Source organism: Cibotium barometz, chromosome 39 (assembly GCF_041138505.1).
Source record: "Cibotium barometz isolate CiBa-2024 chromosome 39, ASM4113850v1, whole genome shotgun sequence".
Taxonomy (NCBI): Eukaryota; Viridiplantae; Streptophyta; class Polypodiopsida; order Cyatheales; family Cibotiaceae; genus Cibotium; species Cibotium barometz.
The window spans coordinates 45,131,118-45,203,206 of NC_141084.1; the positions used below are offsets into that span (position 1 = coordinate 45,131,118).

General features: G+C 37.9%; 2 protein-coding genes across 2 annotated transcripts; one reads left to right on the plus strand and one right to left on the minus strand.

Annotated features, from left to right (window-relative positions):
* The first annotated feature begins 9,532 nt into the window (after nt 1-9,532).
* LOC147616148 (uncharacterized) lies at nt 9,533-12,453 on the plus strand. The gene is made up of 3 exons (XM_086777939.1): nt 9,533-10,164; nt 10,250-10,521; nt 12,440-12,453. The coding sequence occupies exons 1-3, from the start codon at nt 9,533-9,535 to the stop codon at nt 12,451-12,453; spliced, it is 918 nt and encodes a 305-aa protein (XP_086634065.1).
* Nucleotides 12,454-14,367: 1,914 nt separating this feature from the next.
* Nucleotides 14,368-17,849, minus strand: LOC147616149 (uncharacterized). Its single transcript, XM_086777940.1, has 3 exons — nt 17,506-17,849; nt 16,723-17,405; nt 14,368-14,391 (listed from the first exon to the last, which is right to left on the minus strand). The coding sequence occupies exons 1-3, from the start codon at nt 17,819-17,821 to the stop codon at nt 14,368-14,370; spliced, it is 1,023 nt and encodes a 340-aa protein (XP_086634066.1). The 5' UTR covers nt 17,822-17,849.
* Between the last annotated feature and the right edge of the window lie 54,240 nt (nt 17,850-72,089).

The window sequence follows — 72,089 nt, forward strand, 5'->3', positions numbered from 1 at the left end:
GGCAGAAATTGGGAAGAGTTCAAGCTTGCTTTAAAGGATGAATATTTTATGGAGAATTCTGAGCGAGTGACCAAACGAACTTTCTTGGAATGGGTCACAAAATCTAAAATGGGAATTTCTGCCACAGAATTGCTAAGAGAGTTTGAGAAGCGTTATGCCCAGTTGTCAAGGATAGAGCGTGCAACTTTGGACAGAGAAAAAACAGAGCTCTTCTTACAAGCAGCTGGGAAAGATCTCCAGGAGAAATTGGAAATCCTCCTTGAGGATAAGGATACAGAGCAGGGATTAAAGAGTGATTGGAATGATGTTGAGGATGCAGTTACTATGTTAGCAAAGCGGCAGCGGAGGAGGGATAAAATGGTGATGGGCTCTGCAACCCCCATAACTGCTGTCACCCCTGAGAATCTATCCAAACCAGCTGCTAGATAGATGGGCTGATGGATGAGCTTATCAAGGGTATGCGTGAATTAAAATTGAAGATGTCCAGGATTGAAGAAAAAGGTCTACCATTGGGGCAGGCATCTATGCAAAGGCCTCAAAGCAAAGAAGGGTATATATATAGATGCATATGGTGTGATGACCCAGAGCATGCAAAGAAAGATTGTGCTAGCTATAAAGAAGCTCTTAAAAATCAACTTGTGTTTTTCAAAGATGGGAAAATCCATCTTACAGAGACTGGTCTTCCATTGAGTACAAACTTTGGGAAAGGAGGGATGAAAAAGCTGGTAGAGGATATGGCTGCTAGTCATGCCATTTCTATGGTTGAGGCAGCAACCTATGGATTAAAGGTTGGTCAACTAAAGCAGGGATTTGAGAATGATGAGGATTATGAGAGTGAGGATTTTTGGCCATCAACAATGGAATTAATTGCGTCAAAGAAAGTGTCAAAGCAAGCTTTGCATGAGGCAGGTGATTGTATACGTCTTGAGACTGGCTGGGAGGAGCCTGTGGATTCTTTATCTATTCATGCCTATATTGCCAAATGCCAAAATAATGAGGCACAGGTAGAGGAGAAGCGTAAAAGGGAAAATGAGGAAGGAGGGCCATCAAAAAGAGTTACACGTGGAAGTGAAAAGAAGGATCCTGGGCCATCACATATGCCTCCACAGCATAGCAGACCTCCACAGGATGTTTCAATGGAAGAAGTGCCAGCAAAAATGAAGGAGAACGGTAAAGGGAAAAGTCCACTCTACAAGCTTCAATCTGATATTGAAGCTGCAACAGATCTCAAAAAGGTGCTTGAAGAGAGGATTCTAAACAGCAGGGTGGAATTCACACTAGGAGAAGTCTTGGGGATTGCAAAGAAAGAATTTCATGATGAGATAATTGATATTATACGAAGGAAAAGACAGTCCATAATTGAATCTATTCCATCACAAGGGGAGGCAAGCACTTCCAAGACTCATGGAGTACAGGTACAGAAAAAGGAAGAGAGAGAAAGTGTGGTGGAATGTAATCACTCTGCTGATGGGGTACGACAAGTGCGCTTTGTGGAAGAGGATGATGAAAAAGAAGTTCTTACAAAGAGTCATTACTCCAGGAGCCATTGGGCAAGAGCAACCACTGAAACCCTTGTCAAGATAGGTGATTTGGAAGAGCCATATGTCGCTCTAATTGATCATGGGTCTGAAATAAATCTTATGGCTAAAAATCTCTACAACAAATGTAAGTGGCCAATGGATGTGGATCATGGGTGGATGATTAAAGCAGCTAATAACTCATCTGGAGAGCTTTATGCAGCATGTCCAAATGTAAGGGTAACTATAGGGGATGTGAAGGATGATCAGAATTTCTTTGTTCAGGAGATGTCATCGTATCCCCTCATTCTTGGGCAACCCTACATTACAGCTGTAAGGATGGAAACAAAGGTTTTGGATGATGGTTCAGCATATGCAAGAATAAGGAGTAAAGATGGCAAAAAAGCTGTTCAGTTTTTGACAGTTTGTATTAACCATGAAAGGAATCGTGAGTCTCTTCGAGCACAGTCACTTCCAAAGATAAATAGAGAATTCATGAATTACAGGGAGATGAGGGATTTTGGCCAGGTGCCATTGTAAGGCGGGACCAATGGTACAAGGAAAAATGAGTTCTCGCAGGACTCAATCAATGTAAATAGTTTTCCAGCAAATTTAGGATTTGAAGCGTGGCATGCGAAAAATGAACAAAAAAGTTTTGAGCAGTGTGGTCTTTTGGGGAAGAATGAGTTTATTTCAGGGGTGCTTGATGAGGTGTCATGTGTAGATACTATGGATGTGCTTTTTGATATGGGAAGAGCATGCTTACAGGGTGGAAATGAAATGATAAAGGTGTCATCTGTGGAGTTGTATGATATAATCCAGGAATTTGAGGGGGTGGAATGTAAAAACATGAATTGTGAGATGGATGCTCATGTTGATACAAAGTACAAAACGGTTGCAAAGAAGGTGAAACCAGTTGCCTTGCCCTTGCCACCAGGAAGCAAGGAGAAGATAGATGAAGCTTCTATGCAGCCAAATCTTAGAGATCCGAAGAAAATTGGGCATAAATTTACTCAAGAAACTCTAAAAGAGCTGAAGATTGGTGAGAAGGATTTTCTGTTGCCAGTTGAAAGGGAATGCTTTGAGGAGATGCTTGTAAAACATGGGAAAGCCTTTGCTTTTCAGCCGCATGAGATAGGCTGTGTTGATCCAAGTGTAACTACACCAATGGTGATCTTTATTGTTCCACATGTACCCTGGAACCTGCGGCCAATTCCAGTACCAAAGGCTCTCTTGCCAAAGTTGATGGAATTACTAAAGAAAAAGATCAGGATGGGAATCTTGGAGCCTTCATGTGCCCCATATTCCAACAGATGGTTTACTGTACCAAAGAAAAATGGGACATTGCGCTTTATTCAAGACATGCAACCTGTAAACAAAGTCACAATCAGGAATGTGGGAGCAGGCCCAATTGTGGATGAGTTTGCAGAAGCATTTGCAGGGAAAGCTATATACTCTATGGGTGATCTGTATTCGGGATATGATCAGTTCCAGCTGGATATACAAAGCAGGGACTTGACCACAATGAGAACTCCTTTGGGATTAGTAAGGATGTGTACCTTACCACAGGGAGCCACTAACTCAGTGGCACATATGATGAATGGAATGAATAAAGTCTTACGAGACTTCATACCACAAAAAACTATGCCATTTTTGGATGATGTGCCAATAAAGGGCTGTGATGAGAAAGACAAAGATGGGGATTTGGATTCAAAAGGGTGCCGCAAGTTTGTGGCAAATCATATAAAGGATTGTGACATGATTCTATCCAGGCTTGAAGAAGTGAATCTTACTTTATCTGGGCTGAAATCAGTGTTTGGAGTTGGTGAAGTGCTAATAGTGGGACATCTTTGTAGTACTAGTGGACGCCGTCCTTGTCCAGCCAAGATAGATGCAATACAAAGAATGAAGGAAACATGCATTAATGTTACAGAGCTGAGGAGATTTCTTGGAGCATGTGTCTTTTATGTTATTTGGATCCCACATTATGCACATGTAGCAGATCCTCTTTATCAACTTTTGAGGAAAAATCAAAAATCAAAAATTTTTGAGGAAAAATCAAAAATTTCTGTGGAGTGCAGTACATATTAAAGCTATGCGGAAGCTGAAATATTTGCTCCAATCATCACCCACTTTGAGAAAGGCAGATTATGAGTGTGGCAGGCCTGTGATTGTTAGAGTTGATACTAGTCCTACTGGGATAGGATGGGCAGTAGGGCAAGATGATGAGGATGATCATAGGTATGTAATTAGATTTGGAGCAAAGGTGTTAAGCTTTCGGCAACGAAAGTATCCACAGATCAAGAGAGAGTTATGGGGGATAGTCACTCCTCTAAAATGTGAAAAAGAATATCTTATTGGGGCATCTGTACTTGTGGAAACTGATTGCTTGCCACTTCTTGGGATGATAGCAAGTTGTACCACTCCAGATATTGCTATGCTTAGGTGGATTGCTTATATCAAGTCACTAAATCCTAAGTTTGAGCATATTGCGGGAAAAGATAATCCAGTTTGCAGATATGCTATCAAGGGCCAGGTATGAAGATGCGAAAGAGATGATTAGTGACATTGATGATGTGAGTACAAAGTTCTATACTACAGCATATGCAAAAGGGGATCATATTTGCCTATCAAATGCACTTGAGTCTTTTATTGAGGAAATATATGAAGGAGATTGGTTGCTTATTGGTCAATATTTGAGTACTCTGACAAGGCAAGAAAATTGGTCTGACTCAGAATTTAAGAGAATCCGCAGAAAAGCATATGGTTATTTCCTAAAGGATGGGTATCTCTGGAAGCATCCTAAGCAGAGGAATGCTATGCCACAGAGAGTCATATGTGATAAAGAGACTCAAGGAAAGATTGTGAAAGAATTCCATGAGAGTCTCTGGGCTGGACATAGAAGTGTGTGGGCCACCTTTACCAAAATAAAGGAAAAATATTGGTGGAAAGGAATGTACAAGGATATTTCCCAATATGTGGAAACATGCATGGTATGCCAAATGTACTCAAATGTGCGGCATCGTGATGGCTTGCAACCAACCTACCCACCTGCCATGCACTACAAATGGGTAGTGGATCTAGTTACAATGCCTTTGGGAATTTGGCAGATGCGGTACATTGTACTTGCAAGAGAAGATTTGACAAATCAGGTAGAAGGGCGTGCTCTTAAAACAAAGAGTATGAAAACAGTATGCAAATTTCTCTTGGAAGATGTGATCTGCCGGTATGGTTGTGTTGGGAAGATAACAGCTGATAGGGGTGAGCTAGATGTTGAAGAAGCAAGGGAATTCTTCTCTAGAATTGGTATCAAACTGTCCCTAACATGTGCTTACAATCGTGAGGGCAATGGGAAAAGTGAGCGAGGACATCCTCCAATCATTAAAGCTTTGGCTAAGGCATGCAGAGAAAGAATGCGAGAGTGGCCAAAGCTGCTACCATATGCCTTGTGGGCTGACCGTACAACTCATAGCTCAGTGACAGGATACATGCCTGCAGAATTGATGTATGGTCAGAAGCCAGTGATGCCAGTTGAAGAAGTAATTCTAACTTGGAATGTATTGCCCTGGGTGGAAGGATTGAGCAGAGATGACCTCCTTGCATTGCGAATAAGACAGTTGGAGAGGAGGCCTGAAGATGTAGAGCTTGCTAAAGCTCGCTTGAAAGATGCAAGGCTGAAAAATAAAGAAAGATTTGATAGTAGACACAGACTCCGGCCAAAACCTATTGAAGAAGGTGATTGGGTTCTAATGTATGATAGTAGCCTTGACAACCAATTCACTGTTCAAAGAAAATTTGCAAAAAGATGGTTTGGCCCTTACATTGTCAAGCATGTGCATGGAAATGCCACGTATACTTTGTGTGAGCTTGATGGAACAGAAATAAAGAATCTTGTTGGCAGGCAAAAGAATCAAGATATTTAAAAGAAGGTATGATAGTGATCCTTTTGATTCACAAGAGACTCAGGATGAGAGGCTTGACAGTAGTAGTATGGATATGATTGAAGAGGAAGAGAATGATCTTCCTGGAAGTGCAGAAGATGAAGACAACATCCAGTTATATGTGGACCTTGATGATGATTTGGCACATACCAGAGGATGTGCAGGTTTAGAGGGGGTGGGTGTCGTGCCATGGCACGTCTATGGTGTGAAACTGTGCATGTGAGGACATCAAATACACATCCAGATGCATGGGTTAAGTGCCGTGACGAGTCATTATATGATGCCATGTACATATGTTCATATTGTATATGAGGTTCAATAAGACAAGCTGAGGCTGAGCCAGATCTAGGAGTTTTTGTATATGAGTGTGGAGGGTGATAGTTCTGCTAAATGGTATCGATTGGGTCAAATCAGTGAACCTTATGGAATGCAAACATGAGGGCATGCCAATGCACAAAGGAATGTATTTATGAAGACATGGGAAAATACTTGAATGAACAATTGGGGATTCTATAAATCACATGGCCGATATGATGATTTATAAATTACGAAGGCATCAAGAGTAATGGAGATTCAATGGACATTGCAGTGTCGAGGAATTTATTGAATGCCGGGGAATAAAATTAGATGAACTACCTTGCATTGATCACCTTACCTTAATGCTAAGGTTAGGAGTATTACACTAAGGGGCAGATTGCGTGGCATTAAAAAGGAAAACAATGGGAAGCATTAGAGTGTAGGTGGCAGCATACGTGGAGTAAAAAAAAAGAAATGTATTTCTTTTTATTAGAATTTGCTAGATAATGGGCAAAGAAGATTCGAGCGCAGCTTTTTAAATGGGGAATTTCCGGATTATAAGCTGAGAAAAGGTGATGCAACGCCGCATCTCTTGCGGGAAAAAGAGAGAAAAACCAGAGGTAGGGCGCGGCGAAGATGAGTGAGAAAAACATTCTGCAGAAAAGGAGAACCAGTGCCCATTCGACCAGTTCTTTTTATTTCAAGAATACAAATACTGTTTGTGCCTTGTAGGTGTTAGAATTAAAGGGTAAATTGAGTACAGCTACATGATGATATACTTTTTGGAAAAACCACTTTCAAAATCGGCGCTGAAGCGATGCTGCTCCCCGCGTTTCTCCTTCGCATAATCAGCATTGAAGCGACTTTTGAGACAAGCAAAAATAAAAAACAAAGTGTAAATCCACTCATGCATTCAGATAAGTTTTTTTTTCTACTACTTTATTGGATTTAGGGGAAAGGGTAAGACCCATAAATCCTTAAAAGATTTGGAAATGAGAAAAGCTTGGTGAACAAGCTAATGGTTTTTTTTTAGAACTTGATGTTTTGTGGAAAAAGGTATCCTCTTAGCACATTTAAATCACGGGAAATTGGTCTTGCTTCTGCTTGATTGAATTCTGGAAGTCATGAGCATGTTATGCCATCTTTTGCTTGTGAGATGTTAGAATATTAAGGCAGGTTTTCAGGTGACTAAGAGCTTCTTGAAATGATGGTTTTGATGGCACTGGATGTAAAGAATGTAACTGGTCACATGTATATTGGAAAAATTTGAAGGTTTTGTTATGCTTACATGTGAATGGTTCAAAGGATTTGGAGAAAGGAGTCAGAGAGAAAAGGAACAAACACTTGGTATGCAATTTTGTGCAATCATCAGAATGAATTCAAGGATGTATTGAGGTGATTCGACACATGTATATGTCATTGAAAATGGTCATATTCAATACTCCTTGGGAAATTTTGTGTGTGAGTTTCCTTGTTAGATTTGGTACCCACTCTCACAGCTAGAAGTCTCGTACTTTCCTGGTTGTACCGCACACGTCACGACAGCGTGTATTGAACGCGTGTATGGCAGCAGTGTCTTGTAGTGCATGTTTTCAGAGTGACCACCAGCCTAGTCTCGTGCCCGGACATTCGTGGGCGAGGCCCCGAGTGAGAAACCCTGCCTCGCGCATGATGGGGCTGCTTCCGTTGTCAGCTACTATCGGGAGTCCGGTGGTGCGCGGAGGGGGCAGAGGGATCTCACATTGCACGGCGGTCGCAAGAGGCATGGACATACTGCCCTGCAAACCACTTATGCTATTGTCTCTCCGCTCGGTTAGGAAAATATAAATCCTCGAAATGGCATGCGAGTCTTGCTCGGCATGTTCGAGTTAAAGCGGAAGAAATGAGATGCACTCATATCTTGAGATTGGGTGAGGTCGGGAATACTAGATAAATAGGAAACTTCCATCAATAAAAACAATTTCTTTGATTAAAAATTCTTCATTAAAGAAGCTTACGGAATGAAAATACATTATGAAAAATGTTTTTTCTGAGTTTTTATTATCAATTTTTGATAAGAATTTGTTTATCCTTATAAGTTTTTAACAAAGCTCTGATACCCAACTATGAGATCCCTCTGCCCCCTCCGCACAGTGGACTCCCAGTTAGCTGACAGCGGAAGTAGCCCCCTCATGCGCGGGGCAGGGTTTCTTACTCAGGGCCTCGCCCACGAATGTCCGGGGACGAGACTAGGCTGGTGGTCACTCCGAAAACCGAAATCGGGAAAATTTCCCATGCTCGGAAAGCGGGGACGATTCCACCTTTTAGAATTTTCCTAACGAATTTTTCTAACGAGATCAAAACCTAAACTATCCTTCATCTGAATAAACTAGATAGAAGGAAACTATCACTGATATAATTTGATCATCTGAGCAATTCAACGCTTTTTTCCTAATCAAGATCAGGCACAGCCATTGATCCACTCAATTGAGAAATTTATCAAGGAATTAACTAACTACTCGAATCCTAGCGTAATCCTAAGATTTTTCAGTTTGATTATTAAAACTCCAGTGATTCCAGCCTATCCGGCCCATGGGTTAGCCACCACCCTACCACTGGAATTGGTAGAACCAAACAAGTACTCACCCACCCATAATTGAATGCATTTCTTAACTTTAGCTTTAGAAAACAGGTACGCACACACTCCTCTTTAAAACTTTAATATAAAAATAATCCATTGACAAAACAGATATGGTCATAGATTTCATAACTCAAAATTTCCATTCAATCCCTTGTTTCACAAAAAGAGTACCACTCTGGACTCTTCGTTTTGGGACTAGCTGGTTAGCAACAACGAGATCCAGTAACAGATTACAATAATCATTTCGTCAACATTCATATATATCTTCCATGACATATGCATAGATGTCCTAAGCACCGCGAGCCCGTGCATTAGGGGAAGGTTGAGGTCTATGGGGGCCCTTTAAGCTGCCATATTATGTTTTTAAGTACTTTTGCTTAAGGACTCTAAGCATACTTTGACTAGGCCTGACAAGGGGATCTTTATGCAATCATTATTTGAATTTCTATTTTTTCAAATATATATTTGCTTGAGCTAAAATGGGGGTAACTTTTTGGTTTCCCCAAATTCAAAATGGCTGGAAAGCCTTCCCTCCTCTCTTCCCTCCACGTTTAGGTCCCCCCCCACTTTCTCTCTCTACATTCTCTCTCTAAGATGCCCTAGTTTCTCTACCACTCTCTCTCTTCCCCTTTCTCACATTTGGGTGTGCCATGGCTCTGCATCTCTGATTAGTAAGCTTCCATAACCTCTGAACTTCCAAATGCAGATATCTCACACTCTCTCATCCTCCATGCCTCATCTTTTTATCATTTTCTGCTCTCTCTCTCTCTCTCTCTCTCTCTCTCTCTCTCTCTCTCTCTCTCTCTCATGTCTTTCCCCCATTGAAGTGTAGAAAATCCCTCTGTCAACCTCCATAGCTTCAAAGCTTACCATTTTCCATTCTTGCATTCTTTACCATACATATCCCCTACTTCTGTCTGCAATCTACATCTCTCTCTCTCTCTCTACTGCATTATGCTGCAAAACCTCAATCTACCATTTTCTATGCCTCTTGCCATCTTCCTTGTCCTTTCTCCTATTACCTAATCAGAAGATCTATGACCTTCTAATATTTTTTACAGCAAAACTTCATTGCACTCTCCTCAGAATACCCTATCCTCACTCTTGCATTGTGTTCTATAAGAAGCTCTTTTCAGCATTGCCTAACCCTAAAGAAAATGCCACTTGAAGATATATCTAACACAGCACCAAAGTGCAGGTTACATGTAGATTTGGCTGCTAAGTATGCTACAATCCGCAGCACAAAATCAAGTGGTGTGACCGATGTGCCATTGGGTACTCTTCGATCACAAGGGCGAAAATGTATTGACCTCTGGACGAATGGATTCATATACCCTATTGACCCGCTCACCAATGCTCCACCTCATTTTGTTAATATCACTACATTTCTTAGTTATGTAGGTGATGGAGCTAATGGTCTATTTGGCTATTGTAGGAGGCTTTCTTTTGTTGCAGCTCAGGAATCGCATTCAAGACTGCATTTCCGAGGCTTATGGCTTGAGTTGCAGAAGCAACACAAGAAGGACATTGATAGGCTTGAAGAAGTGGTGAACAACTTGAAAACTCAGAATCAGGAGCTCCAGCAGAACAACTTTTTGCTTAAGCAGGCCTTTGATACTGAACGGGACAAGGTGAATGCAGCCAAACAGGATGCACGAAACAAGCAACGACATCTTGCAAGCCTGAAGAAGCTTCCAGTAGGCTTTCGACAACGGAAAAGAAAGCGTCAGTCCCTAGAAACCTTGGCAATCCTAAGTGGAGCAAGAAAACGTCGTGTACGAGCAACAAGGTAACTTCTATTCTTGCCATTGTTTTGCAGGCCTTTCTGTTTTGTGAAACATATTGATGTTATTTTGTATTTATGTTCCATGTAGAGATATTGCTGGGGATATGATGGGATATGAAGGTGGTGCTGAGGAATGTAGAGCAGGCATATTGAAACATGTTGTTAAGTTATCAGACATATATAAGCTGCTAGAAGATCCCACATGCAAAATATCTAAGCAAATCCGAAACAGAATTTCTGGAGAGCTGCAAAATATGGTAAGCCCCATACAGATTATGGATGCATGTGATAGTGCTGGTGTCAGTAGGAAGGGATATGAAGCCATCTACAGGGTGTTTACACTAGGTCATCGTGCTAAAGGTTTTCTTCGACCCATGCTACCAACTCCATACAGTGTAACCATGGCAAGAAAAAGTGCAAACTCAGAAATTGCGACCATGTTAGGTGGCTACCGTCATGTGGAGGATGCTCTGCCTGTATGTACTACAAAGGTATTTGAATACAACAAGTACAACAATGTCTTTATTGATTTAAGGACCCTTCAAAGAGCTATGATTTCTTATTATGGTCTAAGCATTGAGGAGTGCCAAGGTCAGGCTGTGTTTGTGTTAAAGCTTGATGAGTGTCAAATTGTAAAAGGACGAAAATTAGAAAGAGTCAGCCTAACACTTATGAACAGGGCTATCAAAGGAAATATGGAACAGGATGATAATCTTCTTGACTGTAGTGCACAAGCCTCAAATTCCAACAAGGGAAGTCAATCTCAGGGAAAAGATTACTATGGAGTGTAATCAGAAAAGAATATATGGTGGTTGGCAGCATTTGAGCTTCCACAGGAGACGAATGATACATTGCGATGGTACCTTACCCGAACAGGCATCCCAAATGTCATATCATTGCAATCAAAAGGAGAAACTTTGCATGTGGAAGATGTAGGAACATTTACAGTTGAGTGGCACATGGCAGGTGATTTAAAGACATTGAAGTGTATGCTGGGATGCAAGCTAGGAGCAAATACTTTTTTTCCATGTATTTATTTCTGCCATTCAAAATCAGAGTATATTGATCGCGGCAAAGCTTCAGGCAAGGTTGCAGCCACCAAGACAACCAAATCTCATGCAAAGGGCAAGAAAAATGTACAACCAACTTCAATGAGTGCAACGCAAAACAAAGATCCAAAGAAACCTATGCAGTGGGTTAATGGCATCATGAATTGTAATACCAATTGTCCGCCTAATCGTGATCAAGAAGATATCTCATGGAGACCTATATTAGAGATTCCACTTTCCCGTGTTCATATTTGCACGCTTCATGCTAGGTTACGCATAATGGACAAATTACTGAAGTTACATATCAATTATGCATGGAATATGGAGCCTGAACATCTTCGCAACGAATGCATCAGTAAGCTGGAAGATGTCCTTTCAAGTGTGGGGCTTCATGGTGGTGCTGTAAAGTTGACTAAGGATACTAAAAAGTCAGGACCGGGTCAGGATAATCCAAACAAAATATGCATGGGTGGGTCCAAAGCAAGACACCTTCTCTCAAATTACGAGGGGTACAATAGTCACACAAAATATGAATTATGGAAGGCCATTTGTGAATGCACCACTTATCGTGGGAATAATGCAGAGCTTGGTCTCAAGCGGGCAAGGCTGTGGGAGTCACTTGACAAAATGATTCAATTGCTAGAAAAGGCTCCACTTGTTGCTGAGGAGATTGCAAACTTGAAGACTGCAATACATACATTTACTCAGCAAATGGTTGATGCATGGGGAGAAACACATATCACCCACTATATGGTATTTACCTTTCTATCTATTTACTGATATTAATCGCCAAATAGTAAAATTCTGATATGATCTTTGTTGCAGCACATTATATTTGCCCACGCACAGTTTTTTCTCGACGAATATGGTCCAATGGCAATTTGGAGCACCCAAGGAATGGAGCGCTCTCATTATCAAGCTAAGGCAGCATACTTTAAGAACACGCGACATGGTGGAGGTGGTAAGGAAAAAAGTAATGCCTTGCATGAGATGTTTAATTGGTTTTATCGCAGTTTGGGAGGTCGACGCCGACAGAAACCAAAAGGGCAGGTGTCATTACTACGAAGGGTTGTAAAAAATGTCAATCGAGCAATTGCATGGCGAGCATCAAGTGCCGTGCATGGGATGCGTGAGTGGTTCGCTGCGCGGAGGCGTATGGGTCGAAAATGGGTTCCATATTAGAAAATTGTAACCTTTTTTAAGTTAGAGCTTTTTTTATTAATGTCGAGATTTTTTTTATTAATAAGTTTTTTTTCAAAAACTATATAAACCTGTGAAAGTGAGTTTTAAAATTACATTTTCACGTTCATTCACTCGTGTAAGTCAATGGATGGCTAGAACTAAGCACACTGCACGCAAAACTGAGAACCCAAACGTACCGTCTGGTGCACACAACTTAATACACGCAGTAGCCGCGGCACAGGCATTTCAACAAGTGCAAAAACGTATCAAAAAGAAGCATACAAGCATGGACAGAGAGGTAGAGACCCGACAGGAAGATGTACAGTCGGATGTGTTCTCAGGACTGGACAATATTGAGGATGTCTCCAAGCAGCCTGGAGACACAGGCTCATTTAGAGCCACGCGTACACCATTCCCCCGACCTCTCTCAGAGGCTGAGCAGCAGGAGCGTGTGCTGGAAGAGCAACAACGCAAGATTGATGAGGAGGAGCATAGAAGAAGAGAGCAACAGCAAGCCCTATTCCCTCAGCAGCTACAAGAGGAGCTAAGGGTCGCATTTGAGGAAGACCAGGAAGCACTTCTGTGTATTGAGCAAGAGCAGTTTCAACAGGCTGCTGACTTCTATGAAGCAGAGGAAATAAGCCATCGTGAAGAGCTGGATAGGCTCTTAGCACAAACACTACATGAGGAACTTGAGAGGCGTCAGCCCCCGTCTCCACCTAAAAAACAAAGAATAAAGATTCGTGTCAAGAGAAAGAAGGAACGTGCAAAGAGGCAGCAAGAGGTGGAGATGGAAGAGGAGGATCGACGACAAGTAGAGGAGCAAAGGGAGAGGGAAAGACTGGAGCAGGAGGAGCAAAGGGAGAGGGAAAGACTGGAGCAGGAGGTGCAAAGGGAGAGGGAAAGACGGGAACAAAGAATTCAAGAAGCACGCAGATTAAAACAAGAACAAGAAAAGAAGAAGGCAGAAGCAAGTAAGAGAAGACTAAATCTAGATCCAGCCGAGCAAGAAAGGCGAAAAAAATTTAGAAATGATAGACAGCCATGGGAAGAGAGGTCGCATCCACCACCACCCCCTGTAGCCAACAAGAAGAGAAGATGGAAACCAGGGACCGTGGCTCTGCGAGAAATCAGAAAGTACCAAAAGAGCACAGACCCCATCATGGCGAAGGCCCCCTTTGCAAGAGTTTTAAAAGAAGTCATCGACAAGTACAGTGACAGGGTCACTCGGGTACAGAGTACGGCACTATAGGCCCTCCAAGAGGCGTCAGAAACAATTTTGGTCTCTCTGTTTCAAGATTCGGTGCTGTGCCATGCTCACGCCAAAAGGGTGACCCTAAAGCCTGTTGACATGGCACTTGCACTACGTTTACGTCAGGATAAAGCGCTCCATAAGGAAGGCTTTATAGGATAGGATTAAGCTTTTAGGCGGCGGCCTTTGTGCCTTTTGTAATCTCGACATTGTAATACATTTTTTTGAATCTATAAGATATTGTCAATGACTCGTTAACCAACGTATTCATTTGTTTCAACTGTTATAAAAGCAGACATTTCATTTCTTGTACTGTTGTTTGAATGAGAGAAACTGTTGATCATGTATTAAGAGCCTTAGTTAAACAGGAACAAAATTTATATTACTGATAAGGTGATTGTGAAACATTATCTTGTTATACGTGGCATTGTTGTTGGCATTGAACAGAGGATCCTTACATAGTGCAGAAACAAAATTATATTGAATTTATTTTCGGTCCGAAAAAAAGGCTTAAAGCTCAATAAGGCCTTAGAAAAGCTCAGGGACAAAAAAAAAAGTTATTTGGGGCTCAAAATCACCTGGTGAAGTCTGGCATTAGATAGAACATTTTTTAAAAAAGCAACAGTTTTCTTTTTTTTTATGGTTCTAGGCAGAGTAATCATCAAAATAAAGTGCACACAATGCATTTTTGTGTGAAAAAATGATCAAAAAAAGGGCTGTGCGCTACGGCGCGAATTTAAGCCTAGCCTGCAATTTGAAAGGCTGAAATTCGCGCCATAGCGCACAGCCCCTTTTTTTTTATTTTTTGACTCTATCCAGCATTATGTGCACTTTTTTGATGAAAAATATGCTTACAAATATCAAAAAACATAAAAAATTCTGATTTTTTAAAAATTGTTCAGATTTTGTACTGCCAGATTTCAGCTTGATGTTAAGTGACATTCAAAGAACAAATATTTGATCATTATCAATGAAATTTCCTACACATTCACATGCCTGCCAAAAGTTTAGAGGGCACAGTGCTGACACAACAAATAAACAAGAGAAATGGTTCAGACTTCTTAGAAACATTACAATTAAAAAAGTATACATTTTGTATTGATTTCGTAGAAAGAAAATTACAAGTTCCTGAGAAGATTTCTGAGAGCTTCTTTAGCTTCATCACTCTGTGTGGTTTTCTCACCTAGGCTATTAGCTATAATAATAGGATTGGTTACACCTTTGGAGATTGAAGTGGCACAGTGGCTTAGCACGTGGCCGGTGTAGTTGCCTGCAAATGTGTACATGGCTGCCTCCCTGCTAATAAGTATACATTTGTTTGCATTATTTGCTAGCCCATCTTCGGTGAGAACCCCACTTAGAGCTTTACACTTGATGAGCTCTGCTTGTGCCTCCTCAGAGTACTCTAAATGGATTACTCAAATAAATGATGGAGAGAGGCTAGGAAGGTAATGAATCAGGGAGGTGTCTCGTCCATCGGATTGCACACGAACTCCACCTCCACGTGCAACAAACTTGTCAAAAATATAAGCTTTCTACAAGAGAAAAAAATGAGGTGTTAGTAATAACTCACTTATAAATATGAAGGCACAACTTTGATTTAAACCCACCTCAATGTCATCATCACATTGGCTAATGCGTGGGTTGCATATGTCTATACTGCTTCCACGCTGCTCAACTGATGTATCTACATGCAAGCGCTTATGTGGTTGAAATGCTTCTTGAGGGACACTTTCATACTCTGCTGCTACATTTTCTATCGCAACAAGAGCATTGGAAACAGTTTCCTCAATTGTACATTCTGTATCATAACCTTGGAATGCTAGCGCTTTGGTAAGATCATGGTCATCAAAATCAATCTGTACACCTGCAGTCTGTTGCTCAAGTGTGTCTTCTTTGCAGAAACCAGACCCAATTGCTAATATGCTTAAGGCCTCATCCTCCCTTAACCCCAAGGATTTACAAATGTCATCAAGGAAAAGAAATTCCTTGTTATCCATGATGATGGGATTCAAAGTGGTTACATCCAACTCAGGGATCTCTTCCACAATTTCATCCCCTTCGAGGTCACGATGAGGCTCTTCATCCTCAGTTGACCCTTGTTGGAGAAGCACCAAGGCCATGGACGCTTCAGCTTCTTCTGAGAAAACCTCTTCCACCTCGCCTTTGGATTCCTTCACAAGAGCTACTTCCTTTTTCACTACCTTTCCCTTCTTTTTTTCTGTATCCCTGGCTTCTTGCAGAAACAGTGCTAACGTCATATCCCATGAAAGGAAGGTGGTGCCTACATTACCAACCTGCAATTCATAAACGGTGTCATCATCTGCAACCCTATAATTGCTAGATGTAAGCCCTTTCAAAAATCGGTTGAGCCTGAATCGGAACGACTTGTCACCATGGTACAGATGCCTGATTAAGTCCACTGGAACCCATTTAGTGGTGGATTCAGGCAATTGCACGACATATTATGCCACTACATCATTCATGTACTGGACCTGCTCTTGAAAAGCCTCTGCATGAAGGTCTATAGTTTTTTGCATATCGATCACCCCCTCAAAAATGGCGATGTTCTCACCTGCACCTGTTTTTCTCAAGTTTTGTGCGTAGCGAGTTAGAGCTTGAAGCCATGGCGGGATATTGAAGGGAAATAGAAACTGCAAGATCTTAAGAATGAAATGAGCTTTATAGAGCAAAACCTATTCTTATAAAGCATTCCACTATAAAGTTTAATAAATTTATAGAACATACTTAAAAATTTTAAAATTAACAAAATTAAAATCCAAATTGCAGTGAAATACAGAGGACATTGGGACTATGGTGCAATCAATAATTTTGTATTCAGAAGTACACCGCTACAAATTATCGCCCAAAATCACTCAAAATGTTACCTAAGTCTGCAACTTAACAGTCTTTCAAGCTAAGGACCCTAGGGGGCTCCAATGACACACAGAGTGTATGTTTCTCTGACCTTTGACGCATGGGTCGATTAGAAACAACAAACTTGAATTGGTTCCTTACATTAAAGGACATGACAATACGATCTCTCAACTGAGCAAAATTCCAATCATCATTAACTACCACTGTATGCTCCTCTCCTGGGTGAACTTCAATATGAGGTTCTACCTCCTCCCTAGCATAGAGATCAGAGTCCAAAGCCTCCCATTCACCATGCGAGCATTTCCACCTTCTAATAGGGTACACCATAGTTAGATTTTGCTTGCCTATCTGATACCTGCATCTTACCATTGACATTACCGCTGAGCACTTTATTACATCGCCCTTATGTTCTGCCACCTTGGTGGTCCAATCGCCTTTTAGAAATGTATCTAGAGCTTCAAAGGCCCCATCTTTGCTTATCCACATTGTTGGGGTGCGATGGAACTTGCCTGCTTTGAAAATAGCAATAAACACATGTAAAGGCATGAAAAGAGATACACTTATCCTGTGGGATCCATATGCAGCCTTTAGGCTTGACTGAATGTCATGGAAAATCCTGCGCTGAAAGCTCTCCATTGTAGTGGGGTCTGGAATGGGCCATTCCGGGCTATTTAGTGCAGGAGGAGAAATTGGCTCAAGTGCTCCAAACCTTCCCCTCTGTGGCACAACATATGTTGCAGCAATGAAAAATACTCCTCTATTTGCAAGTTCGGAACTTGTTTCCCCAGCATACATAAGCCTACCTAGATCAACATGACATGCTTCGAAGGTCCCTGTAAAACATTCTAGAGGCTGCCATTCCACACATGTTGAAGGGAAAACATCTGCATACAATAGAATACATTGGAGTTCTTGATATTCACATAGTCTTCATGCAAGCATTTCTCCAAAGCAAAGAAACATTAAACAAGGACTGAAACTTACAGTTAGTTGGGAACCGTGGTGAGTTCTCATCTTCAAGATGTATTTGGCTTGAGGTGTAAACATGTTGCACCTTTGCAAGCCGCTTTCCATCCTTGTTGCAAACTTTGAATTCTAAGATCCTTCCTTTCCAGTGATGGCTTGTGGAAGCCATGTGCCTTCGAGGAACCTTGTGTGCACCCCTCAAACTGGGCTGCATTGTTATCCACATGAACCGCTTAAAAACGGTAGGAATCCAATAACCTTCATCATCCTGTACTGTGGAAATAGCCATGGACTCGATAGTGGATGATGGCCTGCGTACACACTGAAGAGCCATAGATGGCCCAAATGAAAAGAAAGTGAATGTTAAGAATATGGCAAAAAAGCAAATACCTGCTCAGAGACAGAGAGAGAGAGAGAGAGCTAGCTAAAGCTTCAAAGAAGTTTGCTGCAAATCCATACACACACACACACAATACACAGACACACACACACACACATGCACACACACACAGAAAGCTAAACCTTCAAAAGAAAGCAAATGAGAGATTGCATTAGGTGCCTGCATGCAGAGAGAGAGAGAGAGAGAGAGTCTGATAACAGAGCTTCCTCTAGAGAGAGAGAGAAGGGCTGATAACAGAGCTTCCTCTGAGTAGCTGGTAGCAAAGAGCTTTCCTCAAAAGAAAGCTAATGAGAGATTGCATTAGGTGCCTGATTGCACACAGAGAGAGAGAGACCTAGAGATAGAGTCTGATAACAGAGCTTCCTCTAGAGAGAGAAAGAGGCTGATAACAGAGCTTTCTCTGAGTAGGTGGTAGCAAAGAGCTTTCCTCAAGTTGGGGATGAAGATAGGGCTGCAAGTGAGGGTGTAGTGAGTGGTAGATGGGGAAAGTGGGTTAGTCTAAAAGGGAGGAGAGAGAAACACGCCCCTACTTTTGGAGGGAAGAGGGAAGTGAGGGGGGGTAACTTTTTGAAACTTTTCCTTTAAAAAAATATTTTAAAAAAAGATATTGAAGATTTTCTTTGCTGGCAGATCTGAAAAAGGTAAGATTCCACCTTTGACCACAAGATTTAGGGTCTTAATCAACCCAACGTTTTTGTACACATGTATTTTTCCTATTGGCCTTCACACTAATCATCTCCTTAATCTCATGGCAGCTTAAAGGGCCCCCATAGACCTCAACCTTCCCCTAATGCATCACCTAGTCAGAATCCTCCAGGATCCTCCTTAGGTGTCTTGGTACTTCACTCAGGGGACCCCTTCGTCGACCCTCGCCCATCGTACTGGAAGCACACCATTTTTCACCATACCTAGGCTAGTCAAGACACTGGGGAGGTTTTTGTCGCGTGAGCTGTCCCTTGAACACTCCCCGCTAACTAATGCAACCAAACTTCCCTTAGATAAACACATATGCCAAATCCTCCCTCCAGCATTCTAGCGTAAGATAGTCCTTTAAGAAAATAGGGTTTCTATGCAAGTCTTGAGTTTTGATTTTGTTTTTGAATACAATGGTTATATCTTAAATCCGTATCCCAATACTTCCAGATCACAGTTTTGGATTCCCAAGCACAATTCCTCGAATTCTGTAATCTTGATCCTCAGATCAAAATCAAAGGTCTCAACTTAGTTTCAGATTCGGTGGATGATTTGAGTGCATTTTTCCTGAATTGGGCACATCGTCATTGATCGAAACTGACAAAGGAATTAGGTCTTGGTCAATAGTTTGAATCAGAGTTTGGGTTTGGAAAGGTTCTTCCTAAACTATCTTTCTTGAAAGGTAATATTTCAATTTCTCTTTTTCTAAATTTCGCTCATTGAATATTTGCTTACAGATTTCTAAACTAAACATGAATTCCTAGGAGGAATAAAATAATCATTTATCTCGATCTCCGACTTCGATAGTTTATTTGAATTTTCTCATTAATCCCATCTTAGTGAATATGAAACGGTAGAATTTCCTCTCACATACTATCTACTTATTCATTTTTCCATTTTTTTGTGAAAATTAACAAAGGATTAAAGAGAATCCTTATTTAATTATAAAAATTCTATATGCATAAAATCCAATTCTGATGAAAGTCACACTTTTATCATCATAAAAATCATTTTTGATGGAAATCACTCTTTTAACATGAAAGAATTTATTTTATGCATATAAATCATTTATGATAAAAATCACTCTTTTAATATAAAAGAGTTTATTTTATGCATCCATTTATGCATAAAAATCATTTATGATGAAAATCACACTTTTAATATAAAAAACTCTTTTATGCATATATTTATACATACAAATCATTTATGATGAAAATCACACTTTTAATATAAAAGAATTTCTTTTATGCATCCATTTATGCATAAAAATCATTTATGATGAAAATCACACTTTTAATATTTAAAAAAAATCTTTTATGCATATATTTATGCATACAAATCATTTATGATGACAATCATTTATGCATCCATTTATGCATAAAAATCATTTATGATGAAAATCACACTTTTAATAAAAAGAATATCACACCTCTCTCTCTCTCTCTCTCTCTCTCTCTCTCTCTCTCTCTCTCTCTCTCTCTCTCACACACACACACACACACACTCACAAATAACTCTCTCTCTCTCTCTAATTAGTTTAAAATATAATTAGTGTTTAAATTCTAGTTTGTGTATAATTATTATTTGAAATATAATTAGTGTTTCAATCATTTAGTTTAACTTATGCTTAATTGGTTTATTTTGGGGTTATCTAGTTTAAAATTAGTATATGGATACGAATTAATCTTAATTTTATGGACTAGGGCAAAGAGATGGACCCGTACATACATACATAAAAAAACAAACTACAAGGAAGCGCACGTGTGATTATTGTTTCAATAGTGGTTGCAATTGCACGCTCGTCTTTTCACACCCAAAATGATGAAAATATCGGGAGGGAATTGTTTGGGATATAAGATGGGCAATGTTTGAATTTGGGAGGGAAATTTTAAAACTAGGGTTTTGAAATCCAAGGATGAAAATTCCAAAATTCAATGGATAGAAATTGGTTCCATACTCATATAAAAACAAGGAAGGAGAGTAAGGATCAAAAAATGGGGGAGAATGGCAGTGGTGCCATTTTCCCCATGAAGGTGATGGGATGCCTTAATAATGACACCACTACTATTCTTCCTTGAATGTAAAGGAGAACACCAATGGTGCCGTTCTCCCCTTTAAGGTGATGGAAGGCCTTGAGAATGACACCACTGCCATTCTTCAAAGAATGCAAGGGAAAATGGCATTGGTGCCATTCTCCCCTTCAAGGTGATGGGAGGCCCTAAGAATGGTAGTGGTGCCATTCTCCCCTTCAATCAAAATAATGGGATTCCTTCAGAATGGAACCACTGCCATTCTTCCTTGAATGTAAGGGAGAATGGCAATGGTTCCATTCCCCCCTTCAAGGTGATGGGAGGCCTTAAGAATGGCACCACTGCCATTCTTCCTTGAACACAAGGAATAATGGAAACGGTGTCATTTTCCCCTTCAAGGTGATGGGATGGAAGGCCTTGAGAATGGTAGTGGTGCCATTCTCCCCTTTAAGCTGATGGGAGGCCTTGAGAATGGTAGGGGTGCCATTCCCCCTATTAATCAAGATTATGGGATGCCCTGAGAATGGCGCCACTCTCTCTCTCTCTCTCTCTCTCTCTAACACACACACACACACACACACACACTGTTCTCTCCATCTCTCTCTCTCTCTCTCTCTCTCGCTCTCGCTCTCTCTCGCTCTCTCTCTCTCTCTCACACACACACACAAACACACAATATTCTCTCAACACCTCTCTCTCTCTCTCTAAAACACCTACACACATTCCTCTTTCTCACACACACACACATGCACACACAAACAATTCTCTCTCTCTCTCTCTCTCTCTCTCTCTAATTACTTTAATTAGTTTAGAATCCAATTAGTATTTAGATTTTAGTTTGTGTTTAATGAGTATTTACAATCTAATTAGTATTTGATTAGTTTAGTTTAATTTTTACTTAATTAGTTTAGTTTAGAGTTATCTACTTTAATAGTATATGGATACGAATTAATCCTAATTGCTCGTCCAGACCTCGGTCAATCTTGCTACGCGAGACGTCCTCCTCCATTGACTCTCCATTAGCTATTGCAACTTTATCAGATTAGGTCTCCACGACCTTGTTTAGGTCAAAATGTTTCCCTAGCATTCTTGACATAAAACAATCATTTAAAAATAGGTCATGAATACAGTTTCTATAGCAAACTCTCGTCTTTCCACATTGTTCCACATTAGTCCACATTATTTAATTCCACAAGCATTTCATAAGTATTCTTGTTCTTATCTAATCACATCATTTTCGTCTCATCACATCTTTCCTCAATTTATCCCATCAGATCTCATCCACTCACATCTACCCATATTCACATCTCATTCATTTACATCTCATCCATTCAGACCACATCACATTCACTCACATCTCATCCATTCAGACCACATCACATTCACTCACATCTCATCCATTTAGACCACATCACATTCATTCACATCTCATCCATTCAGACCACATCACATTCACTCACATCACATCTCATTCATTTTACCTCACAACTCATTCATTCACATCTATCCCGATTCACATCCCATCACATCACATTCATTCATCACATTCACATTCATTCATCACATTCACATTCACATTCATTCATTCATATTCATCACATTCACATTCATTCATATCCATTACATTCATTCTCATCACCAATTTATCACATCTCTTCTATCCACATCATATCTCATTCATACATATCTCATCTCATTCATCCACATCCATCTAATCATTCACATGCACGACTACTCATATCTATCCATACATTCATATCTACCACTTCACATCCACATATATTCATGTCACATTACATCACATTCTTTCACATACACATCTATTTTCGTTCGTTCACATACATCCACATCCATTCTTTCACATACTCATTCACATCCATTCTTCACATACACGTTCACATCTATTATCATCATATACATTCACTGACATCCCATATCATTAATTTACATTTGGAATCACATGACATCACATCTCATCTATTCATTCATCATCTATCAAACTCACATCTTACCTCATCACATCTATTCACCTCGCATTCTCATCACCTCTATTCACAACATCACATCCATCCATCCATTCTTCTCATCTATCTAATTTCCATCACATCTATTCACATCACATCTATTCACCTCATATTCTCATCACTTCTATTCACATCACATCCATCCATCCATTCACATCTATCTAATTCGCAGCACATCTCATGACATCTATTCACCTCATATTCTCATCACTTCTTTTCACATCACATCCATCCATCCAGTCACCTCTATCTGATTCTCATCACATCTATTCACCTCATATTCTCATCACTTCTATTCACATCACATCCATCCATCCATTCACCTCTATCTGATTCTCATCACATCTATTCACCTCATATTCTCATCACTTCTATTCACATCACATCCATCCATCCATTCATTCCCATCTATGTGATTCACATCACATCTATTCACCTCATATTCTCATCACTTCTATTCACATCACATCCATCCATCCATTCATTCCCATCTATCTTATTCACATCACATCTCATCACATCTATTCACCTCATATTCTCATCACTTGTATTTATATCACATCCATCCATCCATTCACCTCTATCTGATTCTCATCACATCTCATCACATCTATTCACCTCTTATTCTCATCACTTCTATTAACATCACATCCATCCATCCATTCATTCCCATCTATCTGATTCACATCACATCTCATCACATCTATTCACCTCTCATTCTCATCACCTCTATTCACATCACATCCATCCATGCAATCATCATCTATCTTATTCACATCTTATCTCATCACATCTATTCACCTCATATTCTCATCACTTCTATTCACATCACATCTATCCAATTATCTATCTGATTCACATCTTATCTCATCACATCTATTCGCCTCATATTCTCATCACTTCTATTCACAGAATTTAAACATAGAATTTAGGAGGATTCTAATTTTTGATATAAAGATTTTTTATGCATCTATTTATGCATAATTCAAATTTAAGGAAAATAAAACTTTTGAAATGAAAATAAATTCATTTATGCATCTTTCTATGCATAAAATCAACTTTAATGAGAATAACACTTTTGAAATTAAAAAAAATTCCTTTATGCATCTTTCCATGCATAAAATCAAAATTAATGAGAATAACTCTTTCAAAATAAAAAAAATTCCTTTATGCATCCTTCTATGCATAAAATCAAATTTCATGAGACTAAAACTTTAAAAATAAAAATAAATTTCTTTATGCATCCTTCTATGCATGAAATCAAATTTGATGAGAATAACACTTTTGAAATAAAAAAAATTTCTTTATGCATCCTTCTATGCATAAAATCAAATTTGATGAGAATAACACTTTTGAAATAAAAATAAATCTTTTAGAATGCACAAACAGAGGGGATTATTTTTTTAGAATAATCTAATGTTAAACTTTAGTTCTACAAAATTTAAGAAAATTTTGCCATAACCTCCTTTGTATGGGTGACCATTTCTCAATTTTTACATTTAATTTATGACTTGAATTAATCTAATTTGAATTCTAATATCTCTAATCTACTCCATTTTTCATAAATCAAGAAAGTAAACAATGAAAAGAGTTTAATCAATCTTTTAATTAAACTTTCTAGGATTAAGAAGGGCTAAATTGTAAAGAAGAGAAGGGGGTGGCCTTTCAATCAAGGCATAGCATCAGATTTTAATTCAACATGTATAAAGCATAAAACTTAAGATAACCATAGATTTAAAATTCACAATAAGCAAGAATTAAGCTTACATGGAAATTGTAAGCTTTCCTTTGGCTTGAGGGATTAAGTGTTCTACTCTTGTTTGCAACAAGAATGGTCACCAATTTCACTTGAAGAGGATTAGGCCAAAAACAATTGAATTATCTAGAAATTCAATGTTAATTGGCTCAGAACAGGGGTGGAGTAACAGTGCATAAACACCATTAAGATTTTACAAAGGGAGAGGCTTCTATTTATGGGAAAAAGTGAGCCTCTAACCAAGCAAATTGATTTTAGAATTTTCCAGATCAGTTTGGTCACTTTTTGACCATTTTTAGTTCAGTTTAGCTTACTTTTTGGATCTAGTTGAAACGGGAGAGAGGAGATATGAAAATATCTCATTATTTGTGAGTTTAAAAATCATCCACACATGTGAAATAGGTGCCTCCTTCATAAGGGGAATTCCCCACACCGAGGTGTCAAAAATGCATCATTTCCTCTAAATATCTTTTCTTTTTTAACTAATAACCTTGTCCTTAGTCAACTCTTCATCTTATGTGAGTATTAACTCATCTTTGGGGGATTTTTCATTTACTCTTCCATTTATCTCCTCCCTACATTTGGATTAATCTAATTGGTCCATAGGAATCTTAATCCAAAATTTTCAAAAAATCTGGACCCTTAGGCTAAGGTCCTTTTTACCTGATTTCAATTTATTCCAATTGCACATTGGAAAGTTCTTTTTGAATATTTGTTTCAAGGGAAATCATTTTAATAAGAAGGGATATTTTTCTATCGAAAGATATTTAAAAATTAAATTATCTCTCTCTAGAATATTCTCTCTCTAGGCCAAAATAGAGTAAAACTGGATATTTCTTTTATTTTAGAGAGGGGAATAATTATAAGATCAAAAGGGGAGGTTCTTACACTTGCACACCTCAAAAGCCGGAGGGAGGAATCTTACATCCTACCCAAGTTAAAAAATGCGAGATGTCCTCATCTCGCAAAATTAGAGGAAAACTCTTTTCCTTAAGATCCAACTGATTCTGGGGTTCTTTATAGTCTGGTGAACCCAATAGAATCGTGGGATAAATTCCCTTATATAGAACTCATCATCACATAACAATTCACTCAGATCATAACATTCAAATCCTTATCACAATAATGGTCCATTAGACCGAACTTTCTATCTGATTGAACAGTCCTCCATGGGAATTTTTAATTATACAGGTTTTTAATTTAACATCCCTTAACTTGATCCACTGGGTCAAGTGTTAACAGTAGCAATCTGTCAGCACAATCCACTAATCTCATAATGATTTGCTGAAGTCATTAACGTCATTCCAGTTATGAACATCCTCACAGGGACTCATCCCATTCATCCTCATTATGGTTTTGCTCAGCTTATTACATTTCAACCAGAATACAGGAATCATCATTTTTCAATCAGAATCCAAATCAACTCATCAGCTCTCAACTAGATTTTTAAAATCATATCAACCACATTTGAATTCATCATCTAGATAGTATTTATGCTTATAGTTTCAAGTCTTCGATTTACTCGTATATACTGCCAGTAAAGAGCTGTAGTTATAGCCTCCGTATATACGGGTAGTCACGATCCTTGGAACTATAAGGTAAATACCATCATGTCTAAGCCTCAAGCAAGTCAGGGATTCCATGCAATTGTGGTACTTCCATTTGAAGACCCAATTACTAATTTATGAATTTCAGTCTGAATAACAATTTTTATGAATTTTATCACGCAATTACAATCTTTTACTGCTTCTTCATAAATTTTTGACATTTTCGGCTTCTCGGTTGATCCTCATTAGCCAATTTGCTCTGATACCAACTGTAGGATCCCTGTTCCCACCGCGCAATGAATTCAGGGGTGCTAGCAGCAGCGGAAGTAGCACTTCTTGCATGGGGTAGGGTCCCACACTCGGGGCCTTGCCCATGGATATCCGGATAAGAGACTAATCCATCGGTTCTTCCAAAACCAAACCCGGAAAAACTTCCCTTGCCTGGAAAGCACGGGCGATTCCTCTCCAGGAGAAATTTTTCTCTAACATAGTCAAAAGCCTTAACTAACTAAACTGATATGACCAAACCCGTAGTATCAAAGTTAGATCAAGGAAAAGATTGCACTTGGATCATAGAGACCAACGCTTTTTTCCTCATTGAGAGGCACAGCCCTTGATTCTTTTCCATAGAACAATTTTTATCCAGGATTTACTTCATCTATCGTACCATAATAGAATTGAGTCTCATTTTTGGGATCCATCAATCCAGCCTACCCCATCTAGTCCCGTGGGTTAGCCAACCAACCACTGTAGTGATGGGATCCAATGAAGAATTTGATTAGGTTTTGTCCCAGGTACTAGGAAAAAGAGTTCCCAGGCTCCCTAGCCGGATATTCATGCAAACTTAAAACTAGTCACACCACTTACACACCCACCAATATGAAATTGTCTTTTTCATCATAGAATTAGCTATCTTCAAAAATAATCATTCAATGAAACCAGTGTCACTAATCATAATCCTCACAATCTTCGTTGAATCCTTATTCCCAATCATTCCTTCATTGGTGTACCTATGGCATCATTGGCAACCAGAACGCTCACCACCTGGGGCCTTTTCAATAGATCCTAGATCATAGTAATCGGCAATATATTCACATATCAAAAATGGAATTTCCGTTGAAGATCAGCAAGATCAACCAACGGATCCATATAAAAGAGCCATGGACTCATTCGTTGAGGATCAGCAAGGTCATTCAACTAGATCCATGCCCGAATTCAGAAAACAGCTCTTACTCCTTGTTCCAATATCTTCCACGACGCACGTGTGGGTATCGTGGGGCGACCCAGAGCCCGAGCACCATATGGTCATCACCCTCTAGGATCCTTCGCAGGTGACCTAGCGCTTCACTCATAGGCCGCTTCCTTGGTCCCTCATCCACCGTACCGGAAGCTCACCATTTTAATCAAACCGAGGCTGGTCAAGACCTCGGTTGATCTTGCCACGTGAGACGTCCTCTATTGACTCTCCGTCATCTGTTGCAACTTTATCAGATTAGGTCTCCACGACCTCATCACAAGACAAAGACAGTCAAAATGCTTCCCCAGCATTCATGACATAAAATAGGTCATGAATACAGTCTCTATAGCAAACTCTCGTATTTTCACATTGTTCCACATTATTTAATTCCACAACCATTTCATAAGTATTCTTATTCTCATCCAATCACATCATTTTCATCTCATCACATCTTTCCTCAATTTATCCTCATCAGATCTCATCCACTCACATTCATCTAGTGTAAGATTCCTCCCCCAACCCCCTTTTTGATGTCTAGTATCTTCCCCTGTAATCAACCCTCTTGAGAAATATAAAGACCTTGTTTCTATCTGTTTTAGCCTAGAGAGAGAAAAATATTCTAGAGAGAGAATATTCAGATTTTGAATATTTTTGGATAGAAAAATATCTCTTATAATTCAGATGAGTTCCCCTGAAATAGAAATTCAAAAAGAATTTTCCAATGTGCAATTGGAATTAATTGGAAATAGATATAAAGAATCTTAGTCTAAGGGTCTAGATTTTAAAAAATCTTTAGACTATGGTCCAATTAAGGTTCCTATGAGCCAATAGCATCAATCCATGTGTAGGGAAGAGATAAATCCAAATTTGTAAAAAAGAAGATACCCAAAAATGAGTAAATGCTCACATAAGGTGAAGAGTTGAAAATGTACAAGGTTTATTAGTAAAAAACTATGAGCAATATTAAAAATATGAGATATTTTGGGTATCCAAAAATGAGTAAATGCTCACATAAGATGAAGAGTTGAAAATGTACAAGGTTTATTAGTAAAAAACTATGAGCAATATTAAAATGATGCCATTATGACACATATGTAAGGAAGGGGAATTCTTTAAAGGAGGTGCATATTTCACATAAGATGAAGAGTTGAAAATGTACAAGGTTTATTAGTAAAAAAAAACTATGAGCAATATTAAAATGATTCCATTATGACACATATGTAAGGAAGGGGAGTTCTTTAAAGGAGGTGCATATTTCACATGCTTGAATGAGTTTTAAACTCATAAAAATTGAGATATTTCATCTCTCCTCTCTCCTCATTCAAGTCTAGTTCCAAAAAGTTAGCTTAACTGACCTAAAAATGGTCAAATATTGACCAAACTGATTTAGAAAATTCTAGAATCAGTTTGTTTGGTTAGGAGCTCAATTTTTCCTATAAATAGAAGCCTCCCCCTTGTTGAAAAATAGTTAGTGTTTATGCATCGTTACTCTACTCCACCTAAGCCAAGAACTGTGAATTCATTTAATAATTCACTAGTTTTTGGAGCTTCCCTCTTTCTTCAATCCCCATTAGTGGCTCCATCAACATACTTAACCAATTGATTGGTTGGGGGCCTCTACCGTGAACAAAGAATCAAGCAAGTTGTAAGGTAATTAGTGAATATTGATCTTTCTATAATTTCTCAATGTTTCTCTCTTCTCAACCCCTCTCAAGCTTGAGAAGTTTAATTGGTATGGTTTTTTTTAAATGCTATTGAAGTTTGAATAGTAGTGAAGAGTTACATAATTTAATAAATGCTATTGAAGTTAATTTTCATTTATGTTCAAATTCCAATGATTCTTATGTAAATTCTCTCTCTCACTCAAGAAATGGTCATACTCATGACCCATTCTCACTCATACTCATGACCCATTCTCAATCCAAATCAAGCTTTTCATAAAGCTTTTCCTTAACCCAAGATTAAGCTATGCTTGAGGCCAAATTAATGGCTTTTTCTTATGCTTTTAGTTTATGTATATTGATGATTCAATCCATTATGGATTAAGGATCCAATTAGAGAATCATTTTAATTATTTCCTTAATGATAAGCTTTATCCCTTAGAAAAATTGAGATTTATCAGTCATAGCAGCGGAGCTATGGCAAAATTTTTATAAAAATTATGCATAAAAAATTTTCATTCAAAGCATAAAAAGAGGACTTCCTACCATATTCTAGGAATCATCATCCTAGATTAATTGAAAGAATTTCATTATAATCATGGAGAAATTGAATTTTAATATTATGCATAAAGGATAAAATTTTATATCAAAAGTGTTATTTTTACCATTTTTATTTTCATGCATAGAAGTATGCATAATGGATAAATTTTTATATCAAAAGTGTTACTTTTATCATTTTTACTTTCATGCATAGAAGTATGCATAAAGGATAAATTTTTATATCAAAAGTATTATTTTTACCATTTTTATTTTCATGCATAGAAGTATGCATAATGGATAAATTTTTATATCAAAAGTGTTACTTTTATCATTTTTATTTCATACATAAAAGTATGCATAAAAGAAAATTTTTATATCAAAAGTGTTACTTTTATCATTTTTAATTTTCATGCATAGAAGTATGCATAAAGGAAAATTTTTATATCAAAAGTGTTACTTTTATCATTTTTAATTTTCATGCATAGAAGTATGCATAAAGGAAAAATTTTTATATCAAAAGTGTTACTTTTATCATATTGGATTTCATGCATATAGGTATGCATAAAAGATATTCTTTTTATACTAAAAGTATGATTTTCCTCATAAATGGATTTTATGCTTAACTTAGATGCATAAGAGAAATTCTTTTATTCTAAAAGTATAATTCCCTACCAAATTGAAATCATGCATAAGAAGATGCATAAAAGATTGATTTTAATTTTGAAAGTGTTAGTCTCCTTAAATGGAATTTATGTATAAATAAATGTGTAGAGAAATCTTATATCAAATAAAAGAATTCTCTTTTTAAAAAAAAAAGATATGAAATGTGATAAGATGTGATAAGAGGTGTATGAGATGTGATAAGAATTGATAAGATGCGTATGGAAAGTGATAGGATGTGATAAGAGGTGATAAGATGCTTATGAAATAAGTTAGGATGTGATAAGATGAATTAAGATGTGTATGGGGGGATGAGGTAAGAAGTGTATGTGATAGGATAAGATGTATATGGGTTGTGATAGGGCGAGAATGGATGTGATGTAAAAGATTAGATGTGAAGGTATATGGGGTTATATAAATGGAATGTGGATGTGGATGTATGTATGTATGTGGATGTAGATGTGGATGTATAGATGTGAATGGAAATGGGGATGTGGATGTATGTGAATGTGAATGTAGATGTGGATGTATGTGAATGTGAATGTAGATATGAATGTGGAATGTGGATGTATAGATGTGGATGTATGGGAATGTGGATGTGGATGTATGTGAATGTGAATGTAGATGTGGATGTATAGATGTGAATGTGGAATGTGGATGTGGATGTATGTATGTATGTGGATGTAGATGTGGATGTATGGATGTGTATGTATGAATGTGGATATGGGATGTGGATGTATAAATGAGGATGTGAAAATGGAGGTAAGCATGTAGATGTGGATGCATGTATGTGAATGTGAATGTAGATGTGAATGTGGAATGTGGATGTATAGATGTGGATGTATGGGAATGTGGATGTGGATGTATGTGAATGTGAATGTAGATGTGAATGTATAGATGTGAATGTGGAATGTGGATGTGGATGTATGTATGTATGTGGATGTAGATGTGGATGTATGGATGTGTATGTATGAATGTGGATATGGGATGTGGATGTATAAATGAGGATGTGAAAATGGAGGTAAGCATGTAGATGTGGATGCGTGGATGTGAATGTGGATGTGGATGTGGATGTGGATATGGATGTGTATGTATGAATGTGGATATGGGATGTGGATGTATAAATGAGGATGTGAAAATGGAGATAAGCATGTAGATGTGGATGTATGGATGTGAATGTGGATGTGGATGTGGATGTATGGATGTGGATATGGATGTGAATATATGATATGTGATGTGAAGGAATCTGAAGTGAAGAGATGGAAAAGGAGGTGATTGGATGAGTACACATATACATGGAATGTGGAATAAGTAATGTGGATTAATGAGGGATAATGTGGAAAAATGAGAGTTAATATAGAAACTGTATTTGTAAACTGTTTGTAAATGCTGTTTGTAAATGGCTGTTTTATGTCAAGAATGCTGGGGAAGCATTTTGACCGTCTTGTGATTAAGGTCGTGGAGACCTAACTGATAAAGTTGCAACTGCTGACGGAGAGTCAATGGAGGACGTCTCGCGTAGCTAGGTCGACCGAGGTCTTGACCAGCCTCGGTTCGATTAAAATGGTGAGCTTCCGGTACGGTGGATGAGGGACCAAGGAAGCGGCCTATGAGTGAAGCGCTAGGTCACCTGCGAAGGATCCTAGAGGGTGCTGACCATACGGTGCTCGGGCTCTGGGTCGCCTAGGATACCCACGCGTGCGTCGAGGAAGATATTGGAACAAGGAGTAAGAGTTGTTTTCTGGAACCGGGCATGGATCTGGTTGACTGACCTTGCTGGTCCTCAACGGATGAGTCCATGGCTCTTTTATATGGATCTGTTGGTTGATCTTGCTGATCTTCAACGAGAGTCCATCTTGATAAGTGATTATATTGTTGAGTATTATGGGCTAGGAACTATTGAAACGGCCCCTATGTGGACAGGTGGTGAGCGTTCTAGTTGCCAATGATGCCATAGATACTCTGATGAAGGAATGATGGGAAATTATGAATCAACTGGATAATTTGGGAGATTGTGATCAGTGGTACTATGGTTTCATTAAAGGATTGTTTTAAAGTTAGCTGATGCTAAGAAAAAGGCAATTTTCATATTGGGTGTGTAAGTGGTGTGGCTAGTTTTATGTTTGCATGAAATTCCGGCTAGGGGGCCTTGGAACTCTTTTCCTTGGTACCCGGGACAAAACCTAACCAAATTCCAAATTGGATCCCATCACTACAGTGGTTGGGCGGTTGGCTAACCCATGGGATCGGATGGGGTTAGGCTGGACTGATGGATCCGTAAATCGAGACTCAATTTCTGTTATTACGATAGATAAAGTAAATCCCGGATAGTAATTGTTCTATGGATAGGAATCAACGGCTGTGCCTCCTTGGTGGGGAAAAAAGCGTTGATCCCAATGATCCAAGTGCAAGTTTCTTCCTTGATCTGACCAAGTATCTTTATAGATGCAGTCGGATCTGTTTGATCAGTAAGGGTTTTGACTACGTTAGAGTAAAAATTATCCTGGTGGAATCGCCCGTGTTTTTCGGATAAGAGAAGTTTTTCCGGGTCTGGTTTTGGAAAAACCGACGGATTAGTCTTTTGTCCGGATATCCGTGGACGAGGCCCCGAGTGTGGGACCCTGCCTCGCGCAAGAAGTGCTACTTCCGCTGCTAGTACCCTGAATCCGTTGCGCGGTGGGAACAGGGATCTCACAGTTGGTATCAGAGCATTTGGTTAATAAAGATCAACTGAGAAGACAAATATGTCAAAAATTTATCAAGAAACACAAAAAGGTTGTAATTGTGTGATATAAGTCATACAATTTGATATTCAAACTAAAATTCGTAAATTGGTAATTGGGTCTTCAGAGGGAAGTACCGCAATTATATAGAATCCCTGACTTGCTTGAGGCCTAGAGATGATGGTATTTACCTTATAATTCCAAGGGCCGTGACTACCCGTATATACCGAGAGTATACTGCAGCTCTTTACTGACAGTATATACGAGTAAATCTAAGACTTGAAATTATAAGCGTTAATGCTATCCAGATGATGAATTCGAATGTGGTTGATATGATTTTTAATTCTGTTTGGGAACTGATGAAATTGATTTGGATTCTGATTGAAAATGATGATTTCTGAAATTTGGTTGAAATGTAATAAGCTGAACGAAACCACAATGAGGATGAATGGGACGAGTCCCTGTGATGATATTCATAACTGGAATGATGATAGTGATTTCACCAAATCACTATGAGATTAGTGGATTGTGCTGTCAAAGTGCTACTGTTAACACTTGACTCGGTATATCAAGTTAAGGGATGACAAATTGAAAACTTGCTTGACTGAAATTCCCGTGGAGGAACGTTCAGAAAAAGAAAAATTTTCGATCTGATGGACCATTATCGTGTTAAAGATATGAATGATATGATCTGAAATGAATTGTTATTTAATGATGAGTTCTATATAAGGGATATTTATCCCCGTATTCTGTTGGGTTGACCAGAATATAAGGAACCCTAGAATAAATTGGATCTTAAGAAAAAGAGTTGTCCTCTACTTGGCGAGATGAGGACATCTCGCACTTTTTTAAGTGGGGTAGAATGTAAGATTCCTCCCCAGCCTTAGAGGTATACAGGAGTAAGAATCTCCCTTTCTGATCTTATAATTATTCTCTCTTTAAAATAAAAGAAAGATTCTATTTAAAAAAGGAAGAACCTTTTTCCTGAATACTTCTCAAGAGTCCCACCTGTTTTAAGGATTCAGAACAACGAGTTCAGAAGTGAGAATCGATGTTTTGGATATCAAGGTTTTGGTCTCGAGTACGGCCCAAAAGAAGTTCTTTATCTCTTGGGAAGTATAAGAAGTTATCTCCCAGATATTGTGGACCAAAGAAAGTAGGTGATTTAGCTTACGAACTTCTTTTATCTCCTCATCTCAAAGTTCTGAATGCCTTCTATAGAAAAATGTGCCAAACCCAAATCATGGAAAGACGGTAAAACTTCAGTGGCAAGTTACCGTTGGCTTCTAAGTTACGCTAGCTCCTTCCTTTATATAAGTTGTAACTTTTACTTGTCGTTCACAGTAATCTTACTTCCATCAATCTTCTTTCTTTCTTAATCTCCTTCATGGCTTGGCAACAAGAATTAGTTTTATCCATGATGATTTCTCACCTTCAAGACGCAAGGGAGTCTCTGAAGAAAGATTTTATAGAGCAGTATGCGCGCTCACTTTTCCCTCACTTGGGAACTTCTGTAGCGCAGACAAAATGGCGGACCTATCAAGACATAACTAGGGTAACACCCTGGGGTCAGCAGCACTTTCGTAACAATGTCCGCTTGGCCATGGTTATTGAAGCTTTGGGTTTGGGTCCCCGATACTACTGCGTCATGAGATCAAGGCATCCTGGGTTTTCTGAGCGGGTCTTCTTACTGGCGTGTTTTCTTCCTCATGAGAAGATATGCCTTTACCCCGTTTTTGGCTTGCCTCTCAGAGGTCCTTTTGTTAGAACACCTCATACCACTGAGATAGGCGCAGCAATAACCCACAGAATCATTCCCATAGATGAGTTACCTTATACTTGTGCAGCTTGTGAGGACTGCTTTTGTGACCATATGATGGACGGGCTTATGGAAGTGTAAAGAGTTCCTCTATCTTTACTGTATAAGTTCCGAGAACGAATAAAGTTTAAATCTTGTTCGTATTTTGAATCTTGCTCTCTTTAAGACTTATCTTGGTGGTTAATCTTGATTAAAATTTTTCTCTAAGTCTCATATTCGTGAATCTTGCGAAATTATCACAAGTTGCGAGATGAGGACATCTCGCGTTTTTTTAAGTGGGGTAGAATGTAAGATTCCTCCCCCAACCCCCTTTTTGATGTCTAGTATCTTCCCCTGTAATCAACCCTCTTCAGAAATATAAAGACCTTGTTTCTATCTGTTTTAGCCTAGAGAGAGAAAAATATTCTAGAGAGAGAATATTCAGATTTTGAATATTTTTGGATAGAAAAATATCTCTTATAATTCAGATGAGTTCCCCTGAAATAGAAATTCAAAAAGAATTTTCCAATGTGCAATTGGAATTAATTGGAAATAGATATAAAGAACCTTAGTCTAAGGGTCTAGATTTTCAGAAATCTTTAGACTATGGTCCAATTAAGGTTCCTATGAGCCAATAGCATCAATCCATGTGTAGGGAAGAGATAAATCCAAATTTGTAAAAAAGAAGATACCCAAAAATGAGTAAATGCTCACATAAGGTGAAGAGTTGAAAATATACAAGGTTTATTAGTAAAAAACTATGAGCAATATTAAAAATATGAGATATTTTGGGTATCCAAAAATGAGTAAATGCTCACATAAGATGAAGAGTTGAAAATGTACAAGGTTTATTAGTAAAAAACTATGAGCAATATTAAAATGATGCCATTATGACACATATGTAAGGAAGGGGAATTCTTTAAAGGAGGTGCATATTTCACATAAGATGAAGAGTTGAAAATGTACAAGGTTTATTAGTAAAAAAAAACTATGAGCAATATTAAAATGATTCCATTATGACACATATGTAAGGAAGGGGAGTTCTTTAAAGGAGGTGCATATTTCACATGCTTGAATGAGTTTTAAACTCATAAAAATTGAGATATTTCATCTCTCCTCTCTCCTCATTCAAGTCTAGTTCCAAAAAGTTAGCTTAACTGACCTAAAAATGGTCAAATATTGACCAAACTGATTTAGAAAATTCTAGAATCAGTTTGTTTGGTTAGGAGCTCAATTTTTCCTATAAATAGAAGCCTCCCCCTTGTTGAAAAATAGTTAGTGTTTATGCATCGTTACTCTACTCCACCTAAGCCAAGAACTGTGAATTCATTTAATAATTCACTAGTTTTTGGAGCTTCCCTCTTTCTTCAATCCCCATTAGTGGCTCCATCAACATACTTAACCAATTGATTGGTTGGGGGCCTCTACCGTGAACAAAGAATCAAGCAAGTTGTAAGGTAATTAGTGAATATTGATCTTTCTATAATTTCTCAATGTTTCTCTCTTCTCAACCCCTCTCAAGCTTGAGAAGTTTAATTGGTATGGTTTTTTTTAAATGCTATTGAAGTTTGAATAGTAGTGAAGAGTTACATAATTTAATAAATGCTATTGAAGTTAATTTTCATTTATGTTTAAATTCTAATGATTCTTATGTAAATTCTCTCTCTCACTCAAGAAATGGTCATACTCATGACCCATTCTCACTCATACTCATGACCCATTCTCAATCCAAATCAAGCTTTTCATAAAGCTTTTCCTTAACCCAAGATTAAGCTATGCTTGAGGCCAAATTAATGGCTTTTTCTTATGCTTTTAGTTTATGTATATTGATGATTCAATCCATTATGGATTAAGGATCCAATTAGAGAATCATTTTAATTATTTCTTTAATGATAAGCTTTATCCCTTAGAAAAATTGAGATTTATCAGTCATAGCAGCGGAGCTATGGCAAAATTTTTATAAAAATTATGCATAAAAAATTTTCATTCAAAGCATAAAAAGAGGACTTCCTACCATATTCTAGGAATCATCATCCTAGATTAATTGAAAGAATTTCATTATAATCATGGAGAAATTAAATTTTAATATTATGCATAAAGGATAAAATTTTATATCAAAAGTGTTATTTTTACCATTTTTATTTTCATGCATAGAAGTATGCATAATGGATAAATTTTTATATCAAAAGTGTTACTTTTATCATTTTTACTTTCATGCATAGAAGTATGCATAAAGGATAAATTTTTATATCAAAAGTATTATTTTTACCATTTTTATTTTCATGCATAGAAGTATGCATAATGGATAAATTTTTATATCAAAAGTGTTACTTTTATCATTTTTATTTCATACATAAAAGTATGCATAAAAGAAAATTTTTATATCAAAAGTGTTACTTTTATCATTTTTAATTTTCATGCATAGAAGTATGCATAAAGGAAAATTTTTATATCAAAAGTGTTACTTTTATCATTTTTAATTTTCATGCATAGAAGTATGCATAAAGGAAAAATTTTTATATCAAAAGTGTTACTTTTATCATATTGGATTTCATGCATATAGGTATGCATAAAAGATATTATTTTTATACTAAAAGTATGATTTTCCTCATAAATGGATTTTATGCTTAACTTAGATGCATAAGAGAAATTCTTTTATTCTAAAAGTATAATTCCCTACCAAATTGAAATCATGCATAAGAAGATGCATAAAAGATTGATTTTAATTTCAAAAGTGTTAGTCTCCTTAAATGGAATTTATGTATAAATAAATGTGTAGAGAAATCTTATATCAAATAAAAGAATTCTCTTTTTAAAAAAAAAAAGATATGAAATGTGATAAGATGTGATAAGAGGTGTATGAGATGTGATAAGAATTGATAAGATGCGTATGGAAAGTGATAGGATGTGATAAGAGGTGATAAGATGCTTATGAAATAAGTTAGGATGTGATAAGATGAATTAAGATGTGTATGGGGGGATGAGGTAAGAAGTGTATGTGATAGGATAAGATGTATATGGGTTGTGATAGGGCGAGAATGGATGTGATGTAAAAGATTAGATGTGAAGGTATATGGGGTTATATAAATGGAATGTGGATGTGGATGTATGTATGTATGTGGATGTAGATGTGGATGTATAGATGTGAATGGAAATGGGGATGTGGATGTATGTGAATGTGAATGTAGATGTGGATGTATGTGAATGTGAATGTAGATGTGAATGTGGAATGTGGATGTATAGATGTGGATGTATGGGAATGTGGATGTGGATGTATGTGAATGTGAATGTAGATGTGGATGTATAGATGTGAATGTGGAATGTGGATGTGGATGTATGTATGTATGTGGATGTAGATGTGGATGTATGGATGTGTATGTATGAATGTGGATATGGGATGTGGATGTATAAATGAGGATGTGAAAATGGAGGTAAGCATGTAGATGTGGATGCATGTATGTGAATGTGAATGTAGATGTGAATGTGGAATGTGGATGTATAGATGTGGATGTATGGGAATGTGGATGTGGATGTATGTGAATGTGAATGTAGATGTGAATGTATAGATGTGAATGTGGAATGTGGATGTGGATGTATGTATGTATGTGGATATAGATGTGGATGTATGGATGTGTATGTATGAATGTGGATATGGGATGTGGATGTATAAATGAGGATGTGAAAATGGAGGTAAGCATGTAGATGTGGATGCGTGGATGTGAATGTGGATGTGGATGTGGATGTGGATGTGGATATGGATGTGTATGTATGAATGTGGATATGGGATGTGGATGTATAAATGAGGATGTGAAAATGGAGATAAGCATGTAGATGTGGATGTATGGATGTGAATGTGGATGTGGATGTGGATGTATGGATGTGGATATGGATGTGAATATATGATATGTGATGTGAAGGAATCTGAAGTGAAGAGATGGAAAAGGAGGTGATTGGATGAGTACACATATACATGGAATGTGGAATAAGTAATGTGGATTAATGAGGGATAATGTGGAAAAATGAGAGTTAATATAGAAACTGTATTTGTAAACTGTTTGTAAATGCTGTTTGTAAATGGCTGTTTTATGTCAAGAATGCTGGGGAAGCATTTTGACCGTCTTGTGATTAAGGTCGTGGAGACCTAACTGATAAAAGTGCAACTGCTAACGGAGAGTCAATGGAGGACGTCTCGCGTAGCAAGGTCGACCGAGGTCTTGACCAGCCTCGGTTCGATTAAAATGGTGAGCTTCCGGTACGGTGGATGAGGGACCAAGGAAGCGGCCTATGAGTGAAGCGCTAGGTCACCTGCGAAGGATCCTAGAGGGTGCTGACCATACGGTGCTCGGGCTCTGGGTCGCCTAGGATACCCACGCGTGCGTCGAGGAAGATATTGGAACAAGGAGTAAGAGTTGTTTTCTGGAACCGGGCATGGATCTGGTTGACTGACCTTGCTGGTCCTCAACGGATGAGTCCATGGCTCTTTTATATGGATCTGTTGGTTGATCTTGCTGATCTTCAACGAGAGTCCATCTTGATAAGTGATTATATTGTTGAGTATTATGGGCTAGGAACTATTGAAACGGCCCCTGTGTGGACAGGTGGTGAGCGTTCTAGTTGCCAATGATGCCATAGATACTCTGATGAAGGAATGATGGGAAATTATGAATCAACTGGATAATTTGGGAGATTGTGATCAGTGGTACTATGGTTTCATTAAAGGATTGTTTTAAAGTTAGCTGATGCTAAGAAAAAGGCAATTTTCATATTGGGTGTGTAAGTGGTGTGGCTAGTTTTATGTTTGCATGAAATTCCGGCTAGGGGGCCTTGGAACTCTTTTCCTTGGTACCCGGGACAAAACCTAACCAAATTCCAAATTGGATCCCATCACTATAGTGGTTGGGCGGTTGGCTAACCCATGGGATCGGATGGGGTTAGGCTGGACTGATGGATCCGTAAATCGAGACTCAATTTCTGTTATTACGATAGATAAAGTAAATCCCGGATAGTAATTGTTCTATGGATAGGAATCAACGGCTGTGCCTCCTTGGTGGGGAAAAAAGCGTTGATCCCAATGATCCAAGTGCAAGTTTCTTCCTTGATCTGACCAAGTATCTTTATAGATGCAGTCGGATCTGTTTGATCAGTAAGGGTTTTGACTACGTTAGAGTAAAAATTATCCTGGTGGAATCGCCCGTGTTTTCCGGATAAGAGAAGTTTTTCCGGGTCTGGTTTTGGAAAAACCGACGGATTAGTCTTTTGTCCGGATATCCGTGGACGAGGCCCCGAGTGTGGGACCCTGCCTCGCGCAAGAAGTGCTACTTCCGCTGCTAGTACCCTGAATCCGTTGCGCAGTGGGAACAGGGATCTCACAGTTGGTATCAGAGCATTTGGTTAATAAAGATCAACTGAGAAGACAAATATGTCAAAAATTTATCAAGAAACACAAAAAGGTTGTAATTGTGTGATATAAGTCATACAATTTGATATTCAAACTAAAATTCGTAAATTGGTAATTGGGTCTTCAGAGGGAAGTACCGCAATTATATAGAATCCCTGACTTGCTTGAGGCCTAGAGATGATGGTATTTACCTTATAATTCCAAGGGCCGTGACTACCCGTATATACCGAGAGTATACTGCAGCTCTTTACTGACAGTATATACGAGTAAATCTAAGACTTGAAATTATAAGCGTTAATGCTATCCAGATGATGAATTCGAATGTGGTTGATATGATTTTTAATTCTGTTTGGGAACTGATGAAATTGATTTGGATTCTGATTGAAAATGATGATTTCTGAAATTTGGTTGAAATGTAATAAGCTGAACGAAACCACAATGAGGATGAATGGGACGAGTCCCTGTGATGATATTCATAACTGGAATGATGATAGTGATTTCACCAAATCACTATGAGATTAGTGGATTGTGCTGTCAAAGTGCTACTGTTAACACTTGACTCGGTATATCAAGTTAAGGGATGACAAATTGAAAACTTGCTTGACTGAAATTCCCGTGGAGGAACGTTCAGAAAAAGAAAAATTTTCGATCTGATGGACCATTATCGTGTTAAAGATATGAATGATATGATCTGAAATGAATTGTTATTTAATGATGAGTTCTATATAAGGGATATTTATCCCCGTATTCTGTTGGGTTGACCAGAATATAAGGAACCCTAGAATAAATTGGATCTTAAGAAAAAGAGTTGTCCTCTACTTGGCGAGATGAGGACATCTCGCACTTTTTTAAGTGGGGTAGAATGTAAGATTCCTCCCCAGCCTTAGAGGTATACAGGAGTAAGAATCGCCCTTTCTGATCTTATAATTATTCTCTCTTTAAAATAAAAGAAAGATTCTATTTAAAAAAGGAAGAACCTTTTTCCTGAATACTTCTCAAGAGTCCCACCTGTTTTAAGGATTCAGAACAACGAGTTCAGAAGTGAGAATCGATGTTTTGGATATCAAGGTTTTGGTCTCGAGTACGGCCCAAAAGAAGTTCTTTATCTCTTGGGAAGTATAAGAAGTTATCTCCCAGATATTGTGGACCAAAGAAAGTAGGTGATTTAGCTTACGAACTTCTTTTATCTCCTCATCTCAAAGTTCTGAATGCCTTCTATAGAAAAATGTGCCAAACCCAAATCATGGAAAGACGGTAAAACTTCAGTGGCAAGTTACCGTTGGCTTCTAAGTTACGCTAGCTCCTTCCTTTATATAAGTTGTAACTTTTACTTGTCGTTCACAGTAATCTTACTTCCATCAATCTTCTTTCTTTCTTAATCTCCTTCATGGCTTGGCAACAAGAATTAGTTTTATCCATGATGATTTCTCACCTTCAAGACGCAAGGGAGTCTGTGAAGAAAGATTTTATAGAGCAGTATGCGCGCTCACTTTTCCCTCACTTGGGAACTTCTGTAGCGCAGACAAAATGGCGGACCTATCAAGACATAACTAGGGTAACACCCTGGGGTCAGCAGCACTTTCGTAACAATGTCCGCTTGGCCATGGTTATTGAAGCTTTGGGTTTGGGTCCCCGATACTACTGCGTCATGAGATCAAGGCATCCTGGGTTTTCTGAGCGGGTCTTCTTACTGGCGTGTTTTCTTCCTCATGAGAAGATATGCCTTTACCCCGTTTTTGGCTTGCCTCTCAGAGGTCCTTTTGTTAGAACACCTCATACCACTGAGATAGGCGCAGCAATAACCCACAGAATCATTCCCATAGATGAGTTACCTTATACTTGTGCAGCTTGTGAGGACTGCTTTTGTGACCATATGATGGACGGGCTTATGGAAGTGTAAAGAGTTCCTCTATCTTTACTGTATAAGTTCCGAGAATGAATAAAGTTTAAATCTTGTTCGTATTTTGAATCTTGCTCTCTTTAAGACTTATCTTGGTGGTTAATCTTGATTAAAATTTTTCTCTAAGTCTCATATTCGTGAATCTTGCGAAATTATCACAAGTTGCGAGATGAGGACATCTCGCGTTTTTTTAAGTGGGGTAGAATGTAAGATTCCTCCCCCAACCCCCTTTTTGATGTCTAGTATCTTCCCCTGTAATCAACCCTCTTCAGAAATATAAAGACCTTGTTTCTATCTGTTTTAGCCTAGAGAGAGAAAAATATTCTAGAGAGAGAATATTCAGATTTTGAATATTTTTGGATAGAAAAATATCTCTTATAATTCAGATGAGTTCCCCTGAAATAGAAATTCAAAAAGAATTTTCCAATGTGCAATTGGAATTAATTGGAAATAGATATAAAGAACCTTAGTCTAAGGGTCTAGATTTTCAGAAATCTTTAGACTATGGTCCAATTAAGGTTCCTATGAGCCAATAGCATCAATCCATGTGTAGGGAAGAGATAAATCCAAATTTGTAAAAAAGAAGATACCCAAAAATGAGTAAATGCTCACATAAGGTGAAGAGTTGAAAATGTACAAGGTTTATTAGTAAAAAACTATGAGCAATATTAAAAATATGAGATATTTTGGGTATCCAAAAATGAGTAAATGCTCACATAAGATGAAGAGTTGAAAATGTACAAGGTTTATTAGTAAAAAACTATGAGCAATATTAAAATGATGCCATTATGACACATATGTAAGGAAGGGGAATTCTTTAAAGGAGGTGCATATTTCACATAAGATGAAGAGTTGAAAATGTACAAGGTTTATTAGTAAAAAAAAACTATGAGCAATATTAAAATGATTCCATTATGACACATATGTAAGGAAGGGGAGTTCTTTAAAGGAGGTGCATATTTCACATGCTTGAATGAGTTTTAAACTCATAAAAATTGAGATATTTCATCTCTCCTCTCTCCTCATTCAAGTCTAGTTCCAAAAAGTTAGCTTAACTGACCTAAAAATGGTCAAATATTGACCAAACTGATTTAGAAAATTCTAGAATCAGTTTGTTTGGTTAGGAGCTCAATTTTTCCTATAAATAGAAGCCTCCCCCTTGTTGAAAAATAGTTAGTGTTTATGCATCGTTACTCTACTCCACCTAAGCCAAGAACTGTGAATTCATTTAATAATTCACTAGTTTTTGGAGCTTCCCTCTTTCTTCAATCCCCATTAGTGGCTCCATCAACATACTTAACCAATTGATTGGTTGGGGGCCTCTACCGTGAACAAAGAATCAAGCAAGTTGTAAGGTAATTAGTGAATATTGATCTTTCTATAATTTCTCAATGTTTCTCTCTTCTCAACCCCTCTCAAGCTTGAGAAGTTTAATTGGTATGGTTTTTTTTAAATGCTATTGAAGTTTGAATAGTAGTGAAGAGTTACATAATTTAATAAATGCTATTGAAGTTAATTTTCATTTATGTTTAAATTCTAATGATTCTTATGTAAATTCTCTCTCTCACTCAAGAAATGGTCATACTCATGACCCATTCTCACTCATACTCATGACCCATTCTCAATCCAAATCAAGCTTTTCATAAAGCTTTTCCTTAACCCAAGATTAAGCTATGCTTGAGGCCAAATTAATGGCTTTTTCTTATGCTTTTAGTTTATGTATATTGATGATTCAATCCATTATGGATTAAGGATCCAATTAGAGAATCATTTTAATTATTTCTTTAATGATAAGCTTTATCCCTTAGAAAAATTGAGATTTATCAGTCATAGCAGCGGAGCTATGGCAAAATTTTTATAAAAATTATGCATAAAAAATTTTCATTCAAAGCATAAAAAGAGGACTTCCTACCATATTGTAGGAATCATCATCCTAGATTAATTGAAAGAATTTCATTATAATCATGGAGAAATTGAATTTTAATATTATGCATAAAGGATAAAATTTTATATCAAAAGTGTTATTTTTACCATTTTTATTTTCATGCATAGAAGTATGCATAATGGATAAATTTTTATATCAAAAGTGTTACTTTTATCATTTTTCTTTTCATGCATAGAAGTATGCATAAAGGATAAATTTTTATATCAAAAGTATTATTTTTACCATTTTTATTTTCATGCATAGAAGTATGCATAATGGATAAATTTTTATATCAAAAGTGTTACTTTTATCATTTTTATTTCATACATAAAAGTATGCATAAAAGAAAATTTTTATATCAAAAGTGTTACTTTTATCATTTTTAATTTTCATGCATAGAAGTATGCATAAAGGAAAATTTTTATATCAAAAGTGTTACTTTTATCATTTTTAATTTTCATGCATAGAAGTATGCATAAAGGAAAAATTTTTATATCAAAAGTGTTACTTTTATCATATTGGATTTCATGCATATAGGTATGCATAAAAGATATTATTTTTATACTAAAAGTATGATTTTCCTCATAAATGGATTTTATGCTTAACTTAGATGCATAAGAGAAATTCTTTTATTCTAAAAGTATAATTCCCTACCAAATTGAAATCATGCATAAGAAGATGCATAAAAGATTGATTTTAATTTCAAAAGTGTTAGTCTCCTTAAATGGAATTTATGTATAAATAAATGTGTAGAGAAATCTTATATCAAATAAAAGAATTCTCTTTAAAAAAAAAAAAGATATGAAATGTGATAAGATGTGATAAGAGGTGTATGAGATGTGATAAGAATTGATAAGATGCGTATGGAAAGTGATAGGATGTGATAAGAGGTGATAAGATGCTTATGAAATAAGTTAGGATGTGATAAGATGAATTAAGATGTGTATGGGGGGATGAGGTAAGAAGTGTATGTGATAGGATAAGATGTATATGGGTTGTGATAGGGCGAGAATGGATGTGATGTAAAAGATTAGATGTGAAGGTATATGGGGTTATATAAATGGAATGTGGATGTGGATGTATGTATGTATGTGGATGTAGATGTGGATGTATAGATGTGAATGGAAATGGGGATGTGGATGTATGTGAATGTGAATGTAGATGTGGATGTATGTGAATGTGAATGTAGATGTGAATGTGGAATGTGGATGTATAGATGTGGATGTATGGGAATGTGGATGTGGATGTATGTGAATGTGAATGTAGATGTGGATGTATAGATGTGAATGTGGAATGTGGATGTGGATGTATGTATGTATGTGGATGTAGATGTGGATGTATGGATGTGTATGTATGAATGTGGATATGGGATGTGGATGTATAAATGAGGATGTGAAAATGGAGGTAAGCATGTAGATGTGGATGCATGTATGTGAATGTGAATGTAGATGTGAATGTGGAATGTGGATGTATAGATGTGGATGTATGGGAATGTGGATGTGGATGTATGTGAATGTGAATGTAGATGTGAATGTATAGATGTGAATGTGGAATGTGGATGTGGATGTATGTATGTATGTGGATATAGATGTGGATGTATGGATGTGTATGTATGAATGTGGATATGGGATGTGGATGTATAAATGAGGATGTGAAAATGGAGGTAAGCATGTAGATGTGGATGCGTGGATGTGAATGTGGATGTGGATGTGGATGTGGATATGGATGTGTATGTATGAATGTGGATATGGGATGTGGATGTATAAATGAGGATGTGAAAATGGAGATAAGCATGTAGATGTGGATGTATGGATGTGAATGTGGATGTGGATGTGGATGTATGGATGTGGATATGGATGTGAATATATGATATGTGATGTGAAGGAATCTGAAGTGAAGAGATGGAAAAGGAGGTGATTGGATGAGTACACATATACATGGAATGTGGAATAAGTAATGTGGATTAATGAGGGATAATGTGGAAAAATGAGAGTTAATATAGAAACTGTATTTGTAAACTGTTTGTAAATGCTGTTTGTAAATGGCTGTTTTATGTCAAGAATGCTGGGGAAGCATTTTGACCGTCTTGTGATTAAGGTCGTGGAGACCTAACTGATAAAGTTGCAACTGCTGACGGAGAGTCAATGGAGGACGTCTCGTGTAGCAAGGTCGACCGAGGTCTTGACCAGCCTCGGTTCGATTAAAATGGTGAGCTTCCGGTACGGTGGATGAGGGACCAAGGAAGCGGCCTATGAGTGAAGCGCTAGGTCACCTGCGAAGGATCCTAGAGGGTGCTGACCATACGGTGCTCGGGCTCTGGGTCGCCTAGGATACCCACGCGTGCGTCGAGGAAGATATTGGAACAAGGAGTAAGAGTTGTTTTCTGGAACCGGGCATGGATCTGGTTGACTGACCTTGCTGGTCCTCAACGGATGAGTCCATGGCTCTTTTATATGGATCTGTTGGTTGATCTTGCTGATCTTCAACGAGAGTCCATCTTGATAAGTGATTATATTGTTGAGTATTATGGGCTAGGAACTATTGAAACGGCCCCTGTGTGGATAGGTGGTGAGCGTTCTAGTTGCCAATGATGCCATAGATACTCTGATGAAGGAATGATGGGAAATTATGAATCAACTGGATAATTTGGGAGATTGTGATCAGTGGTACTATGGTTTCATTAAAGGATTGTTTTAAAGTTAGCTGATGCTAAGAAAAAGGCAATTTTCATATTGGGTGTGTAAGTGGTGTGGCTAGTTTTATGTTTGCATGAAATTCCGGCTAGGGGGCCTTGGAACTCTTTTCCTTGGTACCCGGGACAAAACCTAACCAAATTCCAAATTGGATCCCATCACTACAGTGGTTGGGCGGTTGGCTAACCCATGGGATCGGATGGGGTTAGGCTGGACTGATGGATCCGTAAATCGAGACTCAATTTCTGTTATTACGATAGATAAAGTAAATCCCGGATAGTAATTGTTCTATGGATAGGAATCAACGGCTGTGCCTCCTTGGTGGGGAAAAAAGCGTTGATCCCAATGATCCAAGTGCAAGTTTCTTCCTTGATCTGACCAAGTATCTTTATAGATGCAGTCGGATCTGTTTGATCAGTAAGGGTTTTGACTACGTTAGAGTAAAAATTATCCTGGTGGAATCGCCCGTGTTTTCCGGATAAGAGAAGTTTTTCCGGGTCTGGTTTTGGAAAAACCGACGGATTAGTCTTTTGTCCGGATATCCGTGGACGAGGCCCCGAGTGTGGGACCCTGCCTCGCGCAAGAAGTGCTACTTCCGCTGCTAGTACCCCGAATCCGTTGCGCGGTGGGAACAGGGATCTCACATCTACCCATATTTTCATCTCATCACATCTTTCCTCAATTTATCCTCATCAGATCTCATCCACTCACATCAGATCTCATCCACTCACATCTACCCATATTCACATCTCATCGCATCACATTTATTCACATCTCATCCATTCAGACCACATCTCATCCATTTAGACCACATCACATTCACTCACATCTCATCCATTTAGACCACATCACATTCACTCACATCTCATCCATTCAGACCACATCACATTCACTCACATCACATCTCATTCATTTTACCTCACATCTCATTCATTCACATCTATCCCGATTCACATCCCATCACATCACATTCATTCATATTCATCACATTCACATGAATCCATTACATTCATTCTCATGAACCAATATATCACATCTCTTCTATCTACATCATATCTCATTCATACACATCTCATCTCATTCATCCACATCCATCTAATCGTTCACATGCATGACTACTCATATCTATCCATACATTCATATCTACATATATCACATCCACATATATTCATGTCACATTACATATCATATCTCATTCATACACATCTCATCTCATTCATCCACATCCATCTAATCGTTCACATGTACGACTACTCATATCTATCCATACATTCATATCTACATATATCGCATCCACATATATTCATGTCACATTACATCACATTCTTTCACATACAAATCCATATCCGTTCTTTCACATACATCCACATCATTCATTCTTTCACATACTCAGTCACATCCATTCTTCACATACACGTTCACATCCATTATTATCACATACATTCACTCACATCCCATATCATTCATTTACATTCGGATTCACATGACATCACATCTCATCTACTCATTCATCATCTATCTCATCACATCTATTCACATCACATCTCATCACATCTATTCACCTCGCATTCTCATCACCTCTATTCACATCACATCCATCTATCCATTCCTCTCATCTATCTAATTCCCATCACATCTCATCACATCTATTCACCTCATATTCTCATCACTTCGATTCACATCACATCCATCCATCCATTCACATCTATCTGATTTGCATCACATCTCATCACATCTATTCACCTCATATTCACATCACATCCATCCATCCATTTACCTCTATCTGATTCTCATCACATCTATTCACCTCATATTCTCATCACTTCTATTCACATCACATCCATCCATCCATTCACCTCTATCTAATTCTCTTTACATCTCATCACATCTATTCACCTCATATTCTCATCACTTCTATTCACCTCATATTCTCATCACTTCTATTCACATCACATCCATCCATCCATTCACCTCTATCTGATTCTCATCACATCCATCCATCCATTCACCTCTATCTGATTCTCATCACATCTCATCACATCTTTTCGCCTCATATTCTCATCACTTCTATTCACATCACATCCGTCCATCCATTCATTTTCATCTATCTGATTCACATCGCATCTCATCACATCTATCCGCCTCATATTCTCATCACTTCTATTCACATCACATCCATCCATCCATTCACCTCTATCTGATTCTCATCACATCTCACCACATCTATTCACCTCATATTCTCATCACTTCTATTCACATCACATCCATCCATCCATTCATTCCCATCTATCTGATTCACATCACATCTATTCACCTCTCATTCTCATCACCTCTATTCACCTCACATCCATCCATCCAATCATCATCTATCTAATTCACATCTTATCTCATCACATCTATTCACCTCATATTCTCATCACTTTTATTCACACCTATCCAATCATCTATCTGATTCACCTCATATTCTCATCACTTTTATTCACATCACATCTATCCAATCATCTATCTTATTTACATCTATTCGCCTCATATTCTCATCACTTCTATTCATAGAATTTAAACATAGAATTTAAGAGGATTCTAATTTTTGATAAAAAGATTCTTTACGCATCTATTAATGCATAATTCAAATTTATGAAAAATAACACTTTTGAAATAAAATTAAATCCTTTATGCATCTTTCTATGCATAAATTTAATTTTAATGAGAATAACACTTTTGAAATAAAAATAAATTCCTTTATGCATCTTTCTATGCATAAAATCAAAATTAATGAGAATAACTCTTTTGAAATAAAAATAAATTCCTTTCTGCATCTTTCTATGCATAAAATAAAAATTAATGAGAATAACTCTTTTGAAATAAAAATAGATTCCTTTATGCATCTTTCTATGCATGAAATCAAAATCAATGAGAATAACTCTTTTGAAATAAAAAAAATTTCTTTTATGCATCTTTCTATGCATAAAATCAAAATTAATGAGAATAACTCTTTTGAAATAAAAATAAATTTCTTTATGCATCCATCCTATCATCACATCCATCCATCCAATCATCATCACATCCATCCATCCAATCACATCTATCTAATTCACATCTTATCTCATCACATCTATTCACCTCATATCTAATTCACATCTTATCTCATCACATCTATCCAATCACATCTATCTAATTCACATCTATCCAATCACATCCATCCATCCAATCACATCTATCTAATTCACATCTTATCTCATCACATCTATTCACCTCATATTCTCATCACTTCTATTCACATCACATCTATCCAATCATCTATTTGATTCACATCTTATCTCATCACATTTATTCACCTCATATTCTCATCACTTCTATTCACAAAATTTAAACATAGAATTTAAGAGGATTCTGACTTTTGATATAAAGATTCTTTATGCATCTATTTATGCATAATTCCAATTTAGGAAAAATAACACTTTTGAAATAAAATTAAATAAATTTCTTTATGCATCACATCCAATCAAAATTAATGAGAATAACACTTTATGCATCATATCCTATCAAAATTAATGAGAATAACACTTTTGAAATGAAAATAAATTCATTTATGCATCTTTCTATGCATAAAATCAAAATTAATGAGAATAACTTTTGAAATAAAAATAAATTCCTTTCTACATCTTTCTATGCATAAAATAAAAAGTTAATGAGAATAACTCTTTCGAAAAAAAAATCTTTATGCATCTTTCTATGCATAAAATCAAAATTAATGAGAATAACACTTTCAAATAAAAAATAAATTCCTTTATGCATCTTTCTATGCATAAAATCAAAATTAATAAGAATAAAACTTACGAAATAAAAATAAATTTCTTTATGCATCCTTCTATGCATAAAATCAAATTTGATGAGAATAACACTTTTGAAATAAAAAAAATTTCTTTATGCATCCTTCTATATGCATAAAATCAAATTTGATGAGAATAACACTTTTGAAATAAAAATAAATATCTTAGAATGCACAAACGGAGGGGATTACTCTTTTAGAATAATCTAATGATAAACTTTAGTTCTAGAAAATTTAAGAAAATTTTACCATAACCTCCATTGTATGGCTGACCATTTCTCAATTTTTACATTCAATTTATGACTTGAATTAATCTAATTTGAATTCTAATATCTCTAATCTACTCCATTTTCTAAAAATCAAGAAAGTAAACAATGAAAAGAGTTTAATCAATCTTTTAATTAAACTTTCTAGGATTAAGAAGGGCTGAATTGTAAAGAAAAGAAGGGGGTGGCCTTTCCATCAAGGCATAGCATCAGATTTTAATTCAACATTTACAAAGCATAAAATTTAAGATAACCATAGATTTAAAATTCACAATAAGCAAGAATTAAGCTTACATGGATTTTGTAAGCTTTCCTTTGGCTTGAGGGATTAAGTGTTCTACTCTTGTTTGCAACAAGAATGGTCACCAATTTCACTTGAAGAGGTTTAGGCCAAAAATAATTGAATTATCAAGAAATTCAATGTTAATTGCTCAGAACAGGGACAGAGTAACAGTGCATAAACACCATTAAGCTTTTACAAAGGGAGAGGCTTCTATTTATAGGAAAACGTAAGCCTCTAACCAAGCAACCTGATTCTAGAATTTTCCAGATCAGTTTGGCTACTTTTTGACCATTTTTAGGTCAGTTTAGCTTACTTTTTGGATCTAGTTGAAACAGGAGAGAGGAGATATAAAAATATCTCATTATTTGTGAGTTTAAAACTCATCCACACATGTGAAATAGGCGCCTCCTTCATAAGGTGAATTCTTCACACTCAGGTGTCAAAAATGCATCATTTCCTCTAAATATCTTTTCTTTTTTAACTAATAACCTTGCCCTTAGTCAACTCTTCATCTTATGTGAGTATTAACTCATTTTTAGAGGATTTTTCCTTTATTGTTCCATTTATCTCCTCCCTACATTTCGATTAATCTAATTGGTCCATAGGAACCTTAATCCAAAATTTTTAGAAAATCTGGACCCTTAGGCTAAGGATTCACCTCATTTTAATTTATTCCAATTGCACATTGGAAATTTCTTTTAAAATATCTATTTCAAGGGAAATCATTTTAATAAGAAGGGATATTTTTCTATCCAAAGATATTTAAAAATTGAATTATCTCTCTCTAGAACATTCTCTCTCTCTAGGCCAAAATAGAGTAAAACTAGATATTTCTTTTATTTTAGAGAGGGGAATAATTATAAGATCAAAAGGGGAGGTTCTTACACCTACACACCTCAAAAGCTAGAGGGAGGAATCTTACACTGGTCGAGCTATCAAAACTATACGAAGTGACATTGGTGGATAATACATATCCAATGATTTTTGTTGAGATTCAAGCTCGATGTCAGTTTGTGCCAGTTGCACTATGTGCTGGCATGTTAGGTAGTAACATATGTGAGACATAAATGATCGTGTCCGGCTGGTCATAGGGTGTGGACATTAGCTAGGGTTAGCAGTGTGTGGACACAACACATGTAGTGTGTTGTAGATTATGGATTAGGGTTTTATGCATTGTGTGAGAAGGGAGATGGCTTCCCTCTATGGTTTGGGTTTTCAATATACATTAGGGCTTGCTCCTGTGTGTGTGTCTCCTCTCCCTCTACCTGTTTTTTATCATGGTATCAGAGCTTGGTGCTCTCTATTAGGATTTATGTGAGTGAGTGAGAGAAGAGGGAGGAGAAGAAGCTGTGAAGAGAAGCTACGAAGCAAATCATTGGAGCTGTGAAGCTTGGAGCACACAAATACTCAACAAATCTGAGAGCTAAGGAGCATGGGTAAGCAAAGCTAAACACCCTTGAGCAGATTGCAGGTGATTCAAGCACAAACAAGGCAAATCAGGGTTACCCAAAGCAAAAGAAAATTTTGGTTTTTGCAAGCTTTCCATTGGAGCTTGAAAACAGTGATGTATTGTGCAAATGGATGGAATCTAGCAAAAGGAACATGTATGTGACAAGGATTAATGTATTGGCAACTCATGTGCAAACCCTAAAGTAAATCTGGAACAAGATTGATGCATTAAAATAAGAGAAAAATTTTGGTTTTGAAGCCTCCTCCAAAACAGTGAGTATATGCTCAAAATTGAAGTGATGTGTGAAGGTTTTTGCATGAAATCAATGCATTGAATTGTTGAAAACTTACCTTAGGTCATTGCTAAGGCTTATGAGCAATCATTTGTGTGTACAAACTCTCCAAAAACCCCTACAAGCAAGCGGCGCTGAATTCTATAGGCTAGGAGTGCATTCTTTGTTGCAAATAGTTCACAATGTTGAGGTCTTTTAATGCCAAATTGATTATATGAATGCCGGGAAGCTTAGCAATTGGGTATATATTGAAGTGGAGAAGGTCCTTGCAAGTTCAACCTAGAGCAACATGAAGATTTGAGCTGATTAATGAAGGATTAGCAGAGTTATTAATAGTGATTAGTGAGACAATGAGTGATTAATCAACTAATTACTCACTCGTTATTCACAATTAGACTAATTCCTTTTACACGGAGTTAGTAAACATCATTGATAAGATAATGAATGCCTGATATTTCAATTTGGACAAGGATTAAAGAAATTAGAGCGGGATTAATACTAGTTTTATTGGTTTTTCTCAAAACAGAGAAGAGGTTGGTGTTGATATGCAACATTGAGCTTGTTTAGGTGTCAATGAAAGTTATCCACACTTGATTGAACCACTACATTGCAATTTGAAGCCTTAGAAGGCGTGTCAAAATAGGGTACTGTGTATGCTAGTTCAATGTGAATGCAATCAGTTTGATTTTCTACATCAATTTGAATGCAATCAGTTTGATTTTCTACATCAAAGGTGAAGTTTGTTGAGTACTTTGGAGTATTTGGAACACTTATTGGAGTGTGGTTGAGTTGAGGAAGGCTTGTTTACAGATTTGGATGTGTGCGGAAGGTGCATTTGCATTATTGAGCAAATATGTGTCAGATAACCTAGTACAGATTGTGGGTGAAAAGTTAGATAGAAAGAACTTCCAGGCATGGAAGTACAAGATTAAAAGCTTTCTGAAAGGAAAAGGGTTTTGGAACCTTGTTACAGGTGCGGAGCTAGAGCCGGAACTACCCTGACAACCTACACAACAACAGGTTATAGCTCATAAGCAATGGTTAGAGAGCATACAAAGTCTTGCATTACTTGTCTATATGTATCTCGGATGCTATACTCATACATATACATGATGATGAGAATCCCAAGGATGCATGGGATACATTGGTAGAGCTGTTTGATACAGATACTAGTGCTCGTAAATCTCGGTTTTGAGACAACAGATTCATAATGTAAAGTGGAAAGGAAGGAGAATCTATGATTATATACAAGAGATAAAGAAGTATGCAGATGCATTGGCAACAATCAATGCCCCCATGCTTGATGAGATGATTTGGTAGAAATTGCCTTGCGTGGTCTTGGAAAGGAGTATAAGTCTTTTGATACATCTATCTCAGTTTGGAGTACAGGATTACCGGATTTTGATGAGTTGGTTTCACTCTTGCTTGTTGAGGAAATCAAACTCAGTGACTCTTTTCATGATGCATCTACTAGCCACCATGATGATAATGGCAAGAGTCAGGCTTTCTATTCACAAAGAGGATTTAGAGGCAAGGAGATTTGCATCATGTGGTTATGGTAATGGTCGTGGATGGCATAGTGGGTCGGCACAATAGAATTTTCAGCCTACATATGGTGCTAGAGGTGGTCCTGGTGGATATACACCTCAAAGAGGCTGAGGTAATCCTCGTGTGGTAGAGGATGTTGGCAAGGCCAAGAAACATCTATGCAAAATGTGGAATGCCATTACTGTGGGAAATTTGGTCATATGGCATGTGATTGTTTCCGCAAACAAAATGATTTGAGAGGGGGTAGAGCACAACATGATGGACATTATGCACAACATGGTGGAAATTTTGCATCAAGCACTAATGATCGCAACGCAAATCACTTGTTTGCCATGAAACATGTTGTGGGATCTATGATGTCAAATGGTGAAAGGGATGACACTTGGTATATGACTCTGGAGCATCAAACCATATGACTTGTCATGGCGAATGGTTTGAGCATATGAAGCCTATGGATGTGAAAGGCTATGTGGAGATAGGAGATGATACCCAACATGCTATTACACATGTTGGAAGTGTACCATTGGTTATGCACAATGGTGAAACAAAGTCTATAGGCAGATGTCTTGTATGTGCCTTCTATTACAAAAAGTTTGGCCTCAGTTGGTCAAATAGTGGAACAGGGTTTACAGGTTCGTTTCAAAGCAAGCATGGTTGCTTTGTTGAGGATTTCAAAAATGGATGTAGAGTCATTGGCCAAAGGCAAGAAAGAAGGAGGTTATTTAAGTTGGATACTGGGATTCTTGAGTTGAAATCAGCCATGTTCTCTAAAAGATAAAATGTGGTACAGGACATTGACATGTGGCATAAAAGGATTGGACATGTGAACATACAAAGGTTAAAGAACATGCAGGCAAGAGGCATTGTTAGTGGGCTGCCTAGATTCAAGTATGATGGGAATGTGCATGTTTTGATGCTTGCTAGTTTGGAAAGCAAGTAAGGTTTTCATTTCCTAAAGAAGGCAACATGAGTAGCAGGCCACTTGAGATAGTTCATAGTGATGTATGGGGTCCTGCACAAAACCCATCCATTAAAGGCACCTTGTATTATGTGACATTCATTGATGATTTTAGTAGAATGACTTGGATTTACTTTCTCAAAGAGAAAAGTGAAGTGTTGGAAAATTTTATGGACTTCAAAGCTTTTGCAAAGAAGCAATATGGCTCTTGGATAAAATGTTTGAGGACAGATGGAGGTGGTGAATACACCTCACATGCTTTTGAGAATTTCTTAAGAAAGCATGGCATAAGAAGGCACTTAACTTGCAGGTACACACCTCAGCAAAATGGTGTTGCTGAGAGAAAGAATAGAGTCATTTGTAATGTGGCCAGGGTGATGCTCAATGAAAAGAGCATGCCAGACTATTATTAGGCAGAAGCGTGTGCCACAGTGGGTGTATGTACTTAATAAGACATCCACAGCAGCCATACATGGCTTACAGGTTTTAGGCCAGACATTGGACACCTCAAAGTGTTTGGTTGCATAGCTTATGTACATGTGCCTGATTTGATGAGAGAAGGAGGAAGTTGGATCCTAAGGCAGAAAAGTGTGTTTTGGTTGGGTATGCACAAGATCGCAAGGCATATAAATGTTACAATCCGCATACTAGGCAAGTGGTCATCTCACGAGATGTGGTGTTTGATGAACTTTCTAATTGGTACAAGGCAAAGGATGAGGGTGTCATTGATTCCATTGATGTTGATGTGCATGTGAACTTGCCACAAGCAAGATCTATTTCTATGTCTGGGTCAGCAGAGTCTGAGAGTAGCACTATACGTCCATGGTCAGGATGCTTGAGGCATGAGAGTGTGAGCACTGGGAGTAGTGCTGTGGATAAAGGGAGAAAGAAGGGTGAAGGAACTGGCATTACAGGTTATGAGTCGTCAAGTTTAGAAAGTTGGGATGAGGAACTTGGCATACCAATTTTACGCACACCAGGTGCAAGGCAGGATAGATATGTGCCTCCACATGCTAGAGTGATAGGTGTTCAGAGTGATCCGCATGCATTGCGGAGATCCCAAAGGGTTAGGTATCCAGATAGGTTGACATATGGTGACTTTGCTAAGCATTATGCATATATGACCTCTTTGGTGAAGCATGTGGAACCTACATGCTATACAGAAACTATTGGGAAGCATGTATGAAGAAGGCAATGGATGCTCAGATGGACGCATTGGTTCATAATGAAAGATGGGATTTGGTTGCCTTACCCCACAAGGCAAAAATGTCATTGGTTGCAAATGGGTTTATAAGGTGAAATGCAAATCAGATGGTTCCATTAAGCGCCAAAAAGCACGATTGGTAGCTAAGGGTTATGCACAAACCCAAGGCTTGGACCATGATAAAACATTTAGTCCAGTTGCAAAGATGGGAACAGTGAGAGAAGTCATTGTTATGGCTGCAGCAAATGGTTGGGAAATGCATCAAATGGATGTGAAAAAATGCATTTCTAAATGGTGATCTACAAGAGGAAGTTTATATGGCACAGACAGAAGGATATGTACACCCCGAGGTACCCCACTCATGTATGCAGATAAGAAAGCATTATATGGGTTGAAGCAAGTACCTCGTGCTTGGAGTGATAAGATAAGCCGATATCCTATCTCCCTTGGATTTCAGATTTCTTCGGCAGATTCTTCACTCTATGTGAAAAAAACAGATCATGGGATTGTCTTGCTTGTCATCTATGTAGATGACTTGATTGTCATAGGAGATCATGCTACAGATGTTAGGCATGTCAAGAAGGCATTGAGTGGGCAGTTTGATATAAAAGACTTGGGTGAATTGAGATATTTTCTTGGGATTGAAGTGATCAAAGACCATGCAGGGACATGGTTAGTGCAACACCAATATGCACTGGATATGTTGGCAAAATATGGGATGACAGCGTGAGCCAATGAGTACACCTTTAGAGTAGAATGTGAAGTTGCGGGCTGATCTTGGTGAAGAGTTGGATGATCCATCTATGTATATGAAGATGGTTGGCAGTCTTATTTACATGACTATCACATGCCCGGATCTCGGTTATGTTGTGGGACCAGTAAGCCAATTTATTTAGAGCCCCAGAAATCCTCATTTGGATGTAGTGAGACGCATTATGCGCTATGTAAAGACCACTGCACATTATGGTCTTCTTTATGAGCATGGTAAAGGCTTAGATGTACACGACTACACAGACGCAGATTGGGTAGGTAGCTCGTATGAGAGGAGGTCCACTAGTGATTATGCCTTTACATTTGGAAGTGCAGTGGGTGAGTTGGAGTAGCAAGAAGCAACCTACTGTTGCTTTATCTAGTACAGAGGCTAAATACAGGGGTGCAGCCATTGCTTTATATGAAGGAGTATGGTTAAAGAGTCTCTTGGCTGATTTGGGTGAGCCTATTGATGGCAAGGTTTTCATTCATTGTGACAACATGAGCAGCGTACAGTTGGCCAAGAATCGAGTTTTTCATGTGTGGACCAGACACATAGAGGTCCACTATCATTTTGTTAGAGGGAAAGTGTTGGATGGTACAATGGATTTGCAGTATGTGAAGACTGAAGAGCAGGTGGCGGACATCTTTACAAAGCCACTTAGCAGAGAGAAGTTTGAGTACTTCCGTACTATGTTGGGAGTACATGGGATGAGCTTGAGGGGGAGTGTTGAGAGCTTTGATATCCCAAGCTCATCTACATCTTCATCTATGGGGCAGTACATCATGAGCTTGAGAGGGGCTGTTGAGATTCAAGCTCGATGTCAGTTTGTGCCAGTTGCACTATGTGCCAGCACGTTAGGTAGTAACATGTGTGAGACATAAATGACCGCATCTAGCAGGTCATAGGGTGTGGACATTAGCTAGGGTTAACAGTGTGTGGACACAACACATGTAGTGTGTTGTAGATTATGGATTAGGGCTTTATGCATTGTGTGAGAAGGGAGATGGCTTCCCTCTATGGTTAGGGTTTTCAATATACATTAGGGTTTTCTCTTGTGTGTGTGTCTCCTCTCCCTCTACCTGCTTTTCATCAAATTTTTAGAATATTGTGTTGTTAATGGAATTCATCATCATGAACTTACTATTCCCTATTCTCGTCAACAAAACAGAGTTACTGTGTGTAGACCATTATCAATGTCATGAGATGTCTTCTTATTCAGGCCGGTCTATCAAAGATGTTTTGGACCAAGGCAGTTGTTTACAACAGTTTATGTTTAAAATTATTTACCTACAAATGCTCCTCTTGGTAATATTCCCATTGCAAGTTGGACACGTACAATACACCGTCTATCTCTCATTTACGTGTCTTTGGTTGTATCGCCTATATTCATGTTCCTAAAGTGTGAGATCCCTGTTCCCACCGCGCAACGGATTCGGGGTACTAGCAGCGGAAGTAGCACTTCTTGCGCGAGGTAGGGTCCCACACTCGGGGCCTCGTCCATGGATATCCGGACAAAAGACTAATCCGTCGGTTTTTCCAAAACCAGACCCGGAAAAACTTCCCTTATCCGGAAAGCACGGGCGATTCCACCAGGATAATTTTTACTCTAACGTAGTCAAAACTATTACTGATCAAACAGATCCGACTGCATCTATAAAGATACTTGGTCAGATCAAGGAAGAAACTTGCACTTGGATCATTGGGATCAACGCTTTTTTCCCCACCAAGGAGGCACAGCCGTTGATTCCTATCCATAGAACAATTACTATCCGGGATTTACTTTATCTATCGTAATAACAGAAATTGAGTCTCGATTTACGGATCCATCAGTCCAGCCTAACCCCATCCGATCCCATGGGTTAGCCAACCGCCCAACCACTGTAGTGATGGGATCCAATTTGGAATTTGGTTAGGTTTTGTCCCGGGTACCAAGGAAAAGAGTTCCAAGGCCCCCTAGCCGGAATTTCATGCAAACATAAAACTAGCCACACCACTTACACACCCAATATGAAAATTGCCTTTTTCTTAGCATCAGCTAACTTTAAAACAATCCTTTAATGAAACCATAATCCACATCCACATGCATACATTCATTATCACGTCCTCATTCATACATCCACATCCACATACATACATACATACATCCACATCCACATCCACATCCACATCCACATTCACATCTATACATCCATATCTACATGCACATTCACATCCATACATCCACATCTATATCCTCATTCACATCCATACATCCACATTCATGCATCCACATCCATACATCCACATCTACATGCCTACATCCATACATACACATCCACATTTACATCCATGCATCCACATCCACATCCTCATTCACATCCATACATCCACATCCACATCCACATCCACATCCACATTCACATCCATACATCCACATCTACATGCTTGTCTCCATTTTCACATCCTCATTTATACATCCACATCCCATATCCACATTCATACATACACATCCATATCCACATCCACATGCATACATACATCCACATCCACATTCCCATTCACATATATACATCCATATCTACATGCACATTCACATCCATACATCCACATCTATATCCTCATTCACATCCATACATCCACATTCATGCATCCACATCTACATGCTTATCTCCATTTTCACATCCTCATTTATACATCCACATCCCATATCCACATTCATACATACACATCCATATCCACATCCACATGCATACATACATCCACATCCACATTCCCATTCACATATATACATCCATATCTACATGCACATTCACATCCATACATCCACATCTATATCCTCATTCACATCCATACATCCACATTCATGCATCCACATCTACATGCTTATCTCCATTTTCACATCCTCATTTATACATCCACATCCATACATCCACATTCATACATCCACATCCACATCCATACATACACATTCATACATCCACATCCACATCCACATTCACATCCATACATCCACATTCATACATCCACATCCACATGCATCTTATCATATCTTATCACTTCCCATATCTTTTATGCATACATCTATGCATGAAATTCAATTATGCTAAAAGTAACACTTTTATAATAAAATATTCAACTTTTATGCATACCTCTATGCATGAAATCCAATATGATAAAAGTAACACTTTTGATATAAAAAAATTATCCTTTATGCATACTTCTATGCATGAAAATTAAAAATGATAAAAGTAACACTTTTGATATAAAAAATTTTCCTTTATGCATCCTTCTATGCATGAAAATTAAAAATGATAAAAATAACATTTTTAATATAAAAAAATTATCCTTTATGCATACTTCTATGCATGAAAATTAAAAATGATAAAAGTATCACTTTTGATATAAAAAATTTTTCTTTATGCATACTTCTATGCATGAAAAATTAAAAAATGATAAAAGTAACACTTTTGATATAAAAAAATTATCCTTTATGCATGATATTAAAATTCAATTTCTCCATGATTATAATGAAATTCTTTTAATTAATCTAGGATGATAATTCCTAGAATATGGTAGGAAGTTCTCTTTTTATGCTTTGAATGAAATTATTTTATGCATAATTTTTATAAAAATTTTGCCATAGCTCCGCTGCTATGACTGATAAATCTCAATTTTTTCTAAGGGATAAAGCTTATCATTAAGGAAATAATTAAAATGATCTCTAATTGGATCATTAATCTATAGTGGATTGAATCATCAATATGCATAAACTAAAAGCATAGAAAAAAGCCATTAAATTGGCCTCAAGCATAGCTTAATCTTGGGTTAAGGAAAAGCTTTATGAAAAGCTTGATTTGGATTGAGAACGGGTCATGAGTATGACCATTTCTTGAGTGAGAGAGAGAATTTACATAAAAATCATTAGAATTTAAACATAAATGAAAATTAACTTCAATAGCATTTATTAACTTATGTAACTCTTCACTACTATTCAAACTTCAATAGTATTTAAAAAAAAACCATACCAATTAAACTTCTCAAGCTTGAGAGGGGTTGAGAAGAGAGAAACATTGAGAAATTATAGAAAGATCAATATTCACTAGTTACCTTACAACTTGCTTGATTCTTTGTTCACGGTAGAGGCCCCCAACCAATCAATTGGTTAAGTATGTTGATGGAGCCACTAATGGGGATTGAAGAAAGAGGGAAGCTCCAAAAACTAGTGAATTATTAAATGAATTCACAGTTCTTGGCTTAGGTGGAGTAGAGTAACGATGCATAAACACTAACTATTTTTCAACAAGGGGGAGGCTTCTATTTATAGGAAAAATTGAGCTCCTAACCAAACAAACTGATTCTAGAATTTTCTAAATCAGTTTGGTCAATATTTGACCATTTTTAGGTCAGTTAAGCTAACTTTTTGGAACTAGACTTGAATGAGGAGAGAGGAGAGATGAAATATCTCAATTTTTATGAGTTTAAAACTCATTCAAGCATGTGAAATATGCACCTCCTTTAAAGAACTCCCCTTCCTTACATATGTGTCATAATGGAATCATTTTAATATTGCTCATAGTTTTTTTTTTTTTACTAATAAACCTTGTACATTTTCAACTCTTCATCTTATGTGAAATATGCACCTCCTTTAAAGAATTTCCCTTCCTTACATATGTGTCATAATGGAATCATTTTAATATTGCTCATAGTTTTTTTACTAATAAACCTTGTACATTTTCAACTCTTCATCTTATGTGAAATATGCACCTTCTTTAAAGAATTCCCCTTCCTTACATATGTGTCATAATGGCATCATTTTAATATTGCTCATAGTTTTTTACTAATAAACCTTGTACATTTTCAACTCTTCACCTTATGTGAGCATTTACTCATTTTTGGGTATCTTCTTTTTTTACAAATTTGGATTTATCTCTTCCCTACACATGGATTGATGCTATTGGCCCATAGGAACCTTAATTGGACCATAGTCTAAAGATTTCTGAAAATCTAGACCCTTAGACTAAGGTTCTTTATACCTATTTCCAATTAATTCCAATTGCACATTGGAAAATTCTTTTTGAATTTCTATTTCAGGGGAACTCATCTGAATTATAAGAGATATTTTTCTATCCAAAAATATTCAAAATCTGAATATTCTCTCTCTAGAATATTTTTCTCTCTCTAGGCTAAAACAGATAGAAACAAGGTCTTTATATTTCTGAAGAGGGTTGATTACAGGGGAAGATACTAGACATCAAAAAGGGGTTGGGGGAGGAATCTTACATAAAGAGACACAAACAAAGAATGATCCTCCTACTAAGAAGGTCATTTTCATTGGGTATCCTGATAATGTCAAAGGCTATAAGTTTTATGATCCTATCTCTAAGAAGGTCACTTTAAGTCGTGATGCAAATTTTGATGAGCATATTATGGGTGGTGAATGGTCTACTGATGTATCTGATGATTCACAAACCATTCTAACATATTTTCCTTTCCTGACAAATGAATCTCATATTATTGATTCTCCAGCTGATGTCTCTATCCCATCCTCTTCATTGGATTGTGAAAAAAATAACCCTGCCATTGATATCTACATTGATCATGCTATTAAGATGAACATGGTCCTCATACTCCTCATGATCATGCTATTAAGATGAACATGGTCCTCATACTCCTCATGAGATGACATTGAATTTGATGTCATGTCCATTGTTGAAGACTCCGTTTTACGCACAGGCAAGCTATTTATTCTCCACAAAAGGGATCAATGGGCAAGATTCTATGCAAGCTGAGTATGAATCTCTCATCTTGCATGGTACTTGGATTCTCATTGATCTTCCTCAAGGATGAACACCTATCAAGTGTAAGTGGGTGTATAAGAAAAAAGTTTAAGGCTAATGGTTCTTTTGCCAAATTTAAACCTCTTCTAGTTGGCGAAAGGATACTCTCAAATTAGCAAGTGTTGACTATCATAATACATTCTCACTTGTTGTTTGCATGACAAGTAGACGTATTCTTTTGGCATTTTCCACTCAATTTGATTTAGAAATTCACCAAATGGATGTTAAAACAGCTTTCTTCAATGGTGACTTGAAGGAAGAGATATATATGGAACAACCACTTGGTTTTGTTATCCCAAGAAAGGAACATTTGGTATGTCCTCTTCATCGAGCTCTCTATGGTTTGAAACAGGCTTCTCGTGCATGGTACTTAAAGATTGATGCCTTTCTTCAATCACATGGATTTTCCTCCTATTCTTTTGATCCAAATTTATATTTGAAACAACGAGACCACCTATTTATTATTATTTATTTATATGTGGATGATACCATCTTGGTTGCCAATTATTTATCCTTCCTTCCACACATATTAAGAAGCTATTATCCTCAACATTTGAAATGGTGGATCTTGCTGAGATTCATTCTTGTCTTGGCATTCAAATTCAGTGATCTTGCAAGATGAGAAGGTATTTTTCTTCTTTGAAAACAAAATTCATTACTGACTCTCTTGAAATATTTGGATTGGTTGATGCACATCTGGTATGTACTCCTATTGTTATGCATTCTGCTAAGAATTGGCTTTCAAAATATGATCATTATTTGATATATGATTTCCCATATGCAAAGGTCTCAATACACGTCGTGATGTTCTTTTCACTACAAATCTTCTTGGTCAATATATTACTCAGCCTTCTCATGGCAATTGTATTGAAGAAAAGTGTGCTTTGAAGTATTTAAAGGATACTATAGATCATGGTCTCCTCTATCGTCGATATGAATCTTCATCTCACTCTTCACCTTTATGCTTAATTGGTTATTCTGATGTTGAGTGGGCAAGTTCTCATTAGTTAATGAGAATTTTTTTTTTCAATGGATGCTTGGTTTCTTGCATAAGATTGAAACAACGTTGTGTTGTAGTCGCAACTAAAGAAGTATATTATATAGCCACATCATTTGTATCTTGTGACTTGATATGGTTACGTCAGTTAATTTGAGATATTGGGTATCCTCCACCTTCTAGCACTCCTCTTCGATGTGATAATCAAAGTGCTATCAGTCTTGCAAAGGATTATATGCAGCATAGTAAAACCAAACACATTGCTATTCATTATCACTATGTTCATCATATTGAAGTGAACAAGGGATCTATTATCATGGTTGAATATTGCCCCCAACTAATCAAATGGTTGCAGATATTCTTACAAAGGTACTTGGTGAAGATCGATTCATTTGTCTATGCAATGAACTTGGCATTAGGGATAATTTGGACTCACTTTTGGACCTTTTAAGCTCTTTGAGATTCTACGGAATATTCCATAAGGACCAATGAGGGTGAGGCTTCCGTTACGGAACTTTTGAGGTTACTTTTTGGTGGGGAGGCCATAACTTGAGCATAAAAACTCCAAATTTGTTGGAGGTTGGTTTGTTAGAATCCTCTCATCAAGATCTTTCCAATGATATGTTACATGATATAGTTTTGAGGTACTATGGATAGAGTTATCTACGATCCCCCTTTTTGTAAAAGAATGATGACTTGGCATTTCTTAGAGGGCCCAAAAATGAGTCCACATTTTCCCTAATGAGTGATAGTGGCAATTTCTTAGAAACTGATCTATGATCATCATTTTATATATTCATTCAAAAATTTACACACATACACCACACAACACATTCATCCATGGTTTATGGACATTATCGTATGGACATTATTCAGCACTTATCACATTCATGCACATGTCGATTATCACATTTGTATAAATTTTCATAGATGTATATAGGATCTCAGGTTTTTCCCTTATACTCCCCAAGGGTTTTTCATCCGTAGCTAGAGACCCTAGTTTGAGCAGGGGTGTTGGACTATATATAGCTCACCCTAGCTTGACCTAGATCTCACTTATATATACCTATGTACTATCAATAATATACTACTACTTTGGGAGCGATGTCTCGTGTACCTCTCTTTCTCTCTTGCTCTTTATCATATCTATCAACAACTATGATACCATGTTGATAGATATGATAAAGAGAAAGAGAGGTACAGGAGACATTGCTTCCAAAGTAGTAGTATATTATTGATAGTACATAGTTATATATAAGTAAGACGTAGGTCTAGCTAGGGTGAGATATATATAGTCCAACAATGGGAGGTCCCTGCCATTCTTCCTTGAATGTAAGGGAGAATGGCAGTGCTTCCATTCTCCCCTTCAAGGTTGTGGGAGGCCTTGAGAATGGCACCACTGCCATTCTTCCTTGAATGCAAAGGAGAACGACAGTGGTCTCATTGTCCCCACCACCATGAAGGTGATGGGAGGCTTTGAGAATGACACTACTGCCATTATTCTTTGAATGTAAGAGAGAATGGAAGTGGTGCTATTGTCCCCTTCAAGGTCATGGGAGGCATTGAGAATGGTATCACCACACTGCCATTCTTCAAAGAACGTAAGGAACAATGGTAGTGGTTCCATTATCCCTTTTAACATGATGGTATGGAAGGCCTTGGTGGGAATAGACGTGGTGCCATTCTCCCCTTTAATGTGATGGGAGGTCCTAAGAATCACAGTGATGTCATTATCCCCCTCAATTATAATGATGGGATTCCTTGAGAAAACGACACCACTACCATTCTTCCTTGAATGCAAGGGATAATGGTAGTGGCACCATTTCTCCCTTCAAGGTGATAGGAGGCCTTGAGAATGGTACCACTGCCATTCGTTCTTAAACGTAAGGGATATCAAAACGGTTCCATTCACCCTTAAATGTGATGGGATGGATGGCCTTGAGAATGGAAGTGGAGCCATTCTCCCCAGTAAAGTAATGGGAGGCCTTGAGAACGATAGTGGTTCCATTCTCCCCTTCAATCAAACTAATGGGATACCCTGAGAATGCCACCACTGCCATTCTTCCTTGAATGTAAGAGAGAAAAGCAATGGTGCCATAACCCCCTTCAAGGTGATGGGAGGCCTTGACAACAATGGCACCACTGCCATTCTTCCTTGTAGGTGATGGGAGGCCTTGAGAATGGCACCTGTGCCATTCTTTGCTTGAATGTAAGGGAGAATGATAGTGGTGTCATTCTCCCCTTCAAAATGATGGGAGGCCTTGAGAATGGCACAACTGCCATCCTTCCTTGAATGTTAGGGATAATGGAAGTGGTGTTATTGTTCCCATGAAGGTTGTAGAGAGTGTCATTAGAAGTGTCATTAATCCGGAAAGTTGTCATTAAAGATGTCATTTAAGTTGTTAGAAGTGTCATTAAAGATGTCATTTAAGTTGTCATCGAAAGTGTCATTAGGTTGGAATATGAAGGGTCATTTGGAATATGAAGAGTCATTAAAGAATCGGTTAGTCAGTTATGGAAAGAGTCGCCTAGGAGTCTTTTTAAAAGGCATAGCCTTCTTGTAATCTTGTAATCGTGTAAGTGTGAGTGTGGGTGTGAGAAATCAAGAATCAAGAAATCACTTTCAACTTTTCGTCTCTCTCTCTTTCTCGTCTCTCTTAGGAATGCTCCAATGAGAGTCTCTTGTGTGTGTATGTGGGAATCTGGTTGAAGCCACAGCTTCAACACTTGGCGAGGTGTCCTATTTTCTCCTACTAGTGGAGGTGTGTGTTGAATAAAGCAATTTGGCAGAGCAGCAAACGGAATCGGCTGTCAAATGCAGTCAGGTGTTGTAGCCGGGCAAAGTGGAGAAGAAGGCTCGTGTGAACGACTCCAAGCAAGGGAAGTACATCATGGCATGAAGGCGTTCATGCAAATTTCAATAAGCATATCATCTGTCTCGCCGTGCGCAATTTGTCTGGAATAGTAAGGAAAGAAGTATCGCATGCTCTTAAGCAACATATTGCTGTTGAACCTGAGAAGGTTAACGCTGCTATGGCAAGGTTGCAAGACCGACTATGTAAAGTGGTTGCATGAGACATGGTGAGGGAAGCGCTGGTGCAAGCGGTTTTATCAAAAATGGCTGCCGCCCTGTTGCAGAAATGCCAATGGAGGGAAACATGATTATTTGTAGAATTAATCATTGTTGTTGTTACTCTAGTAAGGTTGAAGGCGTTGGTGCAGACCGAAAGGGGGAAGATCTTGTTGCAGAAGGGCGAATCAGAGAAGCCATTAATCTTTTTAGAATTATGTATGGTTATTTTTATTTCAGTAATTCAAGGGGACATTCATGCATGGAAGTGCATATCTATAAGGAAGTCAAGGATGCTGATTAGATACAAAGAGCCAATGAGATTCAGGTCTCACAAGGTGTCGACGTCAAGAGGAGCTTTTTGAAGCAGATTCAAGCGGGTGACTTTTTACAAGGATGGAGTGATCCGAAGGGGACATACCAGGCAAAAGACCAGATGTACCACCTGGCAACGCGAGGCCTGCAAGAAGCGCAATCTTGGATGAGATTATGGAGGAATATTTTGTGGTGAATCGATGCCAAGACCAGATTTGCAAACTTGTCATTTATTGTCTCAAAAATGAATGTAAACCCTGGGATAAGGCACTTGACCTCTCTCAAGGGGGTAGTGGGTTCTCAATAGCTTCGCAATTGTTCCCTCCGGCATGCCAAGCGTAGAGAGTGTCATTAGAAGTAGCTGATGCATGGATTCCACCAATACCCTCATGTGCCCATTCCAAGATCTCCTCATATTGGTCAGGGTTAGGTATAAGCCACAACACTCCATCATTACCCTGACGATATAGTCTCCCTGAGATTAACTTGAATGGTCGCCATAGGTCCACATTAGGACCCGCTAGTTATTAAGGGACTAAGGTTATGTAGAAGGGTGAGAGAAGGGTGTGAGTGTGAATGGACTTGAGGTCCACTTGTTCACCTATTTAAAGGTGAGGCCATGAGGCATTTTGTATGAGAGCAAAGCCTAGTTGTATGTATAAGCAACTTAATAAGCAAGATATTATTCTTGTATTTTGTGAGTCTCTCCTCTCCACACACTTGATCTAGCATGAGCACCACGTTTTTGTATTTTGTGAGTCTCTCCTCTCCACACACTTGATCTAGCATGAGCACCACGTTTTTCATCATGGTATCAGAGCCTAGGTGAGTTTAAACTTTGTGGTGTAGAGAATAGGTCAAAATTATCCACTTTTTGCTCATCTCCTTTGTGTGGAGCTCAACCTACAGCCCTTGGTGGGCCTTCCATAGGCGTGTAGAGGGCGCATTTCTCCACGAATCCTTCATGGAAGATGAAGAGCAGGTCCCGGCGAACTAGAACGTACCATCAATTTTGTGATATCTCCTAGCGCTGTGACGGCATTACCCACGCACTGAATCGCCTGTCGGTTTCTGCTGCAGACTTGGCCGTACATTAATACGCCGAGTATAGGCGTTTGCTGGCTGAAGTGCCTTAGGGCTTTTGAAGCCCAAGGCTCCTACTACCTACAGCTCAGCTTTGAGCTTCAACAAAGCTCCGTAGCGTCGGCAATCAACGAAAAACCAGGCGTCTTTTTTCATCATTCAAGCTTTCCATTAAAGCTTGAAGTTTTTTGGGTTTTTTTGCTCTACTCATCTCCTCCCTTGCTTTGATCACTCAAATGGTGGTGTGAATGTTTTGTTGCTAAGTTCTTCTCTTGTTTTTGAAGAGTTCTCATTCACATGAGGTAGCCATAAACCTCATGCCCATCAAGCTGTAACATCAACACCAATTTTTATGCTTTCAAAGTGATTAAAGTGTGCTTCTAATTGTGTTATTTAACACTAATTACTTTGTAAATCCAGCAAAGAGAAAGTGTTCTTAAACACTAATAGTGTTATTAAACACTAATAGTGTTATTAAACACTAAAAGGTGAGTTAATCACCAAAATAAGTGTCATTTGACACTAAAAATGTGCTTTTAAGCACTAATTATGTTTTATACACACTAATGGTGATCCTAATCACCAACCAAAGTGTTCATTAACACTAATGAAGCCAACCCTCATCAAAAATCAGTAATTAAGCACAAACCCTAAGTGCTATATCATAAAATTACTATTTTAATCTCCTATTTATGCAACATTCTTATCTCAATTAGGGTTGTTGCACTATAATAAGCCTCTCTCTTTCTAATTAAACCTAAATTATCATAAATTTTGGTTTTTTCTCTTCATAATCAGCCCCTTCCTTTTTTCATAATCACCCAATGTCAAAGGATACTCAAATCAAGAAGTTCTCGGGAGAGGGCTTCCATACTTGGCAAGTCCTTGTCAAGTATAAGATGATGTCCAAGGGCTTTTGGCCATTCATCTCGGCCACCAAGGTGATTGATCGAGCAAAGGCTGAAGATGTTGAAGATGATGAGAGGGCACAAGCCATCATCATGCTTCATCTTGATGAGGCACTCATCCACCATGTGGACCAGCTTCCGACTGCAAAGGAGAAGTGGGATGAGCTTGATAAGCTCTATGGAGCTCGTGGCAAGAATTCCAAGATCTTACTCAAGATCGAATTCTTTAGCTTGGAACTCAAAGAGGGAGAGGGCATTGGAGCCTTCATCTCTCACTTGAAGGGCCTTATGGCTCAACTTGCATCAGTGAATGCAAGAATGGATGAAGATGATGCAGTGGCTATTTTACTCAAAGCGGTCAAGAAGGTGTACCCCACTTTAGTCACCACCCTAAAGAACATACCGAATCCCACCCTCGAAGGAGTCATCCAATCATGTCTTGACGAAGAAAAGAGGCCAAAGGGACCAACTGAATCTTCACATGCAACCACTTCATCGACTATGGAACAAGCTTTGTCACATCAGGTAGTCAAAGTAAGATGTGCCCATTGTAAAAAGGCGGGACACTTGGCAAATAATTCTTGGGTCAAATACCCCAACAAAATGAAATGTAACAAATGTAAACAAACGGGGCATATTACTTCTAAATGTCCTAAAACAAAGAGTCGGAGGCCAACTTTGTATCAGCCTCTACCTCTTCTGAGAAATTGTTTTAATTCTCAATGTAATCACACCTATATTCCAAAACCTTGTATGCCTAATGTTATAAAGGCATCCTATGTCCAATACCACCTATTCCATCCTTTCATAGTTGGTATTGAGGGGGGGTATTAAGGGACTAAGGTTATGTAGAAGGGTGAGAGAAGGGTGTGAGTGTGAATGGACTTGAGGTCCACTTGTTCACCTATTTAAAGGTGAGGCCATGAGGCATTTTGTATGAGAGCAAAGCCTAGTTGTATGTATAAGCAACTTAATAAGCAAGATATTATTCTTGTATTTTGTGAGTCTCTCCTCTCCACACACTTGATCTAGCATGAGCACCACATTTTTCATCACTAGTTGTATCTGCCCACTTGTCAAAATTTCTAAGATGGGTTCAGACCATTTAGGAGCTGTCTCTACAAGGAAAAGTGTTGAATCTAACATATCATCATCCACACCCACAGGAGCTTCTCCAGAGGTGATTCGAGACAAATGATCTGCCCTAAGATGAGTTGTTCCTTTTTAGATTGCCACTTCAAAATCATACTCAAGAAGGATGACAAACCACCTCACAATCCTTCCAGTTGCACAAGGCTTATTCACCAAATATAATAGTGCTTGATGGTCCACAAAAAATATAAATTTGTTTGCCAAAAGGTAATGGTGAAACTTTTTCACTGCATATATCATGGACAAACCTTCTCTTTCTGTTGTGGTATAATTCTTCTCAGCATTGTTCAAGTGTCGACTAGCATATCTTCCTTATCAACATCATTAGCAGATTCGAGTGTTAAATCCTCCACCGAGACTTCCTCTACATGCAGTGCTGTTGTGGATGCATCCCCATAGTACAAATCATCTAAAAGGTCACGTGGTTGTACCATTCGTATAGGAATAATGTCATATCCATCTGAGTCACAAAATTGAATTGGCTTAGGTAAAGCGCATGTCGATAATGTTGCGAGGACATGACTCCATTCTAGGGAATCAATTAAGTGCCCAGGGAAGGGTTGTGGAATGTATGCCTCATCTGATACACTTCGATTACCCTTAAGTCTCTCATTGTTGAAATCCCTACATGAGGCTCCACACATCCATAGATCTTCTTGCCCATCTGACAATGTAACTCTTGAGCCCTCAGATGAAGCAGAATCAAACTCATCTATTGGAGACCGCGTTACATCACAATATGAGTGATTCTTTAGGTTGACCCTTGTGATGACAAAATCATGTCGGAGGTACAAGTAATTGTATCCCCAATCTTGAATCATTTGAAATTGTCGCATGAATGGTCTACCCAATATCACTTCATAGTTTGGATGCTTTTCAAAATCCACTACTGCAAATGTGTGCTCATATTCAATCCCACATGTGGTGACCCCCCATTTTTCCCAAATGGACCTTGTCACAATTCCCACTCCTGCACCACTATCAGTATTGCAGTTGAAGCTACTTTTCGCACTTCCAATGGGAGGGTAGCATTTCCCTGATCGTCCTCACAAAATTTTCCTACTTTGTCTCAGGGTGTATAGTACATTGATGGTGACCCTTTTGTAGCAATACCTGCTCTGACAAACATGTGGCAATATCATTCCACAACTCTGGTCGAAGCTTTATCAAATCAAGCAAAGGTAAGGTACAAGCCACTGGTGCTGACAAAATAGCTTGCACGATACCCATATCCATCTCCTTTGTCAACCTTCTATGCATGGAGGGTATCCTCAAGGTTTGAGAACAATTCTCATACTCCCAAAATAAGATGGTAAGGTTTTCATTGTATGCTTACTTCTAGGAGAAACAATTGTTTGAACTTCCTCCTCCTGGATGCTTGGGTGTCTAAAGTTATTTTCTGTGCCCCTGGTAAAATCCACTTCAGAGAATGGAGGTGAAATAATAGAGGACATATTCTCATTAACTTTCTCATGAACTGCTACCCACATCTCATTTGCCATGTCCTCGTTAGCATCAATAACTTCATCATTGCATGGGAAGGCAAGACTAGGTGGTGGCAGAATGCCTTCTTTCAACGGGGTGTCAATTGGTGCAGACTTCTCGCTATGAGCCTGTGAGATCAGCTCACTTTTCATTTCCCAACTTGATGACACCTCTGGTATGGTTTCTAATGTTGTCTTAAGAGAGGTTG

Bases quoted from the DNA above. Each gene is read 5' to 3' on its own strand.
- LOC147616149 (XM_086777940.1), bottom strand. From the start codon at position 17,821: ATGGCTCTTCAGTGTGTACGCAGGCCATCATCCACTATCGAGTCCATG. The intron at 17,406-17,505 runs GTAAGTTTCAGT...TATTGTATGCAG, and splicing joins ACCACGGTTCCCAACTAACT to ATGTTTTCCCTTCAACATGT. The intron at 14,392-16,722 runs GTAGTTAATGAT...TTCAAATTGCAG, and splicing joins CAGGAGAGGAGCATACAGTG to GCTAGGCTTAAATTCGCGCC.
- LOC147616148 (XM_086777939.1), top strand. From the start codon at position 9,533: ATGCCACTTGAAGATATATCTAACACAGCACCAAAGTGCAGGTTACAT. The intron at 10,165-10,249 runs GTAACTTCTATT...TGTTCCATGTAG, and splicing joins CGTCGTGTACGAGCAACAAG to AGATATTGCTGGGGATATGA.